Genomic DNA, 72,089 nt, shown 5'->3' on the forward strand with positions numbered 1-72,089 from the left:
TTAAACAAGTGTACCAATGAGATTCAAACAAGAATTTGTTGATGTGTTTAAAAGTAACTGCATTTGCTGGATGCTGGATCATAGTATCATAGAATCACAGAATCACAGTACAGTTTGGGTTGGAAGGTATCTTTTAAGGTCATTAGCCCCACCCCCCTGCAATGAACTGGGACATCTCCAACTAGGCCAGGTGGCTCAGAATGCTTCAAGGGATGGGACATCTACCACCTCTCTGGTTAACTTGTTCCAGTGTTTCATGACCCTCATTGTAAAACTTTCTTCCTTATATCTAATTTGAATCAACCTTCTTTGAGTTTGAAACCCTTACCCCTTGTCCTATCACTAAAAATTCTGTCCCCATCTTTGATACAAGCCCTCTTAAGCATTGAAAAACTGCAAAAAGTCTCCCCCAGAGCCTTCTCTTCTCCAGGCTGTGCAACCCCAGCTCTCTCAGCCTTTCTTCATAGGAGAGGTGTTCCGTCCCTCTGATGACTTTTGTGGCTCTCCTCTGGCCCTGCTCCAACAGGTCCATGTCTTCCCTGTGCTCAGGACCCCAGAACTGGAAGCAGCACTCCAGGTGTGGTCTCACCAGAGCAGAGCAGAGCCGAGCAGAGAAGAGAAGACTGATGAAGTAGAGTGGAAGATTGATTGCTTTTTATTTTGATATTCTTTCATTTATGCTTTTGGAATGGAGCTTGTTAGCTATTCACATATCAACCTTCATGGACATTTTTTTTTGTTTTCAATAGTGCTCTGACTGGAAAGTCTGTATGCTCTTGTTACAGTTTTCAAACTTGCATATAGCTGTTCTTAACCTGTCAGCTGCTTTGTAGCTCTCATCTTGAAAAAACTATGTGAGAGTTAAGTTAAATGCCACAAAACCAGTTGTTTTCAAGATTGAATGTGGATGGATCTGGATAATAGTTGTATGTCTTAATAATTTTATTTTGCTGTTTTGTGAAGATAAATCAACCTAAGGATACAATAATATATCCTTAAAATGTATGCTATAGCTTGATATGCAATTCTCATGTATTGCCATATATTTGCTCATATCAACCTAACTAATAGAATGAGTACTAACCCACACTTGAACTAAGCAACAGATTTGAAATTGACGACTGCATTCACAACCTAATAGATGGAAACTAATTAAAGAAGTAGCATGTACACCAAAAAAATAGTATTACATACATAACAAATACACAGAATCTTAAAAATCTCAACGTGGCAAACAGACCATTTTGAAGAACATTCTCCCTACTTATAAGCAATAAAAAAATTTGTATTTTCTCCCACAATTTTAAAAATTTCATTTTATAGGGAATTTATAGAGCTTAATAAGAAGAGGAATAGTAAATTTTTGTTACACTGAGAATTCTCACTAGCATGTGAGGTAGGTGGTGCCGCATTTTGCAGAATCCTTTGTGTATTTCTGACCTCCTGCTTTATCAGATCTTTCCTGACAACTGATTTACATAGTGATTTTATGATCCTAAGATACATCTGCTAAGAGTAATGTGATTCATTTTTTGTTTTCACACTGTGTTGATATGAAAATATAAAGCCAAGTTTGGAGAAATGAGTTTTTAAGACACTAAACCATGACAGTTTCCTATTTTTCCTTTTACAGGAGAAAAATATTGTTATCTGGTTTGATGCACAGAGAAGATTCAAATATGTTTACTTAACCACATGGAATAAATTTCATGAAACTTGCAGTATTGCTTTTTCTTAGTGTGGTAATTCTATTGTCAGTCTTAAGGTTTAACTTATCTATCATTAAAGCACATTTCTGGCATTTTGAAATAAATAGTTGAGCAGGTAGTATCAAAGATGAAGGAAGAGAAAATAGTGCTTTGCATCAAATTATTTACATGAACTCTTTTTCATCTCATCTTTGCACATTTAATTGCTCTGCTTAAGATACTGGCATAAAGTATAAAAGTGAATGGAGGGGGAATATCAGCTCATATAAAATTGAATGTGTATCTTCTTTGAGTAGATAAGGGTTTATGGACTATTAAGTTTTAGGTTTAGGTGCCTCATTTGGGTGCCTGAAGTTACAGATAGTGTCAAGATGAGGCTTCAGGTCCGACTTCAGGTCCGACCTCATCTTTCTCTTTTTTTTTTTTTTTTGAAGGCCTAATTAGAAATAGAAAGACATTATTAGTCAGTCCACACAGGGACACAGTAATTAGTAGTGTGTTTGTGTGTTTAACATATTTACCTGTGTTTGTAAACTTAGTCTCTGACACAGATTAATCACAATTCATGTCTCCAGTCCTAGAATGCAGATTAATTGATGTCATTCCATAGTACACCTTTCCATAAACACTGTCAAACCCTTGGCAAGGGTAAAAGAGCCTAGGAGAGAAAGAGATCCCACATCTTGGTACACAGTGAAAATACTTTATGAAAGGAAAAATGCTGACCCCTGGTAAAGTCCCTAAATAAAAACTCCCAGGTTTTGCAACACATGACCCATGGTAATACATACAAGCAGGCATTTTCTCAAGTCACTCATCTGCTTCATGGTGAAGGGCAACAATTGTCAAATTAGTGTTAAGCTTGACTGATTCTGAGTTTCTGCTTCATTTTAACAAGATGTATCTCATGCATTTTCAAAACTGTAGTGAAATTAGCTGCAAGGAACTAGGGGAGGGGACTTCAGAAAAGTATTCTGCTTCAGCAGAAATGCAAATGGCATGGCAATGTGTGTTTTATCAAACGTGGAGTAAATCATTCTGTCTGATACTAATGCAGAATAAAAAGCTTAAATTCCAGCTCTTCTCAAATAGAATCCTTCCTACCTCTACATGACATTTGGGATAGATTTGGAAGACTTAAATGGTGCCAGTCCCCCTGAGGAGCAAACAGCACCTGTAAATATTGAACAAAGGTACACTTCAAGGCTCTGAAGCAATGAATAGCTACTTGTATGCTTACTCAGCTCACATGGGCAGTCAAAGTACTCCCACATGTCAGTAGGTAAGTGGGCACACAGATCTCTGCAGGTCTGGGTTTAGCTACTGTCAGCTAAATGTAGCTGTCTTTTCTTCCCTCCCTTTCCCTCCCCCCCCTCCACCCCCCTTTTCCCTCCAAGAGAGTGCCATTTTTATTTGAACTTCACATATCATTGTTAGTAAATTAACACCTTTTCACTTGTATTTCTTATGTAATTGTGTGGGTAACTGCTGTGAGAGGAAAGAGAAAGGTCTTGAAAATAACACATTGGTTTAAGTGGATAAAGCAAAAAAATAAAGGCATTATGATAGCTTTTTTCCATTAATTCACTGAAAAGTGGTAGTGCTGTTTTCATGAATTCAATACATTCAGATGTTCACAGATAAATAGAATCTCATTTCACACAGATGCATTGTTAGTTTCTTTGTTAGTGAGGACTAAGCTATACCTCATCACCCTTACTGCTTATTTGCTAAGACATTCTTGTTAGTTCAGATCAGTTTTTTTCTATTCAATAGCCTATCTAAGCACAAATCTACCTCCATATGCATGAAATACCTACAAAAATACTCTTTTCAGTGTACTTAAGATAATGCCACAAATAAAAATGTGATTCGTGTAGACTTTGCCATGTGCACAAAAGTCCTTCTGAGGTGAAAGGATTTCTCTGCACTAGTATGATGATACAACTGTAAAGGCTAAAAAAGACTACAGCAATGCCAAATTTGATATCTGCATGCTTAGCCTAGACTTAAAATTTAGTAATCTATTTTTAGGTGGTCAACTAGTTTTCTTCAACAGTAAGTGCAGAGGAACAGATAGAAGATGTTATCCCATCTGAGACACTTACGTGTGGATGGGCTGAAGTTTTCCATCCCTCTCCATTCATAGAGGGATGATTTAGGTTCAGTAGATCACCAGCAATACATATCAAAGATAAACTTTTTTCTTCTGTGCTTTTACCAAAACAGAGTAAGGTAAAATTATCTTTTACTGACTTCAAGAGTAACAAGGCTGTTGCAGTGAACAAGTGTACAAGTTAAAAGTTATCCTATTTCTGCACGAATATAGACGAAATTATAGTAATCATATACAGGCATGGTTCTCTTTCTGTCATTGTTAAAAGATACACTGAGCGTTTTGCCTTCCCAGAATTTGCAAATTTCCAAGAAAAATTCTGTGCTCTTTCTTCTTATAGCTGGTGACAAGCTTAAAAACCTATTAATATGACAGTTACTGGTCAGCTGATGTACCTTGCTTACTTAGAATAAAACCCCTCTTTATTATCTTGCGTCACAATGAATGCATGAAGTCAGTGGAATGACAATGACCTCTTGTTTCCACACTCCAGACTCCAGACTGTTGGGGAACACTACTCATGAATATGCTGATTAAAAGACTCAGTCAATCTCTTGTAAATTTATTTGCAAAATGAACATAGACGCCTTCATTAAACATGGAAAAGTGGTGTGAATTCCCCCTTCCTCAGAAAGAACTGAGGTCCTGTTGCTATGGTACCCTTCACTTACTTCATTCTCAGTACAGCAGAAGATTCAACAAAATATCCTTCTGCATACAGGCAGGTGCTTTGACTTTGGAATTGCTCATGTGCTTTAAATTGGACATCTGCTGAAAGGTCTTGTTGAACAAGACCTGTTGTCTCACTTATCTTTTCAGTTTGTGAGAAGAACTATATAATAAATGTTTTTTGTACAAATGGTTTGCAAGCTATAGTTTCTGGTTTATGGGCTGGATATAGGCTGGATTTTGTTGTTACTAGCCATGCTGTTTTTAGAGGGAATAGCTCTATGTGAACCTTGTGCTAGGACAATGTGATGGCTCAGAATGCATTGTAGAAATTCAGAATGCCTATACGTTTATGAAATTATTATAGAAAATCACAGAAAAATAAGGCTGGGATTCTGAAAGACAAAGTATTCAATAACAGCATCAGTCTAAAGTGCTTCTGCTTATATTTTTTATTTTCTTAAGATTTTTTTTTCAAGGTTTTTTGCATTTTTTCAGAGTATGATCGCACAAACACTTGCACAGACTGAGCCAGGGCTAAGGAATGGGAAGGAGAAAGGAAGGGCAGAGGCAAAGAAGAGAAAGGTAATATCGTTGCTAGTGATTTTGTGAAATCACAAACTAAGGCTACAGAAAACCTAGAATGTTACTGAGCCTATTCCTTTCTTCAACATAGGACCATGTGGACAGATATTTGTCTAGCTTCTTTTTAAAGAATTGAAATAAACATTCAAGAGTGGATTAAGAAATATGTTCCTGTGATTGTCTTCCTCTTAATGTAAATATAAAGACAAACTAATATCCATCACATGCTAGTACTGCTATTACTACTATTGTTAATAACAATCATCATTCCCTTTGAATGCAAGAGTTCTTATTTTTAAAATAAGCATGAGCATTGGAACAGGGAACATCCTAAATTTTGATACACAATTAGTTATCTATGAAATATAGTGATCCATTACAATTGTATGAATAAATGCAATGTTTACCCCACAAAATACATATATAGCAATTAGTGAGTACTCATTAATAACCTCTATATTTTCTAGCTATTTTTCTTTTACTTGTTATAAAATTCAGAAATTATATAATTAATATAAAGCCCTACTGAAAGTATTGTGGAGTACAAAATAATATCATGTAACTCAAGACTAGCCATTTGCATCTCACCTATCAAGCATATATATTCTTATTGCATTGGAGACCAATTCCTTCCAATTCCAGCCTGTGTTCCCTATTACATCTCTGGAGGAAATGTCCAACCAGTAACTTGTGGCATCATGTGATAAGTTACAAAACCAGGTGAGAAACTATGCCATGACTCATTGCTAAGGATGGTAGTTAGGCTTATGCCAAGAAAATGTCTACCTGATAATCTTACTGTTGCATTTTGTCTACAAATTTGTCTTTTAACAAAATCACTAAAATCTCTGACATTCCCAGAAACATGGCAGAATTCAATATGTCAGTGGGTTTTACTGTCCTGTGGCTCAGGCACTTGGGATCTTCAGGGATAGGTGACATTCTACAGAATGAATGTAAAAGCAAGGATGGTTTTCTATAGGAGCACTTTCAATGTACTACTGCTTCGTGCTGGCCAGTTTGAAGAACTGGACATGACAGAAGTCACTTTTTTGTAAATAAGAATACATGAAACATGGAAAACATTTAGTTTTCTGAACTCAGATCCAGACAGCTTGCAAGAAAACATCTGAAATATGTAATTAAAAAAAGTAAGGTTTAGCTCAATTTTGAAGATATTTTTGACATTATCATCATGATCAGATTGGGATATATAGGATAGAAAACAGACTGTTTTGAGGAATGTAATTTATATGACTTTGCCAGCTATTACTTTTGTGACACAACTAGGAAATGAAACTATGAATAGAAATGTATAAAAATAATTGCTCTAGTTGAACATAGATTTAATTTACAATCTTCAGTGAACTGTCATCCATTTTCTATATCCCAGCTATAATTTTGTAAGGTCATTTCTTTCTAATATAATTCAATTTGCTCTGTGCTTGATGTAGGCTAAAAGGCAAAGTCTCTTTTGCTATAGGTGGCAGCACTCACTTATTATAATAATGTTGATGGGCTTTCCTCTCTTGAAGAAAACAGTTATAAGGATACCCAGGCAGCATATAGATTCTATGCAAAATATTTTTTTTAATATTTAGAGATTCAAAATACAACCATGTATTGGGTTTTGTTAGGGAAGGAGATAATTTTCTTATTACCTTCATAAACATTTTCTAATGCCTTATTAGGGATTTACAGATTGAAACTATATTTTTATTTAAAAAAACCTAAACAACAAAAAACAACGTAAAAATCCACTGAAAATTAGAACACATTTGTAAACTTGTAGAACTATTTGCTCTTCTAATGAGAAACTCTCCTAAACTCAGCTTCCAGAGCATCAGTTTCTAGAATATTGAATATCTGCCACACTGATACCAATGATCTGTAAGGATTTACTCTGTTTTCTTCTAAGATTCAGTTGTACACTATCTGCAGTTCTTCAGGACAATATCCTAAACAAATTATATGGAAGAAATACAATCTCTGTTCCCTTTTATTTTTTCCCTTCAAGTTTTTTTACAACACAGACTTTCCTCTCAGTGTCCTCACCCAGTCATTTGTGAATGGCTCTTCTATACTTCACACAAATTCTTATGTTCCACCTTAGGTATTTTAGGTAAGAAGTATTATGGCATCTTCAGCTTTGAGTAAATACAGGCCAACCTGGAATACATATTGTACAACACCAACAGCTACTGTTTTATGAACATTCAATGGAAAATAATTCCTCCTATTCTTTTGGTCATGTTTTTTAAGACTAGAGAGCTAAAAGTATGAGTGTCAAAAGCAACCAGAAAACTTGTGAGGAGCAATCCTCTCCTGAGTCCCTGCTTGATAGGGAAGGTAAGAAAAACATATTACTGAGTTGCCAGACACTGGTCTCTGTCATAAAATATGATTTATAGGCCTGTTAATTCCACTACTTTTCAGCATCAAACTATGGCTTTCTGAAAAACAAATACATCAATAAATTAGAGCTCTCTGCTATTCTTTTGTATTTAGTTGTGCCTGAAATAAAAGCCATGCAATACACCATCAAACCTATGCCAAAGTCATAGTAAGATGCCAAAAAATTTCCCATTAAAAAGCATAAGAAATTATTGTACTACTAAAAGCAAAAGTTTTCAAAGTTAAAACCCAGTTGTTAGATTTCTCTGTTCTTCTCTAATAGTGCAAAATGCTGAGTGCCAACAACTCTAACCTCAACTAAAGTCAAAGTTAAGCTCTATTTTTCCCTAAAGGAACAAGACCTTTTTCAGGTGGGTCCTTGTCATTTTAGTTATTCCTTACATTGTTTTTATGGCTGGCGCAGACCAGTTAGTCCTATGTGATGGCTAAATATGATGATAAAAAGTGAACCAAAGCAGCAGGTGAAAGTTAGCAGTTCCCTTTTTTCTGTGAGATATTTCAATGTACTGTTTCAGACACTAATGATTAAGAAATAAAAAAGAAAGCAGAAACTTTAGAAGTTCATTTGGAAATTCACCCAAAGATCTATAACTTTTTATGGAAAGTAGTGGCCAATCTTGATTTCAATGAGGGGGGTTTTTTTGTGTGTATATATGTGGTGCATAAAAATCTTGCTATTAAAATCTGAGATGAACATGCCAAATATCTCATATTTTTCACTAAACTACTATTCAGATTTAGAGTACTGTAAAGATCAGAATCCTATGGAGAGCCCCTCAAAGTGATTTTTTAAAGAAGCACAGCTTTATTTTGACAAGCTATACCAAAACCGCTTATAAACAACTGCCTTCTCCTGCCCAGCTTTCCTCTTTCTCCTGTAGCAGCCTAGCATAGAGTGGAATTCACCCATATCATGATCACAACATAGGTCCATAGTCCCTCATGCACATTCCTAGGTAGCTCAAAGGAAGGAATCCTTGCCTACCTTAGCGAACTGTGTATCCCAGTTCTCCTTCATAGCAACTGCTAAACCTGGAAAATTACTCCCTGTAACTACTCTTGCTTACGTGTCAAAGAAGGAGGAATACTTTTTAGCCCTCTTGCAAGCTGAGAGCCATCTGAGACCCACTGGGCACCCTGTATTATGTTACTTTCTCCATTTCCCAAAATATTAGTTCTTATCCCACTAAATTTCTGAAATTTTGATGGGAAGCCCTATGTGCAGTAGAGATACTAGAAAAATTCTTATTTTCTTCTGTGGAGCCAGGATATTAAAAAAAACAAAACCCCAAATCCCCAAAACATAACTAGAAAATCATTGGTTTATTCAGTAGGGAGAAATGAACTCGACCACTGCAGAAGTTTTTTTGCTCACTTCTGCAGCGCATAGAGAGAAAGGGAGGTTTTGTATTTCTCTAATGCAAAGTGTGATACTTTATATTCAAATTAACCTTTCAGCATAACATTGACATTTATTTTTCTGACCTTGATCTGTGTTCTATCTGTCCTCAAAGGTTTAACTACTTTCCCAGGATGCTCCACCTGGGACTGTGGTACAGGGTAGCATGTTTATTTCATGTGGATAAATCAGAATCAGATGGGTGAACTGCTGAGATTCATTCATGAATTTTTCAATAGGTCTGCAAAGGCTGTACAGCCAATGTGGAAAAGAAGGAGTCAGTGAAGGTTAAGCAATGAAATATTTTGATGAGCTGTTGGGATTGATCAAACTCATCTGAAAAACTCACATGAAAGGAAAGAGGTTTCATGAGCCATTTCAGAGAGACTAGTAGGCCACTGATAACAAGAGAGGCAAATAAGGGGAGAGCAAGACAAAGCTAGGGAGAGTGATCCCATCCATCTCAGAAGACCTCTTGACAAAGCCCCATACAATTCTGAGAGTGAAGAATATAAAGGGGAAGGTGTGTAGTTTTTCTTCTCCGTTTTTTGTTCTGGCTATAATTGTGAAAACTGTAGTAGAATTGTTGGGACCCTTGGCTTTCATGGGCTTCAATTACTCTGTATCCTTGGAGACTTTATTGTAAATCACAGTAATCCGATGCCTGGACTTCTGGAAAATGAGTGTCCTCAGGGTACACGTCTGGAAGACCTAGTCCTAGGTCTTGGCAGTCAGATTAGACATTCCTAGTCCTCAAGACTGATGTTAAACAGAGGTCTTTCAAGACATCATATTTAAAAGTCCAAAGACAGACTCAGTAATTGGATTTTATTGAGACTCAAAAAGCTTGAAAATTCACATGTCCAGTGGGAGAGGGGACCAAACCACAGCCTCCTGAATGATCAATAGAGGCTGCTCAATGAGGGTTGGACAAAACAATGCAGCCAGATATCTTAAAAGCAAAGCACAACAAAAGAAACATTATTTTAGAATGAAAAGCAGAAGCATAGCCCAAGAGAAAATAACAAAGCCCTTAAGCTTTGGACAGACACCAAAGACCCTTGTTTCATTTTTGGGCTGTCTTCATTTCTTTTACAGTAAAACCAGCCTGTCTTCTTGTTACTCCATTTCAGCCACAGCTATTTTAGAAATAATTGTGTCACATAAATCTCTTCCTGGTATCTGCTTTTGCTGTCCTCTTTCCCCATCACAGAACAAAGAAAATACTTTGATGAATTAAAATATAAAATAAGGAAACAAACCAAGGTATTTATTTTTCTGGTCATCAGTTTCTAAACACTTATATTTTCATTATCCAGTAATATACTTTATGATGTTACACTTTTTCCTTCTATCTAGCTGTCATTTATAAGAGTCAATTTTAGTGATTATATAAAGTGATGGAGAGCAGTCAAGCTGAAAGATCATCAATAACTGTAAATGATTAAAAAGAGTGTTTACAGTAAGGCACTAGTTTCATGACCTTTGTAACTGGTTACATTTCTCCTTTGTGTCAGTGTGACTGTCTCTTGGTTGATGGTAATGTGCAGGGACTGTAAGGCCTGCGTGGGATCAGTCAGGTCTGGTCATGGCCTCAGGGTCCGGAAGGTAAGCCAGATCAGAATATAGATTAATCTAAAATGAAAAGTGACCACAGAAAGAAAAAGAAAATCATCCAAAAAAGCAGTGCTTTTAAAGTACTGATTATGTTCCCATAATCTTGGTCTTTTTGTTTATGCAACTTCAAAATTTGTCTTCTGAATTACTGCTGCTGCTACAGAATATACTTACACATTCAGCAAACAAATACATAATTGAAACTGATTTCTGAGCACTTAGAGCCTGCAAGGAACATGTACTTTTTTGTCCTGAATAGAATAGAGTAAGTGAAGTTATCATATACAGATACTAAATTTAACAAGCTCAGGAGAGTCTATGAAGTACCTAATTGTCTGATTTTTTATGCTTGAAAAAAAAAAGAGAAGGAAATATAAAAAATAACTTTGTCAAGCAGATTTTCCTGCATGCCTTACAAGAAGACTTTTTCCTGTGTTTCTATTTTTCCTAAATTAATAAGCTCAGCAAATTCAGTGACAGAACCATTTCCTTTGTATGTCTGCTTGTGGCTCTTTCCTAAAAACATAAAACACTGCAAGGTGCATAAATGACAAATAAAAAAACCCTCAAAACATGAACAAGTTTCCCTAACTTCTGGAAAGGTTTGGGATTACTTTTATGTTAACTTTGCTGCTTTTTCTAGCCCAGGTGATAATTCCTTCAAAAGCTTTTAATGTGAAGTAAAGAATCAGCAGGCCAATTTCATTTAGCATGAGGAATTTTCAAGGCAAATAACAGAGTTATTTGTACAAGCTAAGTAAATATTAGAATGCATAAGAAGAAACAAACCCAAGGGATGCAAAGTTAATGTCATGAACCATTACAAATCTGGAGGGACTGATGAGGGAGAATCTACAAAAGCTATTTAAAGCTAAAAATCCTTTGAACATACTTTTATTGGACCTTAACCATTCAGAAGCACTCAGGAAATTGTCACCAAACTATTGCAAAGAAGAACAAAAAGTTTAAAAAGTCATTAAAATTATTTTTAAAAAAAGAAAAGTGCTAGTTCAAACTCTAAGTTATTAATAGAGCGCCTGTGACCCAGACTTCACCAAAATCTCCATTTTTACTAAGCCACTAAGAGCTGCACTTCAGAGTTGTGTTCATCTTGAACAAGTAGGTGACCGCGGCAGATATAAATAAGAAAGGCACTGTGAGTATTTAGAGCTTTTATGCCATCATTGTTATTGTCCTTCTGGAATAATTATATGTTACATCGCCCTTGACATTTGCAGCCTGGGTTTTGGGTAAGCTGTGGAAGGGCTGTTAACCACAGAACCCTTTTGTGACTTGACCATGCCTATTTTAAGACTTCAGAGGTGGCTGTCAGCATCCCCTTCAAAAGCAGGATTTGAGGGACCAAAGACTTTACTTTAGAGAGCACAGTATTATATGCTGGAGGTGTATATTCAGGATTTTGCAAATGCTGCATAGATGCCTGTATTTGCATCCACATATGCCAGAAACCCACAGAACAGTGCACAGCAAGCACACTCAGTGCAGGCTCTGCATTGGGAGTAGAACTCATGGACATGGTAGATATCCTATTGCTTGCTCTCAGCACTGAAAGGTTTTTTATTTGAACTGAAACCTGGATTTGATCCCTTACTCTAGCAGCTCTAGGTGAGAGAACTTATGATTTAGGCTGCAGTCAAAGGTATTGGGCTGAGACCGAAAAAAATAGTGTAGCAATCCTCACAGAAGTTATCCTCAGACAGGGGTCTCAGAGCAAGCCTAGCCTGCCCAGAGGGAAGGCATCAACACAACCCATCCTGGAGAAGAAGTCTTGCTTTGTATTATTCTCTCAGAGTTTGGATTGAATTTTATTAGAACAGAGTAGAATGAGCATGTACTTTCCTGCTTTCCTGGATTTAACTTCCTTTGTAGGACAACTCAGATTCTGGTCTTATAGGCATTCTTTCCCTCTGTGTTTCGGTGAGTGAATTTACACTTTCTTTACCTTGACCCAGTGTCAATAAAGGAAAAGAGAGCTTAAGCTGATTTTAGGGGTGAACTTAGTTTTAATGTGGCCAGCTCTGAGCAAAGGTGGGGGTTATGGCTGTACAAACTAGTCATGGCAAACAGTAGATATTTGGGGTCCTGGAAAACCAAGCTGTTACCACAACTGGGGGAGCAGCTGGCATATGTACCCTGGCAGCAGCTCTGGGAGAGGTGAGAGAAGCCCCTTCCAAGAGCAAAGTCATTACCTTCACTCCACCACCCCCAAATCTGCTGACTCTGATTGCTAAGATGTTGCCTGGCTACAGAGGGCTCACCATTCCTTAGACGACATCACCTACTTTTTGAGAAGCCTCAGACTACCTCTGAATTATTTTTCTTTTTATTTTTTTTTTTTGCTATGTAAATGATTAACCTAGGACATTAACTTGACTCACTTTGAGTAGAACTGAAATAAAATATTCCAGAGCTTCAACACAGATCCCCATATTGAGGGATATTCTGTGGGCTGTTCTTGCCAGGTTCATAGAACCAAATGGTAATTTAGGCTGAAAAGGACCTGCAGAAGTCATCTAGTTGGATCTCCAGCTCAAAACAACATTGGCATTCAAATTAGGTCTAGTTGCTGTAGGCCTTCTTCAGCAGAATGTCGATTATCTCCAAGATGGTGTCTAAGCCAGGTGGCAGGAAAGTGTTATTCTTCTGCCTTGGGTTTAGAGCCTCAGACTCTATGCTAACTTCCAAATAGGTGAAAGGAAACCAGAAAAAATCCATTTCAATCAGTTGCTTTCTACCCCTCTTTCTGGTTGAGATAGCCCTGAAGAGTAAAGATTGAAAATGTGAGGTGGGAAAACAAAGCTTAGGATCCCTATCAGGAATTAGCATTTTGCTTTAGTTCTGCCTGTATTCTGAAAGGCAAGGTTTCAGCCACAGCTGGCATTTCCCAGTGCTTTACTTTCAGAGGCTTCCCTTTCAGTGTATGAGATTTGTAGACCGGCATTTTTCAGAATCAACCTCTCCTGATTCTCTTCATGTAAATTGTCCTGGACACTTAATTCAGGGATTGGGATTCTGCTCAGAGGTGTTACTACACTAATGTGCAAAGATGCTGATATGTTATTATATCTAACCTTTGACTATGAAAGATTATAATCTTCAATTCTTAGCTATCTATTTGAAATTATACCTGTCAGAACCTCAAACAGTTTTATGTTCCTACCACTCTTTTATTATTTGAGAGATTTCAAGAAGAACCTTTAATGTTATGATGATGTATTTTACTCCCTGTTGATGGATAGTTTGCATGTCTACCAAAGCTCAAGCAAACTAGTAGGAATTAGAATTATTATTTTACACTAATCTATTCCTTTAATTTTAAAGTAATTAGCTGAGTTGGACAGCAAAACAACCCTTTCCTACAAGAGTCAGTAAATGGACTCTCTGTAAGAGCAAAAGCTGATTACTTTGATATAAAGAGGGACATTATTTTTTGCACCTCTGGAAAGCTGCCTAACTTGAAAGCCTCATAATCTGATTTTCATAAATCCTATTTAACACATTATTATTTTCTTTTTAACAGGCAGCACCTAAAGTGATATCACTCTTCTCTGATGCTACCCCTTCTTTTTCTTAACAGAATCCCACAACCCTACTTCTGCATAATTTGTATCATAGTCACCAAAATGCTATATTAAATCTAATCTTTTTACATTAATTTTATTTTAATAAAATGGCATACAGTTTACATTTCTACAATTATACTGACCCATATCTGTGTCAGATTTTAAGGTCCTTGCTGCATAGAAAAACCAATTCTTCTCTTCCAGCAACTCATGTGTCAATAAGATTTCAGTAAGTTTAATCTTTGACCTGAAGGAATGCATGCCAAAAAAGAGAGACAAAAACTGATTAACAGTTCATTTTTGCAAGATCTAGAGAACTGTACTGTAATCAAGACACAAAGGACAGACAAGGCAGAAAAAGACACACATTAAAAATAGAAATTTATATGAAATTCAAAGGACCAACTTTTTCCAACTGAAGAAATTTTATCTGATCAGAAATCCATCTTGAAAAATGGATTACTCCAATGTATCCAATACCTTTGTATACTCTGATGTATCTGGTGGATAACTCCCAGAACTGCTTTATCCAGCTGTATTTTTAATGTAATAAGAAAATGCATTTCCCCACCTTAATTTGGTGCTATTATACAGTCTAATGAAAATTAATTCTAACAAGTCCCCCATTATATTCAATATCTAAGTGCTTTGTTAAAAGCATTCTAGTAGACTCACAGTGTCTACTAGACAGCATCTTGTCTGGTTTGCCATTGCCAGAGGCTTCATGTAATCCCACACACAAATATGGCGATCATCTCCTTGAAAAGAGTACGTACTCTGGAGCAGGGATACTTCTCTGAAGGTTATTGGAAAACTTCTCTCACCTTTAGCTTCTTTCCAAATCTGCTTATTGATATCTGTTGTGCCAATATTGTTCTTGAGGCACATTAATTTCCTCTGCCGTGTGTTTAGCTTGCTGCAGCATTTTTGTAAAAGTAAGCAAGCATTGCCTTTCCGGGCAGGTAGCTGTGAATCTCTTCCTTTTGCCTGGCTAATTAAGCCACCACTCACGTGGCACTTTGTCTACACTATTATGATCTACCAGGGACTTACAGCAGGCTGCCCTAGCTTGGACACTCCGTTAAACACCATCTACCACAGAAGGAGAGACAGACAGACAGAGACACAGAGGGATAGACTCCACCTGCCAGGTTTGGTGAGTGAGCAGAAGTCCTCTGGTCTTTACCTCTCCTCACATGACCAAAGGTACATCTTCTAAACTTTCCTGCACATCTCCCTCCCAATTTTTATCCTTATTTCAGAAAAAATTTTCAAATTGATCCCTAGTTTATTTTTATGCCCACTTGTGAACAAATCTGTGCATGTGTCCACAAAAGAGACAGTGATTTCTCTGAGAAAAAAAGAACAGAGATACGCAGTGATGTTCTGAAACAAGTTCTGAGTTTGCATGCAAAAATTGAGTCTTAAAAGTAAGAATTTAGAATTGATAATGTTTTTTATTGTTCCCAGCTTCCATGTGATTTTAAAATAATTTCATTTTAAAATCAGTTCTACCCTGTAGAACTTTTTGTTGTGCAGACTGAAAATTCAGCAAGAATATTACGTATATAAGGGAGGAGTTCTCAGGAGCTGAAAATCAGGGTTATCTGGGAACACATTCATTAAAAAATTGAATTCTAGAGAGGTTCCTGAGAAAATAAGATAAAATACTAGCATGGAGGTCCTCCTCTAGTTGTTATGACTTCTGAGATGTGCTGGCTAATAGTGTGGCTGGCACAGAGGACTTCAGCTTTCATTCAGTCACAATGCCTTTTTATTCCTCTTCTTCTACTCCATAGCCAAGCAGTTTCTGTTCTATGACTACTTACTGAGTATCTGTCATTGCCCTTTATTGTGGCCTAAATATTGACTAAAAATTGAATACCACCATTATTAAATTATAGTCCTGTTTTTAATTTCACATTTTAAACTTTAAGTTTATTTGATTGCTTGTTTGGTTTTTTAAATTATTTTTAATCTTCTTCCCTGCTCATGCTAGGGACAGAGGTAGACTTTTTGTTAACACTAGGACAAAGTGGGCTGGGAAATGACTGATTTCATCCTAGCAAGTATTTTACAATTTGTCTTCCTTATGTTGAATGAGGAGTAGAAGATTAAACTCCTGTGTTTTGAAAGTAAGAAAATGTCCAAAGAGTGAAGAGTTTGAGAAAACATACACTTACTGATTTGAACAAGTAGAATTCCTGTGGCTGTATTCAGTATAAACATGTCCTTTAATCAGCAGAACAAAATGATGGCTACTCTCTTTCACAGCCCTCAGCAGCTCTGTACTTAGGAGCCTCAGCATTCCTTGTCCACACCAATCACCTGTTAGAATGAACTCAATTGTGCACATATGAAGTAATGTATGAAGATGATTTCATAAGTTAATTGAGAAAAATAAGTGGAAAACTAAGCAAACTAATATTTAAAATGAAAAGTCCTACATCTCCAACTCTGAAACTTCTATCTTTCAGAAAGAGAGGCGGATAATCTTTCTAGATCTTGAAGAGGCATGTAGGTTGGATAGCAGCCAGGCCTGTAGCCAGGTTCTTCAGTGAGCTGATTTCAGAACAAAAAGAAAGCACTTCTCTTCCTCCTACTACTTTTTTTGCTACCTACAGGTATTTAGTGCTGCCTCCATTTGCTGTCGATTGAGTGACATTAATCTAGGCCCTCCAGTTTTTTAATATTAATATCCTTTCAATTGAATCAGCCCATATGCCAATTATTTATCAATTCTTTATATTTTCTTCTGAGCTTCTTTTAACTTTTAATTTTTTTTCAGTTACAGGGATTTTTGTAGGAGGCTTAAAGTAATTATGGTTCTATTCACCAGCTATATTCCTAATTAACAATGATTCCTTTTCTAAGGTCTGTGGATGACATGCTGCTGCGTACAAGAGCTTTCACATTTAATAGGAAAAAGGAGGTACTAAAGTTTAACTTTTTTTAGGTGGGTTTTTTTTTTACATTATGTTATCGCAGCAGAATTTATTTTCATTTTCCATCCAGCTCTAGTAACTGTAACATCTGAACTTGCATATCACAAGGTAATAATTTTATTTCTGTGATTTAAGCTACTATGTGTATATATTTGTACCATGGAAAACTTTATATACATATATACATATATACATACTATCAAATTTTATGATCAAGATTTGAAAAAACATGGAATGCAATTTTATATACAGTGTTCTGAAGTTTGTGTGGTTTTTTAGTTCTCAGGGTATTGTTTCACTTTGATGATTGAGTTTGGATTATAAAAGACAAAGTCAGTTATTTAGAATAAAACTGATTAAAGAGGAAGGATTGTGAAACTCACCTGAAATATTTACCTTTTCTCCAATCTCAACTTGTCTAGCTTCAGCTTCCTGCTACTGAAGTCTTTATTTCTGAGATTTTCTTTTTCCTCTGTACACATCTTTAAATTATGAGATCAGTTGTCTCTAAGCTATTTCAGATGTCTCTACCTTTTGGTAATGCATTTCAATGCAATTGTCATTCTTGTCATTAAGATTAGAACATCCAAAGGTTTTTTCACCACTTTTCTTGAATTTGGAATGCAGTGTAGAGCTGAACACAGATTTCTAGACTACTCCAAAAGCAAAACAGCTTCTCCATGTTTCCATAGTAACTACCTACAAAAAGAAGATTTAACTGAGCCGTATTGCTCCTGTCTTGCATTGGGAGCTCATATTCGGTTGACTATGAACTGTCTCAAGATGTTTTCCTGGACAGAGTCTGGGAGGGTACTTGTGTTGCCTATGCTTGGAAAAATTATGTTGGCTTAGGGAATATCAGTGTTAACAAGGGAATATCAGTGTGTATGAATGAAATATGCAAAATTGTCTGATTTGCCCCAAACAGGCTACCCTGTAGAGCAAGATAATCACAAAACAGAATTAAAAGTAACCAGGGAATTACCAAGAGGCTCTGAAAACAAAAACGTCATCTTGAAAAGGTGTTATAAAGGAAGGCTGGAAATTTTTTAGCAGTGGAAGGAGACCACACAGTGGCCACAACAGTAGTCAAACCTTGGTGCTGCCAGAAGTGGCCCCACCACCATTTCAACCTGTCTAGGCCAGGCAGGGCTTCCTCCCTGCCAGACACCATGAGCATCATTCCAGCCAGTTCACCAAGAGTGCAGGTGAGAAAATGAGGAGCCCACACCCATTGGGTGCCCTTGTGAACTACTGGGGTTCTTTCTGGCATTAGTGCATAGTATGGAGCGTCTCCACACAGAAAAAGAACCTCCACATGTCCAAGAAGAAGGGTTGGTTTTAATTTTTACAAAGGTCTGGTTGCCTGCCCCTTTAATTATTAATTTTCCCTGAAGCATGTCAGCTGTCAAACATCTGAAGATTGTTTACATTCCAGGAAAACAAAACCAAACAAAATCTACTGTAGAAAATATAACAATTTAGAACTTTTTTTCTTCTAAAAGATCCTGAAATAGACAACCACTGGTCAAGAAATCTGTGATGTATTAGCTCATCTAAGTTACTAAGTGTCACTGTAATAGCATGCCTAATCACACTACATGAGCCTCTCCTCTCCACTATCTGAACTCTGTTTCCTCTGTTTTTAATGATTTCTTTTGTTCTTCCTTGGGTGCCTGGACAGCATTCTCACAGTCACTTTTCATCCCTTTCTCACAAAACAGCTGTAAATGCAGATGTTCTGCAAGGCCTCCCATCTGAACCGACCTTGGGGAAGATTCTTAACTCCTGTAAGTTGCTTGAGTACCACTTAAGTGTGTAAGACTTGGCTGATTCACACCATCTGGCCCTTTGAGCCACTCTGTGTTTATTTGCATAATTGAACATATTGTTTCAGGCTCATGCTGTTTAACTGTAAGATTTCCTGGCCAGAGGCTGTCATAACAGCGTACTGTACAGTCCCAAGGAAATTTAAAGAGCTATATAAATAGTGATAAAATAGCTCCATTTTCTTTTACCGCTTCCTAAGCCTACCCCCAAAGAGAAGAGCTTTCGCTACATGAGTTAGGTAAGACTCCTGGAGCCTGAGTTGGACAAGTTCCTGTCAAAACTAACACCTTAGGCTTTCTCAGAGTTAACACCTAACTTAGACTCTATAGACAAGGGTTAATACTGTAGGACCAACATTAAGGTTATTGACTTATTCTGTTATACCTTATACTTTGCTGTTATTTTTTCTATTCAGCTTGGTTAGATCATTATTTTACATTGATTTATTTGTGTTGCCCATCACCTTATGTCTTTGCTTTTTCTAAAGGGCTTCAGAAGGATTCTACTATCCAGTACAAAATTAAAGAATGTAGCCTGTTACTGTTACCATTAGTTGGTAGAGTGAAGAACCCCTCACCCAAGATCCAGATAAGAATAACATCCTATTCCTTATGCAATTTTATACCAGATGAACAAAAGGAAAGTACCAAGAGTTGAATTCTAGGTTTTTACTTGGTTTATAATTTCTTTGCCTTCTTAAACAGGAATGAAGAAGCACTGTTAGCCTGTGCAAAGAGAAAAAGTTTAAAATGTGGGAGACCTCATTTCTTTTTGCTGCAGAAAATTTCTGTGTGGTTTATCCCTTATTTGTTCTAGGAGAAATGAAAGTACTAAATGAATATGCCACTGTCTAATCCTCTTTTACATGGTCACAGAAAATGCCCCACTTTCTCCCTTCATCATAACAGTCTGGGTATAAGAATCTGGTAGGAGGAGGAAATATGGTTGGAGGAAACCTCATGCTCCTTATATTCCCTTCATAGTGTATGCCCATGAACATTCTTAGGAGGTTGTCCATGTGCAGCATTAAAACCCACAGTTCCCTCAGCCCCTTAATCATTGGAACAAAGAAGAATTATTTTGTTTGCCTTTTAAGTGTGTCTGTAGAGCTACAACCCAGATGTTACTATGCATACTCCGCTCAGAACAGTGCTTTGCAGTTTCAATGTCTTCATAGACTTCTCATATGTTCCTTCCTAATAGAAATATTTCCTTTTTCTGTATATAACTTGTGTTAACTCTCTGGGTGTTTTTTTTTTAATTGAATTTCATTTTAATTTTCAATGTTTGTTGTTTTGGTTTTTTTTTAAATTTTGCTTCTATTGATTAAAAAATATTTTTTTGTGTGCCTTGCTGCAAGGCATGCTGAATCCTGAATTCCTGCATTCTTTTCTCTGTAGTGTCTGTGACAATAGAAGTTGTCGTAATAAAAGTCATTTCACATTGCACAGTGTGACTCAGACTGATCAGATGGGGTCAGGAGAATCAGCAAATTTTTCCTTAATCTATTTTTCTCGAAGTTTTTAAAGTACCTTTCGTATCTAAGGCATAGTACAAATATAGAACATCTGGACATGAATGTCAAGTGATATGAAGAGAAATGAAAATATCTATATAAATATCTATATAAATGCTACTGCTTGCCACCTACATTTTGCAGAAATCAGTTTTATTCTGTTAATATTTTCTAAGGTATTGTAGTAATATGCAGTATTCTGTAACTATAATGTTATGGTATTTAAAACTAAAGTTGTGATTTTCCAGTAATATATATTCATATGTACATATCTATTTCAAATATTCATTTTCAGGTAACGGCAAGATAATAAAAATCAGAACAATAAAAACTTATTTTAAACTACATTTAAAATAAAAAAGAAATAAGTTTCAAAATAAAGCTGTTCTGATTTTTTAAAAATATGACAATATTTTTTTTTTAAACAGCCCTGCAAATCACCAGAGATTAAAATGGTGATTTGGGGAAGAGGGTATGTTTGGGTTTTTTGTTTCATTCATTTTGGGGTGTTTTATTTTGCTTTGGTTGGGGATTTTTGTATTTTTGATGGTGTTGGGGTTTTTTTGTTGTTTTTTTTGTTAGGGTAGCAAATCCTTTTAATCTAACATGTTTATCAAATATAGGAAACGTTAATTAAATATTTGTCTTGATTTGATTGCATTTTTTTTTAACAGTTGTTTTAACCAGCATTCGATAACTGCTTATATAAATCCTTCTGCATACAGTCTGAGGCCAAGTTGATCCTTCTTTTGCTATGGAAAGGGGAAATTAGAATGCAGGTCCTGTAGAGCTTGGAAATACCAGTGCAGAGTCGCACAATCTGGTGCTCAAAATCCAGGAGCTGTCTTTCTTGTAGCTAGTGGGGAGGAGACAGGGAGTTCCCAAAATTTCTTGCCGTTCCAAGGTCAGGCTACTACAAAGCACACTAGATATAGTGCATAATTGGCACAACAAATAAAAAGGATATATTCTCTTCAGCACTTTTGCTAGAATGTGGGGCACACTAAAGTAAATACTCTGGCTATTCCCATTTGCTGGGCTTTGGTTCTTATTGCATGGGTGACTCAGAGCAGATGAACTGAGTTTCATTTGGGTAAGAGAAGCCAGAAGGTGCATTCCCAAATTACATCTAAAGCACTCCAGCTACTGAGAACACTCAGTGCATGGGACCAGGCTGGAGACAGTTCAAAGCAAAGCATCCTGAAACAAATACATCATGGACTTGAGGTCCCCAACAAGATGTGGTGTTTTCTACAGATATGTTCCTAATTCTTCTAAATTAAGACAGAAACAATGAGAGATCATCTGGACCTCCCTTGTAGTCTGATAGAAAGACTTTTGGTTTACTTTTTCCTCTGATTTACTTTGTTATTTAGCAATATGTAATACAGCTGAGGAAACATTGCCAGCATTCATATATATTCTTTCTAGATTTTTTTTGTTTTGTTGTTGTTTTGGGTTTTATTTCCTTGTTGTTGTTGTTTTGGGGTTTTTTTTTGACACTAGGAAAGTCCTGCATGCAAGGCAAGATGTCCAGATTATATTCATAAGTCTGTAAAACTTTTGGGGAGAGTAGTTATCTTGTTTAACAGCAGCAAAACTTTTAATCTATAAAACAGATTATATTACTTGGCTACCTTATAAGGGTTCTGGGAATATGAATAAATAAATGTTGAAATTACTTCAATGAGAGGTATAGTAAGCCCACACAAAATCAAAATTTAAATTTAATGTTTATCTTTCCTCATGTGTATTTAGGCAAACTTGAATAGGAAAATTTCTATCTCCAAAACTGTTAGAAGAAATCAGATGCTTCAGATGACAAGAATTACAAAAAGAACCACCTCTGTGAGATTATTATGCAGAAAGAATAGCTAGAAGTCAAAAAAATAAGAGATTCCGTGGAATTTATGAATATGGAACTAACTTTTAAAACAGAAGACTGTGAGTGTTGCTTGGTATTTCGCATAACAGTTGCCTCTGCCTTCAAGAACAGATTTTGGGTTCTAAAATTGCAGAGCATGGAAATATCTACCTCTGTCTTACCCTTGTACTGGAATGGTGCAGGAGTTCAGGCATAGCTTCTATTGTATCTTAATTATCATGACTGGGACTCTTCCAGCACAAGGGGCCAAATACTTCCCATACATGCAACTTGTGAGAGAGCTCATGGAAACGTGCAAATGCTCCAGTTATGCTGGTGAGGCAGGAAGCAGGACTGTGGAAGAAGCAGGTTAGCAGAGTTTGCACGATGCTGTGTCAAAGGTTACATGCTCTGCAGTGCTCAGAGCCTGGCTGAAGGTGGGTATGTCTACAAACAGTTGCCATGTGGAGTCTTGGTCCTGCTGTGGGCCACCTTCTTGGAAGCAAGGCACAGTGGAGTCTGAAAAATACGGGTCAAAGTTTTCATGAGATCTAATCTGTGGACGCTTAATAAAAGTATCTTCACGGAAACAAAAAGTGAAGAATTAGCTGAACATTTGTGTTAAAAAGTCCCTGATTAACTCTTGAAACACAATTGTATTTGGTATTTTTTGGGGTGTCAAGTATCTGCTCTTTTTAAAAGAATATGTATCAGTTATGTGATAATATTTCACAAGTTTCTGAAGTTTTCAACATTAAAACCTTCTTAAGAAGTTTCTTCTGGGTGGTTTTCAGTTTCTGAATGAGTCAAATGGATGTTTTTACTGTGATACCTTTGAGCAACACACTTATTTATAAGTTTACTGTCAACCTCTTTTTTCTCCTTTGGTGACTTTGGGGTTTTTTTGTAAGCAGTGAGTATTGTAACGTGCTGGAGGCTGTGTTATGATATAACATTTATGTAAATCAGCATACACATGAAAAGATTCAAGACCAGCTCCAGATCTGGGGAAATCTGGATATACAAGACTGGATCTTTTTGGAAACCAATTACTGTTTTAAAGTCCTGTTGTTAAGAAGTCCTTACTGATGCTGGACGGAATCAAAAGCCTTCACTATTTTTGGGTGCAAGAGCCTCTTGTTTTGTGACTGTGAAGACTGAGTATTAACAGTATTTGAGATGGAAAATAGGCAGTGATACACTGCTTTCCTCGACCTGCACGTGCCCACTTTTTCAAAACTGGCAAGAGGAGAGCTATCATTGATACCTAAGATTGCCTGGACGTGAAACTAGGTTGGACATGCAGCATCCTAAAATTGTTTCCTGAAAAATTTCCTGCTTTGCTTTCACTAAAATTCATACAAATTTAACCATCATTTTTATCCCAATGGATCTTGAAAATTCCACCCAGAGGTTATGCAAATCAGCATGTAATGAATTTTAATAAAACCGAATCACGGATTTTGACTGATATAAATAATAAATATCAGTCTGTACTCATAGCTAATTTTTAATTTGTGTCACAAAACTATCTCCTGGTTGTAAGTTCTGCTTTACGATAGGTGTAGTGTCCTGATTTGCTGGTATCTGGCACACTGTGGAAACCTACTGCTTTTGCTGAATTTGACATGCAATTACAACATCATCATAAGCTGAACACATAGACTGCTGGAAGACTCTAGTATTTTATTCTGATAACTTTACTATTTTTTAAGTGACAGTCTTCACAGAACCACAACTAAAACATGCCTTTGATTTAAAAAGTTGGAAAATTTACTTTCCTCATAACATGAATTAATAAATGTAAGCTTTATTAAGCTTTATTATCTGTTGTGACTTGCTAGACAACTTTATTGCCTTGGAAAAAGAGATATATTCTTGCAATAAAATCCATACATCTTTGAGTGCTAAAAATCAATAGATCTGGAAACTACAGGTCACCATTCTGGCCTGCATATAGATTTTGGCTGCCTCATTTTTGAACAGCCAATAGGTAAAAGAAACTGTATTACATTAAAAGCATTTCAGTGCCAATGCTTTTTGCTGATGTTAGGGCAACAGATAACAAAGGAGTGTTGTGTTCATTTAAACCTTAAAGCACTTCTAGACTCGTGAAACAATGTATAAAGTCTGTTAAAATGGAGGAAGAACTGCAGTCACTTTTCAGTCAGTCTTACCGAAGAATAATTTCTAAATTGCCCGAACTAGGATAGACTGAAATATCCGCCTCATTCTCTTCTATGGTTAAAACATGTTCTTTATAGTTTCATGAAAATAAAGATAAATGTTTAGTAAGACCCAAGGGAATTGTTGAATAAGATGAAAATAATGTGAAAAAGAAAAGAATTTGGGTCTTGCACTTTCTTTATATCATGATGTTATTGAAAAGGATTGAAGAGTTTCTATTTTCTTGGGGAAGCCTTGTATTTTATTAGACCCTTTTACCAGATGCATTATCAAAATTAAAAAATTAAACACACCAGGCACACTTAATATAATTCTTTAACATTTGATCTTGTAATGATGCTAAACTATTTAGGGCTGAAATTTCATCAGATCTTTAAGAGGATTATCTAAATATTGGTTGAGAGATTAATAAGGGTTCCTTCCCCACCATTTTCATTCCCAGAAAAATGTTGTAAGTGTTAATGATTCACTAGGTGTCACTCTTATCTCTGTGGAACTGCCAATAGAAGATGATTCCAGCATGGCAGGAGAGAACATTCCCTTCTGGAAATGCTATCTCAGCTGGAATATAAAGCCATAGCCCTGGTAACTTGTAGTCATTAAGGAGTCCACACTCTTTTTCACATGAGCAGGACCATTGATAATCACAGCAAATGCCAAGTTGTCATCACTGTATTCTCGCTTGTTTAATGGTTTTTTTTTTTCTAATTTAAAACCAAATATGACTCACATTTCTATCTAAAACCAGTATTGGCATATACACTCAGTTGCATTATTCTTTACCTAAATGTACCTTAGTGGTTAAAATCTTGTATAAAGAGAGACTGTACCTCATTTAATAAAGAATTAAAATATGTAATCCTTTGAAAAAGAGAGATGGTAGGCAATAAATATTGTATAGGAGAATACAAGCACAAGGTATATGCCCCTGAATCTGGCTATGGCTGGAATTGTGAAATTATGGTGTGGTACTTCTTACACCTCCAAATTCCCACAGTAGCAGGTGGTCTTTATTTAACTAGTAGGTCCATTCCAAGGGACCTCATTTATGACTGAGGAGACCCAGCTCCGCATTCCACCTTTCAAAACAAAAGTTTATTTGGTCTCACTGTGTTCTGCCAGAGCTCTTCCTCTTTGCACGGATCCTCAGAGAATATTTCCCTACCTTAATTTTCAGAAGCATTTTAAGGCAAGTATAGAAATATGTGCTCCAGTCTCTAATATCCCTCTGAACATTAAGCAAGACTGAGAAAGACACGTCCAGAAATGCATTCATCTATTGGTTTAGAAATACCGGGCCTGGGCTCCAGTGTCCACATGTGGGGTTAACATTTCTCAGCTGTGAATGTCTTTAAGGACTGATCAACTCTGCTCCTATTCTGTGAATTCAACCTCTTGTTTATTTGGCCAATATTAGAAGGACTACAAAATGAAATATTTATCACTGTAATTTTCAAGAAAATAAAAGTCCAAAGGAAACACTATTTAGGGTCCATTTATCTCACTGTGTAAGTTTTTTTTAAAAGAAGATAAAGACAAGTTAGGCTTGACTTTGAGGTTGCTTAGTCTATTGTTCACAAGGCTTTAGACAAACCGTCCAGATTTATGTTTGTGCCTTTTTGAATTGTGACATGCACTGGAAGATTTTTGGACTAAGAGATTTCTATTAGGTTTTTACAGTTTTAACTTATTACTTTTTCAAATCATGTATTGTGTTCCAGTCACGTGATAGGAAACAGATTTGTGGAAGAAAATAATCTACATAATAATCAAGGTAAGACAGTATTGCAGAGAAACAGATTTTATTTGCAGAAATCTTCAAATAAAATGTCTGCATTATTGATTCTTTTGAGATAGCATCCACTGAACCACACAAAGATTTATGTTTCTGATTCCTGTTTGCTGCAAATGCTTAGAAAGACGTAAATATTCACCTCAAATGCTTTAAATCTAAAACAGCTTAAGTAGAGAAAGGGACAGATATGTAAAGGTTCAGAATGATGAAGTCTACATGTCAGTTTAATTCTGGCTCCTCTTATTTATTCTTTTAGTACAGGCCTACATGTCAACAAATAAAAATGTAAAGACCGAGTTATTTTGCTGCTCAAATAAATATGAACATTATCATGGGGATATTTTGTTCATCCTTTTTCTTTCGCATTGTTTAATGTCACTCCACTGTTCCCTTATCACAAAAAATACTTCCAGATGTCCAAAATTTTCTCCAGAAACAGGTATCTCAGCGAGAAGCCAGAAAAAATTGCAGCTGTTTTTATGTATCCACTTGTTAGAATGGATATAGAAAAATGATTTAACCAGTTCTGTAATAAATGGTTAAAGAGATAGGAAGGAAGGCTAAATCCCAGCAGATGTGCAAGAAAAAGGAGGTAGGAAAGCTTTATTGCTATGGTACTCTGAAAACTCAAAACCTTGGATTTGGGAATATACAAAGAGGTCACTGAGGTATATGCTAAGGAATGGGGTCCTGCTGGAGGATCTTCATTTAAAAATGGGGTGATATGGGGCAGCTGATGATCCTACCCCAGTTTGAACTAAATCACATCAGTCTGATCCCCTCTAGAGATCCACTTCCATAACAAAGTCGCAAATGTCATTATGAAAGTTTTGTTCAGCTGCAACTATTAATATAGCTGCTTATTTAAAGAGATCACCGGTAAGCTCTAAGCTAAATATCTCTGTAAAGTATTGCAGATTGGCTAGGTACTTGTTTCTGCAACTTGGAATGTGAAGAAATCCAAACTTGTTTAAATAAGCTTGAGTTTTTGAAAGTCTATTGCAAACTTAGTGTAGAAGAACTTTTTAAAAAGTTCAGTTAGTTTGATATTTTTCTATAAGATTTTGGAATCAGGAAAAATGGCAACAATGACATGCCCAGTTGCTTCCTTCTTCATAGTGAACCTTTACAACTTTACAAGGGGATTCTGCATAATTACTTCAGTCATTATTTTGATCCTAGCAAGAAAATTATGTACTAATACCATCGAGAAGATCAAAGTTGTATTTTGCAACAAATATTTTAAAAAATTATAACCTGTATTAAGGAGTTGCAACATATAATTTAATTTCAGGGAATATTTTTTTCCTCCTCAGAAGAAATAGTTTCAAAAATGATTGAGGAGCTAATTTGAAACCCCTCAAAATAATCATCAGAGAACTGAACACTTAGATTCATAAATGTAGGCCGTTTTTTTTGAGTGGTCTGTAATCAGTAACTTTGAAATCTTGCCCAGGACCTTTTACTGAGAGAATTTTGTCCTCTAATCAATACTTCTGTACATATTCTTCTTTAAATTCAGGAAGAATAATTGAATAACTTTGAAATAAACACAGTTTATTTTTCTTTCACACACATTTTTCTTTCTCTAGCAAAACTTTTCTATTTCACCAAGCTATTTAAACTTTTGCGCACTTAAATGATGTAAAAGTTTTAGGAATTTGTACAGACATCTTGTTTGGTGTCTGCTAGTAGTAAACCCATTGAATAGCCATGGCTTGATGCCATGACAGAGTATCATTTACAAAACAGGTATGTTCATTTTGCTATGCGACTCATTAAAATTTCCTAAATCAAAGGACGGTTTGGGTTGGAAGGGACCTTAACCATCATCTAGTTCCCACCCCCTCTGCCATGGGCAGGGACTCCTTCCATTAGACCAGGTTGCTCAGACCCCCATCCAACCTGGCCTTGAACATTTCCAGGGATGAAGCAGCCATACATTCTCTGCACAGCCTGCTCCAGTGCCTCACAGTAAAGAATTTGCCATGAATCCATGCTGTATGTTCTGATTGAAAATTGGGAAAAATATAATGCTGTGAACACAGATAACACAAATAGGAAATTGAAATATAGATCCTTTAGGTAGCTGAAGAACAAAGGCTTAAGACAAGTGTCCACTACATTTCTTCACTGATGTGATGATGTTTGTATCTTTAGAGAATAAGCACAAGGACACTCCTCATCAGAGCAGGACATAGAGCATTTCATCAAAATCGAATCAGTGATATCACATTCCATGTTTGGCAAGAATTTGAATTTCTCAGATTTTGTCAGATTTGGCTGATGATACCCTGCCCATAATTTTGTTTTAAGACTTAATATTTTCTCGTTTAAATATATCCTCTGGTTTTCTCATTTAAATGAGACAAGTCCAACACCCCTCTGAATCAAGTCCTTCTTGCTGCAGTAGAGTAGCTTCAGCGCATCATCTACTCTTGAATAGCTATAGGTATTTGGGATAGGAGGCTGGTGTCCTCTGTGCTCCTCTGCAGTTAGTGGAGACAGACAAGTCAAAGTTGGACATTTTCCTCTCAGAAGATCTTTCTTTAAGAGCCATAGAGAGAGGAAGAGATTTAAATCAGCAGGGAGATGAAAGGCAGCAACTTAAGCTGCCAATGTGATCATCACATGCTAAATATCCTTCATTGGTTTGACTACTTGAGAACTCAGTCACAACTTTAGCTTTGAAATACCAATAAACAAGTGATGCCTACCAAAGGAGTGGTTGATGAGTTTAGCTCCTTGATTTGCTTATAGATATAGCATTTAAACTTTATTTGTAAACTTGTACATCTCTTATACTGCTCATTTATTGTGCTTATTTACAATTGAGAGTCTGTTGGTTGCTTAGAGAATATCTACAGCACAGTTTTCCTCCAACACTTGAACAACTGCAATGTCTTAGCTCAATATTCATATGTGCTAAACACTTCTGTTCACTCAGGAATAACTGTTGTGGCTTGAACTTGACTTTCATTGTCTCTTTGTGACAGAAAGCTTGGTGACAGAAAAACCACCTCAGTGTAACACAACCAGAGTATTCATTTAAAATGTCATTTCAATACTGCCAGAAATATTTTCACTGTTTGCCTATCTTGATTGAAGATTCAATACTGTTTATTCTTATGAAAAATATGCAGGTTTCTATGTGCTTCTTGACTACTTGAACAGCTTTGCTGTGCAGTTTCCGTTTTGACAAAATCCTTGTGCTGTGACTCACCAGTGTCTCAACCAACTCATTCATTGTGGTCTGATATGCTGGTGCTTTTTTCTATCAGAGAGAGAACAGTACACTATATAGCTTTGCATGGCAGTAAACCTTTAATACTTGAACCTGTTTCTTTATCTTTTTTGTTTTACAATGCAGAGCACAGTTTGAATTTAATAGAAGAGAAGCTGTTGGGTTTTTGTTCTCAGAATAACTAGCTATGCCAAGAATAGCTTGATGCCATTTTAAGTCATTTTTCATTCTTTCTGCCTTGCATAGAATGCACCTCTGCTTTCTCATTAACAAAGTGAAAGAAAAAGTATGTCACTGAGATACATAATTGCTATGAATTTAAAATATTGTTCATGTATATTTTCATGCAAAAGTTGATTAAAATATAAATACTGATGCAAGTCCTTAGCTTCCATTTTGCAAGTAAAGTTAGTTTAAGAGGAATTTCTTCCAGCATGTCCTGGACTCCACTAATTTAAATAAGTTGATTAACAATAAACTATATTCCTGACACCTTTGCTCCTACTGCTGGTGTGGCCAACAATTTGTTTTTTTCTCAAATACAACTAGTTAAAAGTTTTTGCTTTACTTTGTTTTATGCTAAAAAAAAAATTACTGTAAAAAGAATCATACACAGACAACATGTAATTGTAGTTGTAGGTACTGCAATGCAAAAGACAAGCTCATAGTGATCTGAAAAGTATTATGATGTGGGTAAGGAGGTAGAGTTATCTTTTCAAGAGACAAGCTAACATTAGTAATGTTTGTTTCATTAGAATAATCTTTTGCAAATAAATTTCACTGGGTATTGAAAGCCCTATTATTGCAAAAGTGGGGGATTTCAAATTTTCTGGTTTGTTTCTGCTTTATTTTTTCTCAGATTATTTAGCTCTCTTCTGAAGAGACTGAACTGTATGTGGCTTTGAAAACTTAGCCTAGGACTGTAGAAGTGTAGACCAGATTTATGAGATTGGACTTGGGGCAGAAGGCTGAATTTTCTGTGTGAAAATTTTTCTGTATCAGATTTACATAGAAAAAAGGTAAGATTTACTTCAGTCTAGACTTGTCAAGGATGGTATGACTGTTTTATTTGTTAGCTAAAAGCCTATATCCTGAATAGAGTATACAAGTATTTAAAGCACAGACACTGACAGCAGAGCAGAAGTCAGTCCATTTGCTTTGTCTGAATGAGGCAGAAAACATGAAACAAGCCTGGCAGGAAAAGACAAAAAAACCAGAGACTTAAATCTTGAGAGGAAAGAAGGAAATGTTGTAAAGGAACCAAAATGAACTGTGTACAATTTGATTTGGATGAAAACCACTGGAAAGTCAATGGCTTGGAAAGCAAGACCAGAGGAAAGCAGGACTGGGGAAAATGGTATTAGTTTCAGCTCTTCAGAGCACTCGCTTTAAAAACAAAATTTGAAGTTTCAGCTCAAAGCTTTGGCTGATTTGAAGTCCCATCATGAACGCTCTTGACAATACCTATACAGCACTTGAATGATTCAGCACAAGGTTTATTCTGGTTATTGGCCCACAAAGCGTAGAGAAATGTGAGAATAATGATTTCAAGGCTCCATTACATTGGAGTAATAATTTATAAAGTGTTATAAAATATTAAATTTGGTAGAAAATAGAGCATAATCAAAAGGTTTATTTACTCTATTATACATTATATCACATTTCAAGTAGGGAAGACTGAAATCTACTCATTCTTTTTTCATTTTATAATGCTGTAAGGTTATGCATTTGCATTGAGATAGAATGCTTATGTCCTGAAGTGAGAATTTTTTGCATGACACGGGTCTTTACTAAGTTACTGCTTAGAGAATGGATGTTTTAAATAAGATTGGTACAGACAGACAGACAGACATGAAGCAAGTTTAGCAGAGAATCACAACCTGGAGGGGCTTCATCCTCACACAGGGGAAGATACCACAGAGAAGCAGAATGGCAACATCTTCTCACTGTAAGTGACAGCACCTGTTGATTCCCCTGGGAACACAAGTGCTTATTAACTCTTATTTGAAAGAGAAAATGACAGTGTGGTATCCCACTTTTAAAGGTTTACAAGGCCCTAAAATGGGTGATAATGCACAGACAAACATCCATGGAATAAAGTAGAACAGGAGAAACAAAATAGAAGAAAGAAAATGTTAGCCTTGTTTTGAGTTTTAAAAATGAAAAATACAAAACAACAACAACAACAACAACAAAAAAACCCAAACAACAAAAACAACCAAAAGAAACCCCAAATCATAAACTAGGGCTATTTTACATTTTCTTCCTACCTATTTTATTAGGCATAAATAAGTATGACTTATTATTAAGATGAATTGACTCATCTGTCTTCAGATACTACCTTTCATTGCAGCTATATTTCTCTATTACCCATTATTTATCACTTTCACATCCAAAATTCTAATTTTTATTTTTCCAAATAAATAAATAAATAGATTGTAATAATTGCAGTGGTGAAGTATTCTAAATTCTCAAGGATACTCTGTGTTTAAACAACTCATAGCTTGTGAATAGGTGACTGAAGAGTAACAAAGGAGATAGGATTCTTATTGAATATTTTGATTTCATATTCCAAGGAGTGTTATCATTTTTCTGTGCTACCTTTTATCTGTTTAGCTATGTTATCAGGTACTGCCATCACAGCAGAGTCTGTTATAATTTTTAGTGGGATGTAGCAAAATTTATTATTCCTGCTATGAATGAAATCTTATTGTTTGTTTTTATTCAAAGTTTGAAAAAATAGCTGAAGTACTAATTTCTTTAGAAGCCTTTGAAAAATCATGATGGCATTTGTATTGGTATTCTTAACAAAAAACATCTTGATTTTCATATTGCTGTATTTCAGTTTGTTGAGCAGATACAAAAAATATTTGGCTTAGGACAACTTAACACTAAATTTCCTTTTTTACACTCTGATTTATTGCCTGAGAGCAACTTTATACATTTGGGAAACATTATAATGCTGAGCTGACCCCAAATGATATACAAATATCTATTTGCTTTTGCAATTTTATGGCATCGTCTACTTCAGTGTCTAAGTAAATAAAATGTTCTCCCTGCATTTAATAGGGTCTCAACCAGGTCTGACCTTAAAGAAATAGGAATTGCTGACACAAACATGTTCAAGTAATTTTCAGTGCTGAGTGTTCTAAGAAACCTGTGCTTTTGGATTTTTTTAGTTGAACTTGAAGAGGGAAAAACAACAAAAACCTTTGGAAAAAAAGCTGATTTTGACTAATGTGTGTAATATTTTTTTTGCAAAGCAAAGTGGTTTAAAGCTAAATATAAACACTTTGTGAATATAAAAACTTATTATTTATCAATATAATGACTGTCTATAATGATTTAAGGTCTTACTGCTTCTTAATACCTTCTCTGAGAGCAGGCTTTAGAGAAGAGTCCCTTCTTGATGAAACGATGTGGTACAGCGAACTTAGCAAGTTAATTACTTTTGACATTTTTATTTTTGAAAGTCTGACATTACCTGTTGCTGCATTTCTGTAGGACTGCTATGTTTATGCTGAGAATCTCTGCAAAAACCACTTTTCTCTTTCTTTCTTTTCATTACAGTCGTTCTTTTTTGATTTCTCTCTTTTAATTTTCCTCCAAGTAGACCATCATTCTAGGGACATACACATGCTCACAACCTTGTGTGGGCAATTTCACTGAAGTCAGTAGGAATACTTATCTATTTAGATTAAATGAAAGTATATATAAAATCATGTATTAGAGATGACTTTCACCGGTGTCATTCACAGGCAGAAGTTTTAATAGACTAACCAATGATAACTGAAGACTAAGGAAATAGTGGTTCATCTGGGTATCTACAAAAACAGCTGAGGAGCTACTCTTACTCCTACTAAGAAAATCTTGATGGTTTCAGTAAAGCTTTTGCTGGAAGCACATGTTGTGAGCAGAGGGGACAGAGTTCATAGTGATTGAAAGTCAGAGGCAACACCTCAGTGCCTGCTTTTGCTGAAAAGCTTTTCTGGAAAATTTCTGTCGGAATTATGATTTAAGTATTTTGTCAGAATCAAGTGAGACCTATAAGTAAATAGATTCAGTTTCTTTTCCTGTAGCTCCAGATCAATTTTCATTTTCCAGCAATGCTTTAGCAATCTTAGCATTACCTGTTAGCATACAGTCTCTAGCAACATATTCATAGATGGCAAGAGGCAATTGGTGCTTTCTTAAATTTAGTTTTTAGAATCTGTTGCCATTGCACAGGATGCTTGGCCTATGAAAAGTAGTCACAGTGCACTCCAGTATAAAGTCAGGCACAAGTATTCAAACTATGCAGCCACGCACTCTCCTATACAGCATGAAATGACAAGGGCAAGTATCAAAACTGCTAGAAAGCAGAAGTAATAATCTAATGTAATCTTAGAAGCACAGGAATTTCTGATTCCCCATGAGGATATGTAATATGTTTTCATTCTTTTTATTGTTGATGTGTTTTATTTTTGTTTCATTTCTCCTTTCTCTTCTGGTTCTGATTTCTCTCACCATGTTTGGTATGCACATCTGTGCTTCTTGACTTGGACACCAGTCAGTGATCAGTGGGTGACAGCCTGTCCCAAACAGTGCTGTGCTCTGCAGCCATGATCTGTTATTACTTACTTTTCCCATTTTGGGTCTCACTTGAGCAAATCTGAGTGTGAGGTCCTGAGATCTACTTAACAGTGGGATTTATGGGATTGAATTAGGATGACACTGTAATTAAAAAAAAAATAAGCCCAAACAAAAACAAAACCAGAAAAACACAAAATCCCACCACAGTTGACAATGAGCCCATGAGAAGCAAACCCAAAAAATAATATTTTTGAATCTCTGCCGAAGAAAATGTTTCAAAGTTCCCATTATTAGAAGAAAGAAACAATTGGTGCTTTTCTTCCCATTTCTCTCCCTTTTTTTTTTTTTAATGAGCAGTTCACAGATGCCTGTGAGCATTTATTCCTATTTTCTCCCTTATACCACTGTGATGTGCAATACTCTCCTGAACCTTGATGCATTAGAATTTGAACTAGCAGTTGATTGTTTCATCACATAATTTCATGCACCTTATTTCACTGTTTCTTCTGTCTGTCTGAGCTCTCTGTGTAAGCGGTGGGGGGAAAAGAGATCCTTGAGAGGATATTTCAGTTCAGAAACCCACCAGAATGCCCTGAATTTCTCTTTGGAGAACTCTCTCTATCCACTGGCTATTTTTGGAGCATAAGAAAACTAGATCACTTCTCATACTGCCTTATCTTAAATATATGATGTGAAAAAATGTCATCTATATACAGTACAGATAGTAAAACACATATTATTATATATTTTAATTATTCTATAATAAAATCAATCCCCAGATCATGAGATCTCGCATTTGAAGACATAGAACACATGCCTCAGAGCTTCTTTCTTACCTGGGATGACTAAGCCAAACTTCATAACAGTTGAAAACCTAAAGTTCAGTACTGCTATAAAGATTGCTTCTTTCTAGCCACAAACTAACCTCTTTATTCAACAAATAGCAGTGGAAGTTTTTCACCATGACTGTTCTTTCCAATAAATATTTCAGGGTTCTGAAGTGATTCACAAGCTTTAGATCATTCTATGCTTACATTCAATACATTCTATGTAGTATTTGTTACATCTATCTTCTATTGGGATGGCTACTAAGAGATCTAGAACTTGATGTCTCTGGACAACAGGTAAAAAGAGCTACATACAGTAGGAGATAACATAAGATCACAAAATATATGCATTTTGAAAACCGTTCTACCAGCTGGCATTAAAAGATTTTACATTAAAATAACATATTTTTTGTAGGAAACCTCTCCATATCTGTTCAACTGACTTGCAGATATGACAATTAATTTCTTTAAAAAGAACACAAATATATTTCACAAAATCCTTTAGAAAATATTAAGATCTATAATGTTTGAAGCACAGGTGATCTAGAGGCCAACATCTCCCAATGTTGACAGGTCAAATGTGGCCTTTATTTCATAAGACTAACTCCCACAAATGCATTACAAACTTCACTGCCAACAGGGAGCACTTCCATCAAATCTCTCTTTTTTTGTGGCAGCTTAGGCTATTTTATAAACTCTGCCCTGAGTAAAAGCCGGCAAAACCAGTGGAAGCTGGAGCTCCACAGATTACTGAATTTCTTTTTAACCTTGCTGGGTTTGTATTTTTTCACTCATCAGAGAAGTGTAGTGGGAGTCTGCAACAGCAACAAAATTACAAAGAATTTACCAGGGTCACACAAAACTGGTTTGATAGCTGAGAAGCATAAATAAGAATCCAGGAAAATTACAGATCATGAGGAGAGTAAAAAAGGGTTCTTGGAAAGGGGCCTGTATTTATTCAGCATGGAATGTGCACATCTTTGTAATTGTGTTTAATTACCATATTCTTACGAGTGTTCATATTAGCCAGGAGAGCAGAACTGAATTTGAAAGGCATTTGGATACTGAAACCAATGCAACTGAAAGCCAGAGTACAGGCTGCAAACCTACAGGATTGGGGCCTGTTATATAAATAGTTTAAGAGAAGCCACTTGTTCCTTCATCCAGCAAAATAGTGATGTGCATGCTTAATCATGAATGCTTTTTGCCACATTTGTACCTCAGTGTCTCACTCAGATCAGGGGAAGTAAAAGTTGAGGATCATATGTTTAAATGCTTTTCATATGGTTAAATGCTTTTCCAAGTCAGAGTCAAAGATGATGAGTGTTCTAGACCAAATCTGGGAGTCTTCAGCTCCAATGTTTAATGAAGCAATGTGTGGTGCCACTGAAGTCAGACCCAAACACAAACTGAAGTACTCCTTTGGCTGGTGCCAGAATGTGGTATTCCTTCCATGGAAAAAGTAAGAGTGCAAAGAACAAAGAAAAAAAAGAAAGAAAAAAAGAAAGAAGTGAAGAAAAAAAACAAAAAAAAATTAAGAAATGCATGCTTTTTGTGGTACCTGGCAATATCTGATTTCAGGGACTCTAATTATGAGTTCTAGAAAGGAAAGGAGTCCAGCTCCCAAATATAACAATTTGACAAGCCCTTTATATGCAACACTCACATGACACCATGATAGGTGACAGGTTGAGTGAGGTTTCCTGTGGCAAGGCCCAAGACGGACAGCAAAAATGTTTCAATAAGTGCCCTTGTTCTTCCTTAGCCTTGTACCTCAAAGTTATTAATCCCCTCCAATTTGTTCTTCTTTCTGAACACAATAAAAAGTAGAAATTTCAAGTGTGCAAGGGAAGGCAAAAACTTTTTATCAAGACATTTGGTATATTGAACAGCCTCTGTTGATGTCATGCTAGGGACATCATGGAGTAAATCTGTATCAGAAGAGAAGAGAATGGAGGTGATGTTTCCTAGTTGAAATGATACTTATTTTGGTTGTTTTCTTTTAGTCACCTAAGAACAGGGGAACACACTTTTGTAAGATAAGCTATTCTACAAACATGTCCAGCTGGCATGGAATACATATTTTTTCATTTTACCTGTTCCTAATAGAAAACTATATTCAAAGTCCATTAAGTTTTCAAAGTACAAGTATTCTATTAGAGTTGTGGGCATGGCGTTTGTTTTCTTTAAATCTCTCTGTGATTCTCAGTTTAAAGAGACTTTATTAGGTACATGCTGCATCATTTCAGTTTCTCATCTGTGAAAGCATTCAGACACAGCATTTAATATTAAAGTAGTAAATCTTTTGCTTTGCCCAGTGAATAGTAGCTTCACTGGAATAGAAAGGGTTTTTTACATCAGTAATAGATTTGGAAGGAAAGGGGAGGAGAGGAGAGAATGGAAAAAGAGAAGGAATGGTGGAAGGAGGCATAGCTATGTGTGGGTTCACGTCAATATCAACACCCTGAGAATAACGAAAGAGTACATTGGTGCTACATCACAGACAGTATTCTTCAGAACAACTATGAAGAAGCTTTCTCATTTATGATAGAATAAAATTAAAGCAAAAAATGGTATTAGAAGCAGGTCTGTTCCTGCAAACAACTTTGCCAGCAAACATATGCCTTCATCAGAAATAGGTGGTCCTGACTACTCTGGAGTTCCTCCAGCAAAAGCCTTAGTCATGTGCTTTATTTTTATGCACCTCTTGACAAAAAATCAATTACGCAAACCGTAAATATGTGCTTCAAGTGCTTTACTGGGCAGGAGCCAGACTACCTTGTATCCTTCAGAATTGAGCCCTGGGTGCCTACAGCTTTGAGTTTTTCCTGTGCTATGAATTACTGTGTTACCATGAATGAGCCACAGGTAGTAATGAACAATACATGCTGTGTGCATGGTAAGCTGTTAAACTGACGGAGAAACAAAGTGTTTACAGCTCAACACCAAAAATTAATATTAAAATGATCCAAAAAAACCATAGATTGAAACATCAAATTTATCCTTATTATAAAATATGTCACACTGGGATTGACCAGCTGGTTGTGAGTAGATGATGCTTTGTAATATGATATATAAGGTTACAGCTAAGAACATTAGAGACATTAATGGAAGAACTAGGGATTAAACTAGGAGAGCAATGACAGCAGTTTTTGCTCAATATCTTGGGGACAGAGTCAATACCACATTTTTGTCTCTGCCATATTCCCATTTCACCTTGATTGTCATAACATTTAAAAATTACACTACCAGGGGTTTATATGAGTTTATTTTCCATTTCCCTTAAGATACAGATTGTTTAGAATGATTAAGTTGCATCTGTTCCCCTTGTTAAGTAATCCCTTGCCTGCTCTTTGTCAATACTTTGGCAAAGCCTTCTTGATACTTGTTAGGTTCAGATCTCAAACAGCAATATTTCACCATGTTTTGAACTGTATAGATATAAAATTATTCAGTAGTACATTTAGCATTTCTTTAAAATATCCAGTGTCTTAAACTGGAAATAATTCACACAAGAATGATATTATTTCCCACTGCACTCACTGGATTGTTGTTTTTATCTTTCTAACCATAGCACATTCTTTCTTAGTATGATTTTTATGCAAATCACAAGTACATTTATTATATTTTTGGTTGTTCTTCTGTGTGTCACTGAACATTGAGAAGTAATTTGCTACTTGAAGTTACATCTAAAGTTATATTTAAAAACATGCAGGGCTTAAATGATGGAATTCTCATTATTATTTCAAATCAGTATACTGCTCATACATATGCGTGACTTTAAGCTCCTGTTGGTTCTAATTTAAAGACAGCAGAGTTTTGTCCTCGAGTAACAGATGCTCTCGTCCTAGTAGAGTGACCTTATCTATCTGTTTTGTTTATGTATTGCTTTGAAAGTAAAAATAAGGGAAACAGCACAATTAAGGCAATGTCTCAAACACTTGCTAAGTCTGGGACAGCTCATTCAACTGCTCATTAAACTGCTACTAACTTAGTTATGGTTCTATCTGATATCAGACTAGCACCTCAACTACCACTCAACTACCAATTAAATGTAGTTTTGTTTTTGCAATCAAAACTGTTCAGAATAGGTCTTTAGTGCTCTTGACCTCACCACTAGGTTATGTTCACCTACCAAACTTAAGTTTAAACTGCTGACTGTCTGACATTGTGGTGACAACTCAAGACCTGAGACTGCATTAAATGCATACACGGGTTACTGCTCTAGTGCTCTAGGCCCAAGTCTGAGCTTATTGTTTGTGTTTCATGACCCAGCTGCTGCACTCAAAACACCAGTCTCACGTTCAGCTCAACATGCAGGACCACTTGGCTTCTGGAGATTGTTCATCAGAGGGATGATGGAAGAAAGCTTTCTTTCCTTCTAGAACTCACAGGCACCACTGATGCTGGGACAGGGGTCACTGCCTTGGAGGTGTAGGTTGGGGAAGCAGTAGGCTCTTTACAATCCTTTTCCCTACTACGAAAACTTGCCTATGTATAAGTGTGCCTAGGATAAATGACCCATTTCAAGTTTATCACTACCCGGAAAACACACACATGAATTTTAGAGACCTAAATAATTTCGGAAAAAAAATTACTACCCTGTTCATTGTCATCACTGTGATATCTATGCATGATTGGACATGCACCCTATGTATGAAATTTCCATTACTTGTCTGATAATCTTCCTAAGCCACTGATGATAATAATAAAGTTCTACTTTCTTTTAAATCACATACAGTTAAAAGAGTAATCTCAGAAGAAAACCCATGACCAAAAATCTAGTTCTCTACTTTGCCAAAAGTTACAGACTTCTGGTTTTTGTGGTTTTTTTCTTAGATATTTATAAATTGAACTTTACACAGTGCATTCTATGGTGGCAATAGTTTGTGGAAAATTCCACTCTGTTTACACTCTTGCAAATTTGCCAGGTTGTGGCAAGCTTCTACCACAAACATGACTCAGATGTAGGGGACTCCCCCAACCCCAGATAGTCTAGCATTTATACTCACATCAAGCATTTCTCCTTTATATTTATCAGAAAAAGAAGGCTTTTAGACATTCCACCTAAAACAGAATATATAAAGATTTTGTTTTAACTTTATCAGGATCAGTCATTTGTATCTGAAGAGAGAATTTGGGCAACATATTAGAAGCAATAGAAAGTAGAAACCTGATTATCCAGTCTCTCATTTTTGCAGCTACTAAAAACCCTGAGTATTTAGGTACTTCCACAAGGTGATTTATGTACTGCTTAGCATTGCACTGCCTAATTTAGAAGCATACCCTCTGAGACTGGAATCTGCAGCCAGTGGTAAATCTCAACTCTCCTCCTAAGCTGGGGAAGCACATGGGACTTTTCAGAGGGTTACAACAGTCAGTGTGTCAGATTGAGAGCTCCCAAACTTGGCCAAGAGGAAATGCTGAACATAAAGGTGACTTTTAAATCCTACCATTACTGGATACCTAACTACTTTACATGGCAATAAGAAAAATATGCAGTTGAATTTCACAGATCAAACACCTTTTAGCTCAAGACCAGTAATTATTTCCATCCAATACAGTTTAGTGTTAAATTTATTTGAAATCCTTGAAAGGTGGATGCCCTTCCTACGGACAAGTGCTTGAGTAACTGGAATACAGGGTTTTGACTCCTTGCTTGTTCAACAGCCCTGCACGCTTCTGAACTGTCTTTATCAAGATAAGCAGTGAATTATATACCCCAGTCCTCCCCAATACATTTTATTAGTTAATCAGGATGATAGTACAGGAACTGTGAGCTGGGATTTAAATCTTGTCAGGCTAATTAATGCTTCTGACTTTCTGGGAGAGCACTCATACAGCTGCTGAACCCCTCTTCAGGACACCATGCCAAATAAATGACCATCCCATCCTGCTTCTGATCTCTTTTTCCTGCTTCTTACTCTCCTCCTTACTCTGCTAGTTCAGTTGTTCATCTGAAAGTTATCTTTGATGGTCCATCTTAAATACAGAAATCAGATTTTGAGGATTAGCTTTATTCTAAAATAAACAATTTCCCTGGTCCATTTTACTGTATGATCACGCAAGGAGTCACATTGGCACAGCTGAGTGTGGGAGACAGAGGAGTAGAAACTCCTGCAATTAAAGGAGGCTTTGATTTACAACCCTGGAAGAGACTAGGTCTGGCGTAATTGACAGAGATTTGTGGACTTTAAGCAAAAGGATTACAAACTTGTGTTCCTATCATTATAAGTAAAATTGTACACTGGGTGTTTTGGTGAAGGGTTTTAAAATATAATAGTGTGGTTTTATATAGTTTAAGTTAAGAATGTAGATGGTATAAGAGAGACATCTGTGTGTACGTGACATGAGAAGTTATTGGTCAAGACATAGCTGCATTGCAGTGAGAAGTGCCACAGGTGATATAGGTCATTAATCTAAAACAAAGTGTCGTTTTAAGTATCTATTGGATTAGAAAGTTATAAATTACGATGTAACCCTAAATCTTGTGACTGGTTGCCATTACTCGGAGGTGTTGTAAAATCTCACGCCTCGACTGATGCGTTTGTTATTTCAAACAATAAATTCGTGTAGTTGCATAGTCCCATCCCTTAAAGTTATTTTCCTCCAACACGTGAAGCGCGGGAAATGGACAGCTGAGAATCCTGGGCTGCATTAAATGGGAGTGTGGCCACCAGGTTCAGGGAGGTGATGCCACCCCTTGACTCCATGACAGTGAGACCCACTGAAATATTGCATCCAGCTCTGGGAACACAGCACAAGAAAGACATGAACCTGTTGGATTGGATCCCGAGGAGGGCCACAGAAATGATCACAGGAGTGGAGTACTTGTCCTATGAAGGCTGGAAGAGCTGGACTTGTTCAGCCTGAAGGAAAGAAGGCTTCAGGGAGACCTTATTGTGGCCTTTCAATACTTAAAGGAAACTTGAAAGAGAGATGGGGACAGGCTTTTTAGTGGGGCCTGACAGAGCAAGAAGTGTTAAGGTTTAATCTAAAAGAGCATAAGTTCAAGACTAGATATAAGGAAGAAATTTTTTACAGTGGGGATGATGAAACATTGGCATAGGTTACCCTGAGAAGTGGTTGATGCCCCATCCCTGGAGACATTCAAGATCAATCTGGATTGGGTTCTGAGCAACCTAATGTTGTTGAACATGGCCCTCCTCCTTGCAGGGTCATCATAGAGGACCTTTAAATTTTCCTTACAAACCAAACCATCTTATAATTCTACCATTCTGTGAATAATGAGCGAGAAGATGTAATTAATTAATGGCTCTGGGCAGGAGGAAGTAGAAGTTTCTTTAAAAATTCTCTTCAGGTAAAGAATTTGCAAAGTGGAAATACATCTGAGAAGGTAAAGCAGATTCTTCAAAAAAAGTATATGCACAATGATATCTACGATGAGATGTTGCCTTATGCTATCAGGAATCCTCCTTTATACTGTAAAAGTCATACAATAATTCTTCAGTGCAACTTTGTTCAGCAGGAAATCTGGTGGCAGTTGTACACATGGTGCTCCTTACTTACTGTCTGACTTATTCTCTGTCATCAGTTCTCCGCCGTCATTTCACATCAGTTTGAAGATTTTCCTCTTTCAGCTTTTGCCAGATTTTCTTATTAGTTCATATCAATTACCTCTGTCCAGTCCATTACAGAACTGAGTTCATTAACTTAGATAATCATTTCTCTTTCCTCTTCAGTGTAGGTTCTAAAGCTCTCCTTTGCAGCTTATATCTTGACACTTTAAAATGCCAGAGGTTAATTATAAAGAAAACCATTGTTAATGCTTTTATGGTCTTATTTCTAGCAAATAAAAAAAAGTCCCAAACCATTCTATATCTAGTTTTTATACTAATTTTATACCTTACAACAGTGTATATGAAGAAAACTCAGTAATTTTAGACTACATAGCACATAAATAATGGATAAAGAGTGGTTAACTTTTCTAATTTACTCTGCACTCAGAGACTTGTCAGGCAAGATTTCATATGCAAATGAGAAGTGAAGTGGAATAAGTACCTGGATATAGCAATCTTCTGACAGAATTGCTCTGAATTTTAAAAGCCTTATTCTTCTTTTTATGTTTAGTACACAAAGACAAATTAGAGGCTGCCTTTTACATCCCTGTCTATTCGATATCAATACAAGTGATAAAAAACAAAAAAAAATAGAAGCCAGCTTGCTTCCCATGCATATGAAATCATGTTTTATCTAGATGCCACAAAATCTTGAAGCTTACAGCGCCCTCAAACATCAATTATGCATTAAAACAAAGATGTGATTCTTTAAACTGAAAACTGTAAATTAGGGTCCAGACTATGCAGATATGGATACAACTACGAGTGAATGCTTAAAAATTATCACACCCTTTACAATTGCCCTTTACACCCTGGATTTCACAGGCACAGGGTAGTTTTGCACCTGCAGAACATTTCAGATAGAATTTAATAGGAGCTGCAAAAGAATCAGTCGGCCACAAAATATCTGTAAGCTAGGGGCCCAGAAGAAGGACGGTCTGGAAAATATGTGCCATGGGATTTTGGGAGATTCAGATGAATTTGGACTGTATGTGCAACTATATTTTATAACCAATATGGATTTCATGAAGAATCTTTCTTCTAATAGCTTAGTGCTTGAGTCCCCTGCTGGATGAAGAGCAATGACCTACGGTATGAGACCAATTTCAAAGCAAGCCTGTTCTTCCTTTGCTGTGCAGTGCTCTTTCTCCAGCAGGGGAGAAATGGCCAGGGAGTCCGATCTCTCTGCTCATCCCATATTGCTTCATCTTACAGCCACACACTGCAAAGGGCACAGTCTGAAAGCAGTGGACAAGAAGACGAAGTAAAACCAGCCCTGACCAGGGCTCCAGTTTGCAAGCTCAGCATATTTCAAAATGTTTCTAGGATGAGCACTGCAATGCATTCAGTCTCCAAACTTATATATATAAGACTTGAGAACAGAGTATTTGTGTTCCACCTACTTAAAGAAAGATGATGTGTAGGTCCTGAATTCAAAGTTCTCGTCTAAGGTTTATATTCAGGTCTACTTATTGGAGATTTGTAAAATAATGTATCTAAAATGGCATTCGGGTGATAGTTCTTTAGTCAACTGATTGCTATTTGTCTAAATGATAGGGGCTTATTCTTCTCTTACAAGTTTACTTGTGAAAATGGTGATTAAGAGAGAACAAAATTTCATGGTTGAACTTCATGGTAAGAAAGATTAGTAGCATGTAATATAATGTAAGTTTATGCAAAATAAGTTTTTAATGTCAAGAATGTTATATCAAGTCTGGCAAATAGATAGGCTTTCTTTGTCAATTAATTTAGACATTTAAAACAAAGTCTAGAATATTGTTTTTCCTTAAAATTCTTTTTACTCTTCATTCAGAACTTTTCTTTTTGCAAACCTTGCAATTAAATACTGCAGCCATATTCAGAACAGATTATGCTGCATGTATAAAACTATTAATTCCTAGCAACGTAACTAATTCTTAATTTTGCTACCCATCCCACTGCTTCCTCAGGAGGAAAAATCAAAGCATTAATGACGTTGTGCATGCGGGAGCTTAATGTACACTACTGAATGCTTTTATTAAGGCACTTAAAAATTATCTAATTACCAAAATTGGCACCAAATTATCATTGCTTGCAGGAAACAGCCCCATGTTTTAGGAAGCACTACAAAAGTGAAGTCAGCACACGACTTTTATAACCTGTGTGATGTTACGTACATCTCTCCTTGCCTTACTAAGGGGGCAGCAATAGCAAGCACAAGGCACTGGAAGTGTACATTTTTGCTGTGTTCCCATTCCTTTGTGAGTTCATAAACAGATGAGGCTTTGCAGGTAGATAATCAGCCATGGAAAGTCCTCTGCACACCTCCCAGCATGATGCTTTTTGAAGAGGGTATGTTTTCAGGGGTGGCAGAAGAGAACGGGATGAATTTCAAATTGCCAGCTGCTTTCTACTGGCGTCAGCTCTGGTGGGTATGTCTTTTTGGGTCAATAAATACATGAGGCTCCAGCATAATGCTGTTTGCCCAAATGGGATTCAAAAAGGTCAGGTAATTCTTGGAAACCTTTTTTTCTCACTTCATAAACTAGGCTTTCCACAGGTGAAAAACTCTTCTGAAATATAAGACTTTCTTCTTGTTCAGCAAAATAATTAGAATTTCTTTTCAATGCCTATTAAATGCATATATTTTACAACTTTTGTGTACCAGCAGCCAAATATTATGCAATCCATTTCATGAAACTTAAAATCACTTAATAGTGTTTTTATTTTTTTCATCTATTGCAATATGATACAGAAAAGAAGCTAATGAACTATGGAGGGGTTCTTCTTCAAGAGAAAAATCTCGGACTTCCACTGAAAGCCAATTTTTGGATACTGATATAATGATCTAAATACAGTTTAAATAAAATTTTACAGCAGCCCATTTCTGATGGAAGCCTAAGGGTCTGAAATATTGGCAGAACTATTTCCCCTGTGCTTAATGGTATAAAATCCCCATATAAAATAGGTTAAATATAGGTAGTAAAAGATTGGGGGGATTTTTTAATTTCCCTTGAGACACAACTGCCTGTTCCTCAGGGCTGTTTGTAGTTTTGTCTGTAATTTGGAAGGAGTTCCGCTGTGTAATGGCAGTAACTCTAGTCAAGACATGGCTTTGAAAAAATATATATTCAGCAGTGCACTCCACAGGAGATTAATAAAGAGCTGAAGAAAATTGGCTGTAGATCAAAAATGCATGGTAAATTTGTAGCTTGAAATGCTTACCAACCGGATGGAAAGGTTGCCATGAACACATTTCCAAGGCAGTCTCCCTACCTGCACATTTTCTAAGATATCATTTACCACTATAAGCCTTTTTTGACCGTCAGTATCGGGTTTACAGAGTCCAGGCAGCTTAGTATATATAATGGCAGTGGTCCTAATAGGCCCATTAGGGGCTAGAGATATCTGAGAATCACAGACCATTCCAACTCCACTGGGTGGAAGGTGAAGTGGTGGACATGCTTGTTTTGCAAACCGAGCTGGATGTACTTGGGTACCATGTCTGATTTAGTCAGAGATCAGACTAGTTCAACATCACAAGCGCTAGAGCAGAGATTCAGACATGACAAAACCCATATACACTAGACTCACTAGTCCAAAGTGGTTGCATATTTGTTTTGTGCATTGCACACAAACATCTTATTAACTGGTCAGAAATATGGAAGCTCTGTCTTTTTACATGTCAAACGTTAACATGCAACCTCTCAGGTGCACAGACTAAGCCCAAGCCTATAGCAAGGAAGACTGAAGGAGCTTTGGACTTCACAGGCTGAAATCTTCACCTCACTGGCATGGTTAAACACATGATAAGGGGATGACAGGCTGAAAAAGCTGCAACAGAAAGAAAAAGAATAGAAACAAACATAAGGCCATTTTAAAAATGGTTCATCTCATTTACACACAGAAGAGGCTGAAGATGTAGCTGTGACCTAAGATGGTGCTCCAGGTAACCTGAATTTAATTTAGTCAGGAAAGACAGTTTCTCTATATGGAAAATAGCAAAAAAAACCCAAAACAAACCAAAAACTATTGATTTTTAATAACTTAAATTTCATTCAACAAAGCTGGCTTCAGGATGCCATGGGAGGAAGGGATGTTATTTCATTCTTCCTTTGAAGAGCCCAGGGGGTTTTCATCTGATTTATTTTTTTATCTCCTGTTGAAGACAGGAGAGAGGTAAATTTCTGCTGGTGTGAGGACATGCTGTTTAGCAGGACCTCCACAATCAGGGGGAATTTTTTTTCTTTTCTCAACCTTAAAGTATTTCTTAAGATTTAAATGTTGATATTACTTTTTTAATTTTACTTTCTTCAATATCTACATAGGACCTAAGTCACAATGCTTCCCTGAAACCTCTGAAGTAAGATGTGCAGTGGTATAATTTCTACTATATTTTCTTCCACAGTTGTAAAGCAAAATTCTGCTTTTCAGTCAGCCAGCCAGAACTTGTACGTGTGTGAATGGGAGAAATTCCACTAATTATGTGCTTCTACCGGCACATACAATTTAACACAAGCACTAATCTACCAAACCTGTGGGAAAACAAAAACAGAACAAAACCCAACATTGCAATTTTTCTAGAAATGTCTCTAAAAACTCTAACTTCACAAGAAAGCTGCAGATAAATAGGCAGATATTAGATTGTCTAATCTTCTTGTGATTGAAGTGAACAGTATTTAAAAATAAACCATTGAATTCAGGAGTCTTTATGCCACTATTCCACAAAAACTGTAACTGGAAAGATGGAAAATTTGATCTTAAGAGTCCTTTGAGTGCTGGGGGTCAGGACAACAGCTCTATCCACACAACATGTTCTGCTTGGCAAACTGGAAACAATCTATATCTACATTATTGTATTTTTTTATATGTTCCATTGCAAAAAGGAGCTACTTCCCATCCCACAAGAACAGCAGTATAAGCATCATTCAAAAAAGAAAAAACAAACCACCAAAAAACCAAACATAAACAAAGCCAAAACAAAAAAATAAACATGAAGAAACAGAAAAAATATGCTTTCCACTTTGGGAAAAAATATAGAGCATTTTTAATCTGCCTTACTTAAGATTACAGAAAAAGTAAACCTAGTATAAGAAAAGAAAATATTGTTTGTTCTTACAGTGACATCTGGTTTAAAAACACCTTTAAATATCATCTCTGACAGCTGTTCAGTTTCTTTACCTGAAAGGCAATAATTTGCCTTACTGTGCAATCCATTAATGGCACTGTTAGCTAGGAAGCACAGATTTGTAATGTGGAATGTTCAGAGAATTTCTCTGTAAGACATCTATGATGAGAGAGTCCCCTATGGTCTAGGCTTTTTTCCTTCATTCAGGTTGAACTGTCATTTTTATGCTTTATCTTCACAATGCAGTGTCAAAGTTTTAAGCTTCCAGATGACTCTATGTCGTAAGTGGCTAAAATAAACTACTGAATGATACAGTCTTCTGGGCACAGGAGAAAGGCAGAACAGTATTTACAGAATAAATGAAAATGTGAAGTGTTTCCTGAGGGGCTCAAGTTTTCTGAAATTACATACCTGGGAAAAGTCAGAGGGAATAACTTTAAATGCTTCTGAATGTTAAGATGACAAAAATAATTTTATTTATTAATACTTTTCCTGTGTGTCTCATTAAAGTCTCTGCTAATTTTAAATAAGTCCTAATGACCATCTGCAACATTTATTTATTTTTAATAAACTTGAAGAAAATGTTTCCTTTTGGGCCTTACTTTCAAACTGCTCCAAACTGTTGAGCTGCATTTTTAAGTTTCCTTTTATTGGTCATCCTAAAATAAGACTTTGAGTCAGATCTCTCTAATTATGTGGATTTGAGTCAGATCATGGAGGCTTTTCTTATGACTTTGTACAATAATTTGTTTATCAGCCTTGTCTGATAATTACCTTGGCTGGTAATTGCCATAATTTTCAGTGACAGCCTGTAAATATCTGATCAGATTTCACAGGCAAAAGCTTGCTTTGAAATCCTTTTCTCAGGTGATGTATTACATCCTGTCAGATTAAGCTTCCATACTGGAGTAAAAGCATAAATCAAAACAAAGAAAATTTCATTCTTCTTGTGCCTTGGAAAGTGAATCATCTATTAGTTATTATGGGACAGTGAAATATTAAAGGCTTGTATCAAAATTGTTAAGGCATGTTGGTATTTTACTGAGAAAGACAGATTATTTAAATTGTCATAGAAGAGTTTGCTTCTGCACCATTTCCTCAGAGTGAAAAAATGCTAACAAAAACATTACTAAGCTCCTTCTACTTTTGTTATGTTGTCTTCTCTTTGGAAGAAGAGATTCTAAATAAGTACAGATTCATGCAAATACTGAAATTAAATATGCAATTTTATATAATTGTTAACGTTTAAATATGAAATGCCAAAAGATATATTTCATTTAAAAAGGAAGTTTATCAAGTGCAAGGTTTGAATTTTCTCTGAAGTCCTACTGAAACAATGATGGAGCAAGTGATTTGTTCTCAGACACCAGAATGCAAGAACTGCTACAGGACTTTCAGGTGAGGTCAGGCTATGGTGAAGGACATCACAAGAAAGCCGCTCTTAGCAGGTTACATAATCAGTTTTCACACATAAAATAGTCTCAGTTAACCCCCAGGCTGGTGTCTTTTTCTTATTCTCTCATTAGAAGGACCCACCTGTTTCTCACCTTATTTTCTAACAGCTCAGCCTCACATCACTCTTTGCTCTACTTAGAGAAGATTCCTTATTGCAGCTGTGGTCATGCTCTCTGGCCACTAAGGCTTGTCTCATATATGTCTCCTTCTATGAGGGAAAGCCTCTAACCTGTGTCCTCCCAGGTTTGTGAGCTTGACCTGAAATACCACCTCTACATCTCCTGTCACTGGCCAGGTTGGGAGTGCACAGGAAAGGGCACCTGGTTGTCATCTTTGGCAGAGTTAAGGTGAGCAATGTCTCCTACACCAGAAAACATTGAAATCTCTTTGATTCACTTTCTCCTGAGATATCCTAAATATGGGATATTAAAATTTTATGCTTCCAGAACTTAGAAATCACGTAGGCTATAATTATTTTACACAGATTCTTTAGTTAGTAAACAGTTAGTAACAGTTAGTAAAAATGTGTACTGTAAGTTGCATTAAATACCATTGAAATGAGAACAAGGATTACTTCTCCCTAAGACTGAAAGGGAGATCATTTAAACACACCTTAGTAGTACACTAAAGTTATATTTTGTGTCAGATCAGAACTTTGTCCTATAGTGGATGAGGAGTTTCACAGGGACTGATACACCATGTGTAGTGGGGAATAACAGCTGTTCACTAAAAGGAAAGTTTAAGTTGGCTCAGTTTTAAAGGAACTTATATAGGCAATAAATAAAATTTTTCTTTTACCAGGTATACAATCTGAACCTTCTCTTGGGAAACAAAACTGATTTGTTTCACAGTCAAGTGATAAATGTAAAACTCAATGAAGCAGTTTCCAATTGTTGTCTATATCTGGATTTTTTTAACAACAGAAATATTTAAAGAAAAACTCACTAGAATTTTGGTTAGAAATATTTTTATAACATGCTTTTTTGTCATGCATAGAAGTGTACTGAAAAATTCTTTTCTGCTTAAGCTGCAGCAAATATTAATCATTACCACCTGCCTTCACACAAAAATTATAATCATTATGGCAGAATCTTTCTGGTTGAATGGGACATCCAGGAGCCATCCTCCTGCTTGAACCAGGATCAATAGCCTCTTCACAATTTCTGTACTATAAAAAGCCCTTTCTGTCTACAAACATGCTCAAGGGTGGGGTGCCTCCGTTGTAGGTATTGCCTCTGGAACCATCTTTACAAATTGGGGTTGTCCTGTGCAGACCCAGGAGCTGGACTTAATGATCCTCGTTGGTCATTTCCAACTCAGTGTAGTCTATGATTCTGTGACTAGGAAATACCAGTACCTTAGAGTATGATTGCTATGAGTCCAAACATCCTACCTGCTGGTCCACATGAGCTCCTTGTAATTAGCATTTATCCCACAATAAACATGTAAGGTAACATCATCCCTATATTCTAAAATACTGAATATACATGCTAAATCTATTTGCACTATTCAGGCAAATTAGAGCTATTATGGAAGTATATCTAAAGCATCACAAGTGCTTAATTTGTTGCTGAAGGCAATTAGACTTTTCTTTATGAAATCTGTAGGAAAAAATAGATATTTCTAATTGTGCTTCAGAGTTGTATGCAGCAGTGAGACAATCATCAGTAATTGTGTCTCAGAGTCAGTTGCTCCATAGACAGGGATAAGGGAGCATTCCCAAGAGTTTACTCCATCATTTTCACTTTGCCTGAACTCAGGCCCAGTTGTTCATCCTTCAAGTGGTGGTCAGATGATGACTCCTTCCTCAAATCAGAATTGAGGAATTCATTCCTTGTTCAGACTTCAGAGTTGTTTCAGTGTCTCTCATAGAGCTCTGAAATCTTCTGATGAGAAACTAGAAGTGCTTTCAGTGAAGCCCTGTAAGTGTGTTCCTGTAATGGCCTGTGGAGCCTAGATGAGAAATACTAGAAGCTGGTCATGGCTATCCCAGGCCTCTTAGTATAAGCTGCTTTAAAACATATTTTGAAGCCTTTCCAAGCAGAAGGGAATTGCTGAACTTTAGTGGGAAGACCAGGAGAAGTCATATCTAGTAATATTTAAGCTGTATGTAGCTACAGTTGAAGTTCAGTACAAGTTCTTTTTCCCTTAGGGATATCACTTCCTGATTTGGGTTATAAAGAGGCCTGAGGGGATATTCCATTTCAGCAGACAGAATATCAAATACTACAATTCTTAGCTTTTGTTTCCACCATGCTACTTAGGGCTTTCTTAAGGTGGAGCAAAAAGAGAACTTCGCAATTTGTTTTGCGGAAAGAATAAGGTTTCTTCAAGGTGAACTTTATGCTGAAAGCAAAGTTCATTCAACAATTACATTGATTGGTGTTCATCCAGAAAGTATTGATAGAATGACTGAGTCAGTCATCCCCTCAGTAATGTGACAAATAATTGGACTAAAAGATGTATAGTCACTTACTTAACTGTTCTTTTCTGGCTCGCAGCATTGCATCAGAAAACACAGACTCTCTTGCCAGTTCATGATTTTGGCTGGAACAGACCGGGAAGATCCTGAGTGAAAGAGGGAACATTTCCTTTTGTCTTTCTGGTATTATCTGTTAGCTAGAGCAGGAACATTACCGTCAAAGGCTTCTTTTGATAACACACTGATGTTTTAGCTATTGCTAAGCAGTGCTTGTCCCAAGTCCAAGCATTTTTCAGTTTCCCATGCTCTGCCCGTGAGTAGGTGCACAAGATGCTGGGAGGGAGCATGGCCAGGGCAGCTGGCCTGAACTAGCCAGAGGGATATTCCATAGCACACAGTGTTGTGTTCAGTATGCAAACTGTGGGAAGATGATGATCACTGCTTGGCTACTGGCTGCAGTCAGTGGGTGGTGAGAAAGTGTATGGTTCATCACTGTTGGCATTTCAATCCATAAGTTTTACCTTTTTCCAGTTCTTTTCTCTATCCCACCAGGGGTGAGGGGACAGTGAGTGAACTCTTCCGTGGTCCTTAGTTGCCAGCTGGGGGTAAATCACAACAAAAACATATACTCTACAATAATTAAGAGATAGCTATAGCTTGAAGCAGTATTTCAAGTCAATTTCTTGCTTTTGTTCTGCTTTTTTTATTGCTAACTTTATTAAGTGACTTGGGTTAACATTTCTGTGATGTTTTTCTGTGACAGGAAGCTTTCAACATCTATCATGCACTTCAGGGTGTTTGCTTGCTAGGTTTGTTTTCCCTTGGCCTGTTTCAGTCTTCTTTTAGTTGGTTTTTTAACATGAAAATTCATTAATGACCTTGGCAGATATTAATTAAAGACAGTTTGATGGCTCTTAGGAAAAGAAGACCTTGACCAATATCTTTGAGTCCAGATGAAATTGCAAATGAAGAAAACTGGTGTGTATTGGTGAGGAGGACTGGGAGAATCATATGAGCAGTATTAGTTACAGATGAGGTTGACTGAAATATGAAAGAAAACATGCAAAACTATTTCAGAAAATTCATTCTACCATTATTTTATTTCACTCATGATTCTCAAAGAAAATATTTAAATTATTAACTAGAAGGATGTCTCCTAGTTCTACTAAAATATTTATTCCAAGTTTGAGTAGGTAAACATGAAAACTTGATTCTGAACATGAGGTGAGGAGGGGAATAAGGCATTGCTGGGTCCAGAGAAAGTACAACTGTACCATCAGAAACTTAGAGGAAAAACCATCTGGCTAGACAGGAGAGATTTTACAGAAGATGAAATGAAACATATCCCAGTTATGAAAATCCAGAAAGCTCTCTGAGACAGAGAGAGTTTTAAATGTCAGCAGAAGGATGACATCACAGTTGAGAAACTTAGGAAGGAAAGATTCGTGTGGGAGAGATGAAGAGAGATTTTAGCCAAGCAGAGCTTCAGCTGACAGCAAATTTATACAAAATACTTCCAGAAGGCAGCCAAGATGGTTTTGGACATAATTCAGCTACTAGTTGATCTCATAGATAGTTGTCATTTGGAGATATTAACATGAAGTGATGTGAGACAAGAACTGGTTCAAGGACAGCGGCCCATGAAACAGCTGCAGAAAATACAAGGGAAGCAAAAAAGATCTTTAAAATATCCCCTAAAATAAAAAGGAGAAAAACCAAAAGAAAAGGCAAGACTAGAGTTCAGAAAACTCTCTGTGCTGGTAGCAAACAAGAGATGTGACACACAAGGATATAACGTTGAATGGCAGAGATCTCCAGATAGCACATGCTAAAAAGGAAGGAAAAAAAAGATGGTACCATAAGATGCAAATATGGGAAACCTTAACTAAGACTCCAAAATATTTTTAATTAAATCTCTTCCTATGTAACATAATTGTAAATTCACAAAGTGTTGTACAGCTTGAATTCAATGTCCTAAGTGCACACACAATATCAGGCTGTAAAACCTCCACTAGATATTCCACCTTTTCATCTCTTATTTGAAGTATCATTCTAAACTAGAAATATATGAAAATTACATAGATAAATAACAATCTCTCTTTCACTGCAGGTCAGTCTTGCTGAAATAACTACTCTAGGGAAATATATACAAATCCACTTAGTCACATTTCCTTCCTAATGCTGGTAATCTCCTCCTTCTGAACTAGGGGACTTTTGTCCGTAGTATAAAACTACCACAGACTTAACGTGTCCATTCACCGCATTGTCAAAGCAGTTTGCAAAAAAAGTAAACTTTTGGCAATGGTTAGGGAGTTAATAAAAATAGGTTTAATGCAAGCTATGTGATGTCATAATGAAGTCATAAATAGCAAAAGCTGATGATGAAGGAGGAGGAAAAGAGGAATGCTGTATGTATTCCTAAATGTATATAAGAATAGCATTTTATATTATGACTCAGTTTGGGTTTGCTTCTTTAGTGAAACACTTGGAGTCAAGCTACGTGATCTTAATGGGAAATAAATGAATGCTGCTGGACTGCCAAAATGGTACCTTTGTTTCTGTTTTTAGACTGCTATTTTGTTCTGTCAGTTTTGCTTTCTGTTGCATATATAATGGATTTGCGGAAACATTGACAAATAACCGCAGGATTTGATGGGAGCAGTGGGTGCCTATTTTTCTGGTTTGCATAAACCTTATTCGCAGGAAAACTTCACACTTCAAGAAATAATTAACACTGCATGTCACAGTAGACCATAAAAACTAAGAAGAAATTATCACAGAATCAACAATGGCCTGTACCTGAACACATATGAAAGCTCAATTAATTTACAATTCTCTTTGATTATAGCAAGAACAGGCAACTGGACCACTGTCTTCCCTTGTGGCCAGGTTACTTCTGCAGAAGTAGTTTTCCATTTTCTGTTTCCCCTACCAGGCTTGCTTTTATATGAAGTCTGCTCAAATCTCTAGCAAGAAATTTTTTTTCCAAACCTTTCCTCCCTTGGCTGTTGCAGAGGGCCAATCTGTCTTAATCCTTTCATTATTTGGAGTAGCTGAGTACAATACAGAAACGGCCACGGGAATTCATGAAACATTACCATTATGTCTGAATGAAGAGCTGTTTAGGAGCTCTTGTAGATGGATGGACTTTGAAACACTCCATGGTGGTAAACAGAATAGTTTAGATGAGAACTGAAGTTATATTTTCAAACTCACTCTTTAGACTTCCAAAATAAATAAAAATAATGTTTTAAAGACACATCTGCTCTCAACTCAGAAATGTATATGTATGTGCACCTGTGCAGGGGAATGTGTCTTTGTAGATGGGGTGTAGATACGTAGGTACGTGGAGATAAGGAATGAAAGTAATCCCTTGTTACATACTTTTTCAATTGACTTAATGCAAAAGAAAATATATACATTACAGTTTACAGAGACCAAGATCTACCTCATACAAAGATGAAAAATTCAATTAACTGAATCTCCTGCAGAAAATACAGATTTATGATTAGCAGATAACTCACGTTATCTTTAGAGGCCAACATGATACTCTTCTTTCCACTCACTTTTATATGGCTTCCTCTAACATATGAATGCATCAATTTAATTGCACATTACCTATCTGTTCCTCTTTAGGCTACTGCAGTTGATGTTAGTGAAAAAATCTAAAATGCCTGTTATACTCAAATACATACAACTGTCAGGAGCTCTGATTTTTTTTTATTAGACTTTATATCTCTCTCATTACTAAATAGAGCAAACCTTGTTGACGATCCCCTTCTGTGCCATAATGCAAGGGTTTAGTAAACAAAATTTACTTGTTTATGATGTTGTCTAAGAAGCTGCAAGCCAAATGAACATAATAACCAAATGTAAACTAAATGGCACAGATCAGGATAAAAGTGCTAAAGAATCCCCCTTATGAGAATGTACAATTTTATAATATTGACTTACCTGTGATTCTCAAAGTTCCTGGGGGACTTCGTCAGTCTCTTTCCCTGTCCTGTATTGTTCATCTCATTGTCGTCATGGGATATTTGTATGTGCATGAACAGCAAACATGATATTTGTCTGTGGTTATCAATCACAGGGCAAAATTCCCATACTCAAATTCCATCTCCTCCCCTTTAAAAAAGTAAAGTTGAGCACAAAGGAGTAAGGTTGGCAGTTTGATTATGTGATGTGTTCTGCTTCACACTATGAATCATCCATTACCTGTCATCCATCTTGGGGAACTTGATGCTATGCCCTTTACTTTTATATACATCCATAGGTCACAAACTGGAAACTAGACCTAACCTTAAATTAATAAAATGCCCTTCTAAAGAGGTGTTTGTTAAAACAAAAACAAAACCAAAAAACCCTACCAAAACCAGCAAAAAATTCCAGAATTTTTTAAGCAAATGATGCAATACCAATTCAGAAGATGTCTTATACCCCTAACATTAAATTCAAAATTTATAATGTAATTATATATTTTAATTGTAATTAAAAGATATGGGGATTATCACATATGGCTTAAAAGAGAAAATCTGTGATGTGAGAAAACATTACAGATGTTTATTGAAAGAAAGGTATGTTTTCACTAGTGTGAACCTGATGGGGAGACAGTAGTGAAAGTTACTATCCTGTTCAAGCAGCTGAAGAATTATAAAGGTTGAAAGTGGCCAGAAAAGGACTGTAACAATCCCAATTTTGCTTTCAGTGAGAACCAATACCTTATCCAAGATGAGGTGAAGAAGCGGCAAGTTCATGACCTTTAAGTGCTTACAAGGGAAAAATACCATTGAACACAGAAAAATAATAGAGTTGTTCTAGGTCTGAAAAATGAAGCTGTACAAACTCAAGCTAAAAAAACAGTGCACCATTTGGGCACTAAGTGTAAAAGGTCACTGTGAATAAGACACAGTATTCAGTAATAGAAATCTAAAAACCAAAAGCTGGTCCTCCTCAAAGGACCACCTGTCATTGTGTGTGAACCATGAACTCGACCCAAGCAAATTCTGCAGGTATTAGACAAGATGTTTGAATAGAAGAAATTCAGCTCCTTGTGCATATTTGAGAGCCTCATCTTTCCTATCAGTATTCCCCTCAGAATATTTTGCTTTTTCAGCATAACCTTTGCATTGCTTTATCTAAAATAAACTTTTTAGAGATTATGTATTTAAACCATAGAATTATGGATTATTAAGAGTGTGTTCAAAGAAGTCTGTTATTTTACTAGTTTTCCTGGATTAGTATGTTTTTATGCATAATAATTAATTTACTTGCAATCTTAACACTTTTTTCATTAAAATTTGGAGCTGTCTCTTACTTTGTACCAGCTGGATACAAGCATCCTGATGATGAAACTGTGCAAGAGTGAGTTCTACTTTTTCACTTAAGGTAAATTTTTATCCTAACCTCTGTCATCTCAGCCAAAGGGAGGTTTTAGTCAATTTTTAAAAACAGCTTCTAAGAGAAAATTCTGTCAGAGATTAAAAGAAAGCAAACAACAATCTCCAGAAAAGGAGAAAGTGTGAAATTATACACATATTTAATATTTATTTTCTTCATTTTTTATTCTCTGACACCAGTAAAATGGGGTTATTTTTTATATGAGTAGATGTAGCTAAGTGCTTGTTGGGCTTTCATAAGACTTTTTAATTCAGGTGGTGCATGTATATGCATATATGATTAAATGTATATGTGTGAAAGACTTTATATTTCATTGTCACTATTCAAAATGGCTTACAGCTAGATCAAAGGAAAAAAACCCAACATTTGTGTTACAGGATTGAGAGGAGGTCAATGCATTACAGTTTTAGTTATTTTCACTTTATTGCTTTGCTTTTAATATTGTTCACTAGCAATGCATGGAGTTGTATTACCTTGCTGCACCAACATATTTTGTGAAGTACAGGAATATTTTCTTCCCTGCCTGCAGCTCATTGGTGACCTTCCAGCTTAATTTTGAATTATTTTTAGACCTAATATTTTAAGATGTTATTGATAATTTAAATCAAATCAGAGCTGTCTTTTAAGGTGTCATAGGGTATCTTCAGATAGCAAAAGAGAATATAATATTTTTTTTTCCCTTACCTTTTAAAGCCTTTCATTATACTTCTCCCATTCATTTTGGCACTGCATTAAAATCAATCTCAATCAAAGTTTAGCATTATTTGAAAGAGAGAAAAATGGACTGGACAGTTATATCTTATGTGGGTAATAATAATACTGGTCAGAAGTATGAACACACCGAAAGTTAGAAAAAGACAAAGATGGTGTAGAGGAATAAAACTCAGCTATGGAACATTGGAGGCACTGGCTTAAGTGCATTTATTTTGTGATTTGATAAAATCCTACACGTCTGCTGTTTGAGTTTGACCTTTCATCATGTTCCATCAACAAATATCAATAAATCGAAAGGCACAAGTGCACTGAAAGTGTGTTACAAAGAATTTTCATTATGAAGCTTTTTGTCAAAATTGTTTAAAAAGTAAAGGTAAAAGTGAGGTTTGTTTTCCTGTTTTTTTAAAAAAATTACAGTATATTATTAAATGAGTCTTAGAGTTGTAGCTTTTAGACATCATTAGAACTGCTACTGCAAATATTACTGGTCTTTCACACTAGAACCAAAGTGTCGTCATTTATGTTTTTTCTTAGATTTCCTCTTTTCCTGAGAGCTAGAAATTTTCAAACACCAGTAAGTACTGCTACTGATCTGTGCCTATGTGAACTTATTTGCTGAGAAATCTGATTCAGAGGCCATTTAATTTTCATCATAAGTGCAGACTTGCAACATAATTATTCACAATGATAAAGAATCCTAGTCTTATGTCAAATTTATTTTAAACCCATGGTAGCTCATTCTTGCTGGTGTCAGTCTACATCACTTATCATTGCCAACAGTTTAGATCAGTGCCATTGGATGACCATCACTGACCTTTGAAAACGTAACCATAGAATTTATAGAAACTTAATTTCAGCACAGTTTTAAGTAAAATATATGCATGTGTCTTATTTTTTTGAGATATACACCAGATAAGATGAAGAATTTCTCTCAGGCATCCAACTGAAACAGCTAGAAGTGCTTTCCGTGATGTTCTGTATAATAAATTATTACTATCAGAAGTGTTCAGTTTATAAATTTTCGCTAATTATGAATTAAATAATGCCCACTTTTACTGACTGTACAAGATGGATGGAAAGTATTATTTTTCACGTCCTTTTACATTTTCTATTGCTTTAGAATTAGCATTTAATCAATGCTCAGTTGACTAATATTTTGCTTCATAATTAGAGAAGACTTTGCTTAAAAGTAATCATCCTGTTCCATTTGACTGGTAACAAGGGGAAACAATGTATATAAACTGTATAACTGAAGAACAATATACAAATCCAAATTAATTTAGACTATTTTTCCCAATGAAGATGATAAAATTTGATGTCTTTTCAGTATCCATAGTGATTTGATTTCTGGAAAGGTTTGATTTGTAGAATAAATAATTCCAGAAGTAAATAATTCTCTGTGTAATAGATGCAAAGGTACTGCATAATGAGTCAAATTCATTAATAACACCATCAGTAAAGCTATAGTGAATTTCTCAGTCTTTATTTTACTTTTTAGAGACATAAAGAAATTTTGCATGTCACATCTCCTTTTTGAATTGCTAGTAAATTTTTTGTACTAGCAATTTAAAGTAAGTAAAATTCAGAATTTTTTCAGTGATAAAAAGCCCATTAAGATTTACTTTATCTAAATGACCATTTTGCATATTTTAATTTAATCCACTATCCTCAGCTATATCCAATTCACCTACTTGATCTTTTAAATCAAGTAACAGAATGCATGATTAACTGAAGTCAATCCTTGACCTCCTATGTGAATCTCCCAAAATGAAAATCTAAGCCTGTATATTGCCTTTAAACTTTCATGATGACACCTAATTTATTTCAGGATTGAAATTGCGAGGCTTAATACATTCAAAGCTAATTATAAAGTCATTCTGAGACAGAACAGAGACAACCAAACCAGATGGAATCCATTACCAATCATACTCTTGAGACTGTCTGGCATTATTAAAATGTATAATATTTCCATGTAGTGGTGTCTGCTTTAATCAGTTTCTGTCTAGGTACCAACACTAGAGCCACTTCTATGAGCTCTTTGTAGAGGTTAACTCTGCTCATTGAAGAAATAGGTCTTGTCATACTTGACTCTTCCATCTGAAATAAATGGACAGTCCAAATTTAATTTGAAGATAGTAGGATGCTTAAAGAGCAACAAAACTTCAGAAATATAGTTATGGATTTATTGAAATGAAAAGAAATATGTTTAACAGCTGATAGAAATGACAATAGTACTTTGGATGAATTGAGAAATAAATTGTTTTCCATTTCGAAGCCCCAAGGAAAAATTTGGAATAAAAAACTATTTCTTATTAACATGCCTGCTTCCCCTCCCCCTGCTTCTTTCATCTAAAGGAAGAGAAAGATTAGGGAAAGAGGACAGTAAATAATACAAAGATTTTGAACTTCTGGTAAGATTTCAAAATTCATTTGGGCAGACTGAAAGGCATGTCACCATTTCTTATTCAGACAGAAGTGTTCTTAACCATCTGCACTCCAAACTAGCCCACAGACATTATCAGGTTGTGAGTACAACCTAATATATCTCACCTCTTATCAAGGCTGTTTAGTTGAATATTACCCTAACCACTGTTAAATCACTTCCAGTGCAGAGCTGGCTTGGGTCCACTGGTCCTAGGGCTCGTGGAGGGTCTGTTTACCTGCAAAACTCTACATTAACATAACAGCACAGGAGTAGGACTAGATATCTGTATAAAAGAGAAATTTCATCAGTATGAAATGACTTCTATTAGTTTGAAAAATTATTGACATTAGATTTGAAACTAAGCATAAAATTGCATGTTTAATCATCTTAGTAGGAAACATAGCCAACATGTTTACAGGGATATTGATTATTCTCATTTATTGTTTTAAGTTTCACATCTGAAGAACAGGCTCACAGGATTGAAGATGTGGAAAATGAGATTTATAATTTATAAATTAAGATAATGATGTCTTAAATTTCCTGTCTCAACATTATGTTACTCCCCATTGTGCATCACTCACACTTGAGCAAGTCCCCTGGTTCCTGCTGTCAACTTATTGGAGAAAGTCAGAAGAGCTTCAAGTTGCTTATTTTGATCTATAGTCCATTTTATCTAAAATTCATACTGTGTGTGCTTTCCAAATTAGATCATTAGTTAAAGAAATTGAGAAGCAATTTATCAAATACTGTAAAATAACATAGTAAATTCTTAGTGAGCACTTGCTAAAAAATTACTGGTAGAAGGGCATAAATGGCACTAGACATTGATCCCATTTAAAGAGAGAGTTGGAGGTTAGTCCCTTTTCTTGAAGAACTGGTACAGTGGACTAAAGATTCCTAAGGCTCATATTGGATTCAACTGTGAAGTCTTGATTTCTAGGCAAGTCTCACCATGTAGACCTAGTACAGAAAAATGTTCCTCCTGCTCTGGTGTGCAGTGCCTGCCCTCAGGAAAGAGTTTAGAGTTCTGAACAAGTGGGTGGAGGTGCTCACTGTGATTTCCCAGCTGAACCTTTCTATTTAGATCCATCTGATATTTCCTACAAGCCAGCCTGCGGCAACACCCTCTCCAGCTGCTGAGTTGCAGTGCAATATCTTCTAGCCTTTGTGTGGGAAGAAAGCGTGCTTCATTTAGGAGCCATAATCCAAGATGCACCTTCAAACCTGGATGACCTCATGTGGGATCACTTCAGCACCAAAAGCCCTCACCTGAAAGCAAGGGAAAAAAAGTCCCAACTCTAAAATTTGTGTTCACGGAGGAAATTTTCTAACAAGGTGGTTTTTTTCCAAATTACATTTAGGGAAGTATGTTATAGCTGCCCCTAAAAAGACTAAAACAGCACCCAGGTTGAGTTGGTTTGTGTTATCACCTCTCCAAATTCTTAGCTCTTTACTCATCCAAGAGGGAGACCTGTAGTAATACCCAGGAATCCCATAGTTCTGGGTTTCAGGTTACTTTAAAATTCTGCAGGTGAGATGACTCACCAGCTCAAGGTGCTTCTCCACCCACTGACCACAGCAAGATGTAGATGAACTAGCTCAATCTAGAAGCCTCACCCTTACATAGCAAACCTAGGAAAGATGAATCCAAACTTGACTGCACTGAGACATATCTAGAAATTTCTCCTAGATCTAACACTGGATGTGCTAATACAGAGAGTGAGGAAAAAAACATTTTAGCAGTAGGTATGAATCAAGCTATACTCTGTAAATCCTAAAATTATTCTTAAAAGTAAGAAAGCTTTCTGTGTTTTAGCAATACAAAAATATAATTATTCAGCTAAAATTGCATGAAAACCATCTGGTTTCTCTAGTTGCATGTTATTGGATTTCTCATTTATGAACTTCAAAATGAATGTATGCAATAAAGCAGACCAACTGAGCAGAGTTCAGTATGAGGCTTATGAAAAACAGATCCCTTATCCTTCTTATGAAGGAGATGGAAGACAGGTAGCACTAAAAAAACATTAATAGGGGAAACTAACAGATTAACGTGGTAAAAAATCCTGCACTTGGAGCACTAATGTATTTATTGGCAGAGATGCAAATATGCCTGTAGCCTACTTTCATTTTCCCAGAGCACAACTGATTTAATGCTGTCATGTTGCTCAGGGTAACAGATTCCCACCTAGGAGTCCTCCCAAGTCACAAGATCAATGGGACTCTGGAAGTTATAGCAGAAAGAAATTATAATGTGCACCAAACTGTTGGAGCTGATAAAGAAAACACATTTGCCCTTCATGTATTTTTAAAGAGGTTCTTTTTCTTTATGACTTTTAAATGGTTTCTCTGTGAACTGCACAGATAAAATTAAAAGAGGCTTTTTTCCCGCCAGCTTTTGGAAATCTGTATGTCTCGTGTCCCAAGGATGTTAATATTTCAGGACTATAGATTAAGCCAGTGCACTTCCCTGCTTTGAGTCAAGGTCAAGTACAACTGAGCAGCCCCTGACAGATGTTCGTCTCCTATGTTAATCATGAAAACATTCAGCAGAGAGATTCAACAGCTTCCCAAACTACCTTCATCCCATTTGACAATCCTTACAGTTAGAAATGGTTTCTAATATTTTGTCTTATTAACTATTGAAGCAAATTTAAACTGGTTTTGCTTTTGATTTTGTTGGTGGTTTTTTCCTAGTCCTGTGTACTACAACTGTGGAATGTACATTACTGTTTTCTTTGTTAACATTCACATATTTGAACCTTTTTATGGTCCTTTCTCTGATATCCTTCTTAATGCTGTTATCCTACCTTTCCCTCTGCAGCCTTAACCATCTCATTCCTCAATTCAGATAATTTCCAAATTTCCTTTCTTACCTTTATATTCCCTGAGTTTGCATTAAGTCATTGAAAAATGTCAGAAACTGTTCTTATATGCTAGAAAGAACTTGGAATATGATAATTACTGTCTTAGCAGCATCACAATGACATCTGCCTTTAATGGAAAAAACAACTAAGTTGGAAAGATATTTCCAGAATCTGTAGTTCTCCGCTTTAAGATTCTGTAACATTCTGTTCAGCCAGTTAGTTCTCAATCTGTGATTATGCATTTGATTTTCTTTCCTGGATGTGATATCTCCACTTGATAGTAAGAAAAATAATCCTACCATTGGTATCACAAATGATATCACCATTTCTCCAGTTTACCCATGTCATTTGAATTCAAATCTGATCCTTCAGAGATTTTTAAACCTTTTACAACTATATATTATACAGAGATTTTATGAGTATGGGCCCTATTTTATCATCCAGATAAACCAGATCTGTCCTTCTGATTTGACAACAAACCATTGATAACTACACTGAAAATGTTGGTTTCCAACTACTTTTGCACTCAAATATTAGCAGTTTCTTCTTTTCTGTTTTTCCTGACTTCCCCACTGCAACGCTGGATAGAACCACGTCCAGAGGGCTGTTGGGATCAAGATACTGCACTCATCCCTCTGGAATTCACAGACCAGTAGTCTCATTGAAGGATTACACTGATCTGACATTAGCTGCTCTTTACAAATTCATATTGGTGGGTTGTTATAACCTCTTGGGTGAATAACCATCTTTCTGCAGTTTCAAGAACCAAAGTTAAGTGAACTGTTCTGTAAATCCATCACTCTTGTTTTCTCCATTACAGTAAGTTTTATCTAACCTGAGCACATGTGTTATCTCAACATCAGAGATATGTAGATGTATTATGTACCGGATGTACCTGATGTACTGGTATTAACAGTAATAACCATATCAGGTCAAAATTGAACATTTCTTCCTGAAGTGTTAAAGCAGAAAAAAGCATTCATGAAATTCTTTTTCCCACTCATTATATTTTCAGGCTCAGTCAAATAAATAGGTTTTTTTTAAATGATACATTTATTAAAGCATTTACGAATAACTTTTATGTTACCAGCTGAAATGCTTTCTGCATGTTAGCCTTTAGTATTTTTTTTTCACACCTACCCTGTTTTCTGTATTAATTAATTTTCTAGAATATGCGTCTGAACCCCATGTTAATCTTTAAAAGCTTTGACACTGAATTTCTGATGGCTGTGGTAAAATGACCTTACTCTGCCATGTCACCCAGATCATGGTGACAACAATAAATAATTAAAATATTAACCTGTTTCTATTGTAATGTAACTACTCTGAATTTTTTTTATGCTCCAAATATTATCATCAATAAAGTTTTCTTGATGTAAAGCTCAATGAATATAAGTCAGGAATTCCCCTTTGAAGTGATTTATGCAAAACACGTATTACATTGCATTAGCAAGAGCACAAACAGCTGACCAGGATAGGTGATGATTCCCCACTCTTTATCTCTCCTGAGGCTGCACATGCAGTGTCATGTAGTCTTGTGGGCTCCTGGTACAACAGTGGGGCATTTACAAACTCAAATGATTTTACTATTTGTGGAAGGCCATAAATAGGTTTAGGAAATAAAATCACATGATGTAAAAACCAAGAAAACCCATTCATGCTTAGGTAAGCCTCAGTAGGAACAGACATTGAAAAACGAATGATGGCAAAGTCTCAACCTCACTTGGTGCTGCAATGGAGCAATATGTTAAATCCTAGTTTAAAAAGGTAGTAAGTAATGAAATGGTTATTAATCTAAACCCCTGGAACATTTTCGAAATTACTTAAATGACTTTCCTATAATAAATCTTAATATAGCTTTAGTGGGCTATGGTTTTAAAGTTTTTATCCTGCCCAGAACATTGAAAATAATGGTCCCTTGTCATCTGCGAATGGAGGCTATCAAGTTTTCATGGTGGGCCATTAAGACAAGCGCAATATTAATGTCTTTTTCTGCTATTCTCCTTTAACTATTACAAGTTGAGTCTTTGATTTATTCCTGAAGAATTCTATTGGGGTGTAAGGGTAACCACTTCTCCTGTACCCTGAATATATAATTCTTGAGGTTCTGTTCGTGTCTCCTAATACTTTCAGCATATTTAGATCCTTTTCCATCTTCTTGGTCCTCTACAATGCCATACCCCACAGCTGAGTTACCCCAAATCTTTCCAGCACAGAAGCCCATGATGGAATTTATTTTTCTTTAGATGGGCCCTTCACACACTCCAAAAATGGGATGGAAAGAAGAAAATGAAAGTTATGAAGCTGCAACAAAAAAAACCAAAACCAAAACCAAACCCCACCAAAAAAAAAAAAAAAAAAAAGTGAGGGGACACAGTCCTGGATACTCACATTTCTCACTTTTGTTGCAATCAAAGGAAACACTGTCTCTCACCAGGAGTAGCTTTCACTCTCTAAATTGGTCCTGCTTTATCAATAGCATTTATTCTTCATTTGTACAAAATCAAGTAGGGAAGCTAAGAAGTTAGAAGAGGGCCATTTTGCTATCTTTAACAGCAGTGCCTAAAGACAAATCTGGCCTCCAATTCTGCCTATATACTCTACAGTATTCCGGCTTCAATTAATTATCATCAATCCTGTCAACTGGATAAAAGGTAATGGACACAACTACTAGCTGTGGGGTAGAGCTGAGCTGTTTAATTAGTCAGAGGACACATTTTGAAGATGAGGCATGTTTTGCCATATAGAATAAGTAGATACTGAATAAAATAAAAGGAAAATTTATATAATTTCATTAAATTAATTTTTAAAAACTAATAAATCTTACAGTAGGCAAAAAAAATCACTAGAAAAATCATTTTAAATTCAGTATACAGTAATGATATCAAGATGTTAAAAATTTCTAATGAATTAATAATAAGAAGAAGTAAAAATGCTACTAAAAATATCTACATGATTCATGGCTTGTGAATATTATATTATTAATAGGAAAACATTTGTGAATGGTAATGGTAGCCTTCAAGTACACAGGACATTCACAATAGCTTACTGTTAATAATACAAAGGGCATACCTTGCTCACACTTTCATAGATTACCTGTTTAGAACGCATGGTTTGACTGCCTTTGACCACTTCACTTCACTTATTAATACTTGAGATTTTGGCTGTACTAATATTCTTATATTCTTACACGTTTCTACTGTTACTGCTTATGAGTGCAGCAACAGGGAAATCATGCCCAGGAAAATTAAGAAGGTTGATTTAAATAATTTAGTTTCAGCATTACTAAAGTCTTAAGCTTCTGCTTAATCACAAATACTTAAAATGTGCACCAATCACTTCCATGATTTAAATATATTGCAAAATATTTCCTAGCAAAATTCATCTCTACTACATGTGGTAAGATGACCGTTTACCTATATTCTCATTAGTATTTGTGTCTGTATTAATCCAGAAAAATTACTTTAGACTGATGATTTTTTAAAATATTTTTAAAAGTTAGAAATTATTTTTTCAAAGTCTTTTTTATGGAGTATCTAATTTTTTCTTTGCAAACCAAAATGTTACCAATTTTTTTGGCCAATATAAAAAGATACTTGTATAAAAACTCTTGGTTATCTTTGAAAGGTAAACCTGTTTTGTCATTGGTATTACTTAACTGGCAGAAGAAAATATTTTCTATGAAGCTTCATAGCAATGCACTCAATCTGAGATCAGCTCTTTGAAGGTGGGAAACTTTACCTCCAATTCAACATAACACAGAGAAAGCGTAGATTCAAAGAATATCCAGTGAGCACTAAAAATATTTTAGGCAATGAAAGAATCCACTGTGATCCTGAAAAGCCCTTTATTAGGCTACCAGATGCTTGAGAGCTTTGTGCACTGCTGGCATTAATATTTTGGATCATGATATTTTCTAGATACACAAATATAGAAGCCTAGATCTAAACAAACAATCCTTTTTGAGAGGTTGTTAACCCATTTCCCACCTAAATTTTATTGCAGATAGATTATATGCAGATTTGCAATAAAACAATTCTTAAATCAGCAGCAACCCCTGATTTAGTAGATGATCTAAAATATATCTCACCCAATTCATTTCTGCACAGAAAGGGGCAGTCTCAGTCTCTTTCATTCAAAGACCTGGCTTCAAGGAGGAGGTCAAGAGTAGCATATTATAGTAGTGTAATGTTGCCATATCAAAGTGCTAAACCTGTATCCATACACTTCGCTAAATGTAGAAATTTAAGTCTAGAGCTCACCCATTTGGGAAGTGTGTACTAGCTACATAGGCAAAGAGTCAAAATGGAGGGTTAGCTCAAAGGAGACTGTGTAGTTTGGAACATCCTTCATTACTTTTACTGAAATACTCATTTATGCTCATTAACCCACTAAAAATCATTATTTTGGGGAAAAAAAATTGAACTAGATGAGGTCTTACTGGTCTGTAACCCAGTAATAAGAGCACTTGGCTGGGTCTCAGACACTACCATACTTTGGTTACTGTACTTTTCCTGCGCTTGTCAAGAAACATCACTAGTGAGGTTAAAAATTTTGTTTAATTTGCTAATCCATGAAGTATTAATGCACCCTTTTACTTTAGTTTATGTAATTACATTAATTAAGGCCACATTTGTACTGGCCTAGCCACCTAAATATTCAACTGAATTATGAAATGAGTAAGTACAGATATTCTTCAGTGTAACAACGAATGGGGTTAATTTTCCCATGGCAGTCAAATAATTTTTTGCTCAGAAATCTGGAGTTTCAATTCTGTAAATCAGTTAAAATATACCCAATCTTCAACTTTTACTCAATTTAATTTTCATTCACAGCTTTGGCCTGTTGGTTCTGGAAAGGTGTTGATAACACACCGGTGTTTGACTACTGCTGAGCAGTGCTGGCACAGCACCAAGGTTTTCTCTCCAGTATTCTCCCCTCACCAGCAGGCTTGGGAGGGGACACAGCCAGGCCAGCTGACCTATACTGAAGAAAGGGATATTCCATGCTTTATGGCATCTGCTCAGCAATAAAAGCTAAGAGAAATGGGAGGGGGAATGGGATGGGGGGTGGCATTACTTATCAGGACATTTGTTTTCTGGACTGCTACGCATACTGAAGCCCTGCTTCTCAGGAAGTGGCTTGACACCACCTGTTGATGGGAATTAGAGAATAAATATTTTGTTTCACATTGCTTCTGCGTCTGACCCTTGCTTTTGTCTTATTAAACTGCCCTTTTCCTTGACCCCCAAGGTTTTTTTCCATCTTATTTTCTCCCCCTTCCCATCCTGACAAGGAGGGAAGTGATAGAGCAGCTTGATGGGCACCTGGCATGCAGCCAAGGCCAACCCACTACAATCACTGAAGCAAATACCTACTTCCCAGTTCCATACTAATGTTAATTTACTTTAAGAAAAATCTTGCGCAATATTGAAAGAAATTACTTTGCTTTTATTTTTACACTTTTGTTTCTTTGGCATGATAATTCAGACATCATTCATAAGCACTGAAGTCAATTCAAGCCTACAAGCCCAGAAATAAAGATATTTGTGCTTGTGATAAACGTCCTTCATGCTGATAAGGTGAAATTTGCTATATGCATGTCTTGATATTCATATCTTGATGTATGTTTTAATGATTAAGATAAATCAGAAAATCTGTGAACCAGTCTTGCTATTTTATTGAAATATTTATTTGAACACTTTTTTGTCCAAATTATTAATGTAATTTCTATGAAATTAATAAATATTTGTTTTGACTGAAGCCACATGAGAGGTAATAATGTGCTTGTGGAAGGATGAGATCAAGTATATTTAACCTCAATATGTGCTTCTCAAGATATCTTTTTGTGTACTACAGGGAATATTCTACTCACCAAGAGCTTTGAAAGCAATCTGCAATTCAGAGAAGTTGCATAACCTGTAATTCACTAAAATACAGGCAACATATCCTATGTTTGAGTAAAAATAAGATCTAGACCTAATCAGACATTTCTAATAGAACTTAGGAATGTTTAGCACTTGAACAATGAACACCACAGAAATCTCTTTAAATAAGTAATGTAGTGAAAAATTGAGATAAAATCAGTTTCCAGGATGGCTGAAGGTCACACTGCATCTGCTAGATAACACCACACAATACTGAAATAATTGAATGTATGACATTTGGAGGATCTTTGTTTCTCACAGATTATTGATTTTGCAGGAGTGCTAGCCTATGCTCAGGACTGCAGGAGACAGGTGACAAAATCAAATTATGGATGCCTTTTGAAGAACAATGAAAAATACAGATAGTGAGCTGGTTCAGGAGCTATAAACATTCTTAATATGCTAGAATGGAGTGCAATATGTCTTGCATTATTCTACCTAGGAAAAGACTGGTAGCTGGGGAATTCCATTTGACTGACAGGACAATCTACACAAACAAGACGGGAGATGAAACCAATTACTGAACAACAAAGTGAAGTGGCTAAGTTTATCTATCTAGACAACATCATAATATGATAGAACATCAATGTTTCCATTTGATTTCCCAAAATTTATCCTGTCTCCTTGTTTTTGTAATGAGATATGAAGGGAAGTGTCAGGCTATAATATTATCTCTTGGAAAGATTTTGTGGGATTTTATACTTCCTTTGGAAATTCTTTTCTCTAATCATGTCCTTTACCTTAAAATATTGAGAATGATAGAAGAAAACCTATGTTTTTTATGGGGATATTTGTATTATATATGTACACATATCCAGAAGCATATAAATAGAGGCTTCAAGTAAGTTTCCATCAAGGGTTTTTATTCAGGATCCCTAACATCATATTGCAAGTAAATTTAACTAATAGAGAAAATTGAGTTGTCTTCATGATCTTGAAGGCTGTGATATTCAGATGGGCAGGAGAATGACAGACAAGTACTTTTCTTCTTCTCACAAGCTGAAAGTAAATGTCGAGGCAATTTTATTGTGACCTAGAGTAGAAATTACGTAGTCACAAAGATCACTAATTCTCTGCTCTGGAAAGTCTAATACATTTTTATGCATTATCCATAAATCTACTTTAGTGAAGGGAGTCCTGAAAGACTCCACGTAAGCTCTCATTGCACTAAGGCTGGCTGAACAGGTGCTTTGAAAAGTCATTATCCTTCTCCTTGTAATACAAGTTTGAACTATCACAGCTAACCTTAGTCATATGTTTAGAGGTCTCGGTTTAGAACCAAAGTATTCCTCACGGTGCAGGATGAAATGGAGGTTAGGCAAACAACAAGAGGTAACTTTGTTGCTAAATATTCACCCAGAATAAAAAAGTGTGACTTACTGTAGTGTTAGTCAAAACAAACAGCTTGACATTCCTATCCATTAATTAGCAACTGATGACCAATTCCAAGCAGCAGATATTTACAAAGATTAGTACTGATAGTGAAAGTTTATTGTGTTCTAAGGGAATGGTTGATATATTTGACGCCACCAAAATAATCTTATACTAGAAGCCCCACTAGTATGGACCTTATTCATCAGGGACCTATACACTTAGACCATTTTCTTTATAAAGCAGATCAGGTTTATTTTATTGGAAACAGACGTGGCAAAAAATTTTAGAAAGTAATTTTCTTCAGTAGGAGCTGTCTTTTAAATCAACCACTTTTACCAATGTTAATGATGTTTTGATTATTAAATGAGTAAGTATTTGTGGATCTTTGCTATCTGTCTCACTTTACTGTGCTAACTGGAATTATTACATATGCAGTTTCTTCATGGTTAGATATCTGTATACCACTAGAATGAGTGATTCTTTGTTTTTGTGTGTTTCTGCTTTGTTGAATGTATCAGTAATAGAAACCCTGCACTTCCTCCTGAATTCTAAAACAATGATTCTCAAAAAGAAAACATCACTGCAGTGGCCAATCTGTTTTCTCATGAGTAAGGCATCATGGATGTTTGCAAGGGGGATTCCATTGTTCTGAGTTCTCTTTTTACTAGTAAATTCAATTTGGTGCTTGTGCAATTACTGTCTGTGTCTTCACAGAGAAACTTGCTGGGCTCCGGCTCAAGCACTACCCTATGATGAACTTCAGCATTTAAATATTTGCAGGTTACCCAGCTTGAGTCAGATATCATATTCCCAGTTTAGGGGCAAGATCAGAGAGACAATGTGGGGGCCACCAAAGGGTATGAATGAAGCCAATCTGTTCGCTGGAAGAAGGAAGTCTAACCAGCCTGACTTGAGCTATGTTCCACCATTCACTTTCAGGGTTAGGGAACACTATTTTGCTGTTAGAGATGTGCCACTTGGTTAGAAAGGTCAGGAGTGAGCTGCAGTAAGTATAGAGTAAAATGATGGGATCTACTCTGACTGAAGTTAAAAGGAGAATAAGGTATAAAATCTGCTCTAAGCTGCGTCCGGCCAATGGAAAAGACTTCTGCAGAGCAGGATCTATGGAAAACAGCCAGGGTAATCACTGATCACTAAGAATACTGTATCAAAGTCTACTGTCTCTCCTGAGCTGTGCTATGTGGAAGGAGAGCTGCCATTGCCTGTATTGTGGACAAGTCTGTAAGGCACACTTAAAACTTGCAAGTTTTACATCAGTGTGTCTAGCCTTCCAGCTGTTTTGAGGCATGACTGAAATGCACCTTAAGGAGCTGAAAGGCCACCCAGGGATATTTCAATTCTCATTTTGAACCTGAGGCTCTTGTACTACACTCAAAATCTGCTGCATCTTCCTCAATTTATTTGTCGATTTTGGAAGGAACCAGAGTAAAGTAGATTAAAGGCAACACAAAACCAGATTTGACTGCTTTAAACTACTGTATTTGCAGTTCCAAGGAGGAACCTGCAGGGCTGTAGTATGCATTAAACAAGTGCTGAGGTGACAGCCTTATCCATTACCAAGTCTCTACTTCTAGAATAAAAAGAGGCATACCTTAGACTATATCCAACATGGTTAAAGGGGGGAAAAAATCCCCAAATAAAATTATAAAGGATATCACAGGCAGTTAACACACACTGGAAAGCAGGGTGAATGAAATTGAAGCGACAATGTAAAGTCTGACTCAAAGACAAGTGTTTAATTAACTGCAAAAGTGCATTGAGACCATTAATAACCAATAGCAGTCAGAAAGTACTGCAGCTCTAAATGGTATTTACATTTTCATTAGTTTTGTGACAGCCAGTGTGTCCTGAGGAAGGTCTAGAGACTTAGTGCAGGCAACTTATGTGTTGTTTTTTGGACTTTCAGATGCTAATTTTCATATAGTA

At 36.1% G+C, this 72,089-nt stretch overlaps 1 long non-coding RNA gene across 4 annotated transcripts; it reads left to right on the top strand.

Moving 5' to 3' along the window:
- The first annotated feature begins 10,415 nt into the window (after positions 1 to 10,415).
- Positions 10,416 to 25,920, top strand: LOC121659490. 4 transcript variants are annotated; one of them, XR_006014351.1, is made up of 3 exons: positions 10,416 to 10,501; positions 12,401 to 17,147; positions 22,144 to 25,920. It is a non-coding gene; the product is annotated as an uncharacterized LOC121659490 (long non-coding RNA). The 4 variants fall into 4 exon arrangements; XR_006014350.1 differs by having other exon boundaries at positions 15,140 to 17,147; XR_006014349.1 differs by lacking the exon at positions 10,416 to 10,501 and having other exon boundaries at positions 10,508 to 17,147.
- The last annotated feature ends 46,169 nt before the right edge of the window (positions 25,921 to 72,089 follow it).

The sequence above is a fragment of the Corvus kubaryi genome, unplaced genomic scaffold, assembly GCF_017639235.1.
Source record: "Corvus kubaryi isolate FWS band 111438036 unplaced genomic scaffold, C.kubaryi_AGA036_p1.0 137, whole genome shotgun sequence".
Taxonomy (NCBI): Eukaryota; Metazoa; Chordata; class Aves; order Passeriformes; family Corvidae; genus Corvus; species Corvus kubaryi.